Source organism: Dermacentor variabilis, chromosome 2 (assembly GCF_050947875.1).
Source record: "Dermacentor variabilis isolate Ectoservices chromosome 2, ASM5094787v1, whole genome shotgun sequence".
In the NCBI taxonomy this organism is placed as follows: Eukaryota; Metazoa; Arthropoda; class Arachnida; order Ixodida; family Ixodidae; genus Dermacentor; species Dermacentor variabilis.
Window position 1 is genome coordinate 168,642,963 of NC_134569.1, and position 72,089 is coordinate 168,715,051.

A 72,089-nucleotide genomic window follows, 5' to 3' on the forward strand; every position below is an offset into this window, starting at 1 on the left:
ATTGAGGACGAAGAACAAACAGACAGAATGGTAGCGGTCTATCGTAGCAGATACAGCGTTTGCGTATGTCATGCTGTGGGAAGAGCGGGTGGATGCGGTATTTTTTTAAGAAATGGTATTGGGGGCTGTTGATACTGTGTTCTTGTGTGAAAGTGGGCGCCTTGTAATGTGTGATTTTGAATCAGATGGAGTGGCTTGGAGAGCTGTGTGTGTATACGCTCCGAATGCAATTGCTGAAAGGGAGAGTTTCTTCTGACAGGTAAAGCCTTTCTTGCTTACTCAAAGGCGGGTGATCTTTCTTGGTGATTTCAATTGCGTCTGTAGACCAGAGGATAGGACAACAAACCGTTCCTTTCGAGATCGGAGCGCCGAGTTACTTTCCGAAATTGTAGGTGAGCACGACCTTGAAGATGTAGGCTTGATATCGATGCATGAAGGCCGGGCAATGTACACTCACTTTCAGGGAGGCAGTCATGCTAGATTGGACCGTATATATGTACCTGTCGAATGTTCGCTTTTATGTTCTGACTACCAGACGATCTATGTCTCTTTTAGTGATCACTGCTTAGTCATGGTTACAATCGGTACGAAGAGAATAGCTGCGAAATTTAATTGGGACTTGTGGAAGTTTAGTGATAAATTACTGGAAGATGAAGAGTACGTGACTAAAGTCAAGGATTATATAGCGAACATGCTGCGAAGTAACTCCGGAAGTTTTATGCAAGTATGGGAGCAGTTCAAATGTGACATTAAAATAGCCGCTATTGAAAGATCATGTGCGCTTCGGCGAAAAGAAAAACAACGAGTTAAAGAGCTGCAGAGTGCCCTAGATTTTATGCAAAGTACGGAGTGCTACGAGCCGGGATTGTTCACAAAAGAAATTAAAGAGACTAAAACTAAGCTCGAGGCAATAGACGAAGAAATGTACGGGGACGCAGTGATAAGGGCGCGTAACGAAAAACTGTGGTCCGGAGAGACGCCTACCAAATGCGCGCTCAGTGATGAAAAAAGGCACGCTCTGTCGAAAGAGATAAGGGAAATATGCTATCAAAACGAAATCACAAATCGAAGAGAAATAATCAAGCAGGCATTCGTCGAACATTACACAGATATTTTCAGCCTTAATACTCCGAACACTGACTACTTCCGAACAGAATTCCTACCGCTGATGCCGAGGTTAGAAGATGATCTTGCGCACGCTCTAGAAGCCAGTATTACGGCTGAGGAAATTGAATCAGCGATTCTGGAGCGTAGTTCAGACAAGTCGCCTGGGCCAGACGGTCTCGGTGCATCTCTATATAAAACCTTTAGAACAGAAATGGCAGTCGCACTTGAAAGGCTGATTAGCGAAGTCTATGAAATGAAAGCAAGTCCTCCATCCTTCCGAACGTCCCACGTATTACTAATTCCTAAAACGAATGATCCGATTAAGTTACAGTCTGTCGAATCATACCGTCCCATCAGTCTAACAAACGTGGACTATAATATATTAATGAAGATTTTAGCTCGACGCCTTCAAAGTGTTATTAAGTCACTTGTAGGGCCACATCAGACATGCGGCATAAAAGGCAGGTCAATCTTTACCAATGTTCACACAGCTAGAACTGTCCTTGAATGCTGTGACGGAATGTATGGGCGCGTGGCCATGTTGCAATTAGATCTGCACAAGGCGTTCGATAAAGTCGTACACGAAGTTCTGTTCTAGATCCTAGACCATATCAATGTTGGATCTGCTATTACAGAAGGTGTTAAAATGATGTACAATGGTTGTATAGCGAAGCTGATAATTAATAGGCAGTTAAGTGATGGTATTCCTGTGGAGTCGTCTGTGAGACAAGGCTGCCCTTTATCTCCCCTGCTTTTCGCTCTCTACCTCGAGCCCTTCTGTTTGCGGCTGCTGAAGAGCCCAAACATCCGGGGTTACACTTTTCATAAAACTGAAGTTCGAGTTTTAGCATATGCTGATGATGAAGCAGTGTTTTGTACGGACCATGACAGTGTTAAAGCAGTTGTACAAGAGGCTGTAAAATTTTGTACTGCAAGTGGAAGTGCTATTAACTGGAACAAGTGTCTTGGTTTTTGGCATGGGAATTGGCAATACAAGCCTGAGACATTTTGTAACATGCAATGGGCGGTAACTCCAGGCACCTACCTAGGTGTCCCCTTCCAACATTATCGAGATAGCAAAGAATATTGGGACAATGAAGTAGTGCGAATGAAAACCCAGACCGGCAAATGGGGAGGACATAATTTTTCAATGTTTGCAAGAGCCACCATGTGTAATTTGTTTTAAGTCGCTAAAATCTTTTATGTGATGGAAGCGTTATGTCTGACGAGGATGTCTGTGCAAAAGCTGCAGAGAATATTTGCGATGTTTATTTGGGCCTCAACATGGGAACGTACAAGTCGTAGTAATCTGTTCCATAGAGTGTTGAATGGGGGGCTGGGGTTGTCACATTTGTTCCTCAAACAGATTGTAAGCAGGTTTCTTTTTTTGCGTGACCAAAAGGATGCTTTTCTGAGAACAATGATTCAAGCTAGACTGCGCGATTCATTGACTGATTATGTAGTGTCGTCCATGTATACGGGGCCAATGCGTTTAAGTGCTTTTTTGCGGGAAGTGGTGGCGTCTTTCCGAACACTAAAAGCAAGATCTTCTAGTGAATATCTGGCCGCTGTTACTAGTAAGAAGTTGTACAAAGATCTTGTTGATGTATTCTTGCATATACCGTTGTATCGTACAGTATTTGTTTTAGGTTCAGAACGAGATGTTCTTAAGAGAGTTAAACGAGTGCCGGTAAGAGCTTCTGTTAAATCTTTCTTTTTTTCAACTTCATACAGGCACTCTCCCAGTGAAACCGTGGCTGCAAAGCAAAGGCATTTTTGTACCTTGGCCTGTGAATTGCTTCATTTGCAAAAAACCGGAGACGATTGAGCATATCTTTTTGGACTGTCATGACGCAGTGTTCTTGTGGGATATTCTAAAACGTAGCCTTAAAAAGGAATTGCCGTTAAGTGCTTTCGGGATACGCTTCCTGCCATGCGCGGAACCAGAGGGAGTGCCTGTCGATCTGTTAATGCTTCTGTGCATGCACAGTGTGTGGCAAACGCGTATGGATATTAGACATGAGCCCATTGTTCAGACCCCAGCACATGAATACTTCATTGAAAGTTTGTTACATATACGCGCATTTTCTGTGCACAGAGTGATCCTCCTGATTGGCTAAGTGCTTTGGACAAAGTGACTAGCCTACATCGTTCTTATCACACCTCACTGATCTGGCATTGACTAGTTGTTTTTACGGCCATGTAATACATTGTATTTTCTTTTGCCAAACCGGTTTAAAAAAAACTCGTGGCTGAGTGGTAGCGTCTCCGTCTCCCACTCCGGAGACCCTGGTTCGATTACCACCCAGCCTATCTTACAAGTTGTTTTTTATTCATGAAGTGCCTGCCGGGATTTAACACACACGGCCAACGCCGCCGACACCGACGACACCGGTTTTTCTGCGACAGGAGCTCCTTAGTGCTGTCGCGTTAAAACCAATGTACTTTTCAGATGTGTAGTATTTCTTCATGACTGTTCGGAAGGTCGCTAGTCTAAATAAAATGTTAAATCTTCCGCAATAGTAAGGCAAACCTACCGGACCTCTTTCAAACGGATAAAGTATAACGTAAAAATTCAGACGATAAATGTGGACGGAAACATCTCATACATGAATAATTATACAGCGCATGAAACAAATGCTTATCTCTACGTACATTACAAGTCGAAACTGGCGCAAACGATGGTTAAACGCTGGATAAAGGCAAACATAACGCGTAAATATACCTACAACAAAGCAGGGCCAAGAAGCACCGCGCCCGGGAGTTCGTCGCTGTAGACACGCGAAATCACGGTGCTGTGGAGATGGATGACAGCATGCCAGAGACGCTCCTGATGCGTGGTGGAATATTCGGCCTGCCGAAGGAGCGGTACTTAGCCGTCACTGGTGGCCCCTCTCGGCGGTAGCCCCCCGCGTCGCCCTCGCTCTCCTCCGCGAGCCTCGTTTAAGTCTGTTGGCTCCCCACTGTGGCTTTCCTGGATGACGACCGGCTGGACTCGTCCTCGGACTTTGGCTGGACTCGGGTGGCTTCCCTGCGCGGCCATCCGCAGTGGAGGCGACATCCGGCGCATGCGCGGATATGGTCAACAAAAAGCGTGTGTTTGTCCGCTCCTCCAGGCAGAGAGCATCTCTCCATGTCTGGCTGGTGGTCCCAGGGGTGATGCGTTGCCTGGCTGCAGTCCCGTGGGGATCGTGTGCAGGGAACGAAATGCAGCGTCGTTCGTCTCCTTAGGACTACTTTGCTCACAGGAAATGACATTTCAAAGCATCTGCTTGGAATTACTTTGACAATGTCAGAAAAAAGTGAGCTCCTCGCCATATGCTGCATGTTTTCGGTAAGAAGACCTGCCCTATTCAAAGATAGTTTTTAATGCACATTCGTTAAGCATGTGCCAGCAGCTGAGATCTAAGAAGGGACAAAACAAACTATCCCAAATCTGTATTGAAAAAAAAATCAGTTGTAGCCATTTCCTGAATGATTTCTAAATATTATCCAGCGCAGAAGAACGTAACGGAACTACGACACCTAGTGTCAAAAGACCATATCAAATAGTTCCCATAAATAAGAACTTCAGTGTAGCCTAGTTGGTGTTTACTACATATCATATTTACCGCTAATAAAGACGGGAACAGCGCAAGAGAACACAAAAAACGACGGCCCGGGCGAAAACTTTCAACTGGTTTATTCAGACCCGTGGCAATATATAGAGAAATAGACAATACCGAGAACTCAGCAACATGAACCCTGATCAGCCTAACCGGGCAACCACTTATCAAAAAAATCGATCTCCGACTGAAACAACATAATGGAAGTATCGCGAACACAGTCTTTGCCTCTTTTTATTGTGTGATATGCCTCAATCAGTTTGCGTCCACTCTGGTACTGGCTTCTCCCCAGAATCTTTACCTCCTAGAAAGGTGTTTACAGGGGCAGGCATTTCGGTGCACAGGAAAGTGCGCCAATTCATCTTTTGTTAACTTTTATTCATGTTCCGTGGCTCGATCATTCAGGCACCGTCACGTCTGCCCTTGCTACACTCCAGGGAGATTTTGTACACAACTCCTACATCGCATTTGGCATATGGTTTGGTATGGTTCTTGCCACAGCCTGCTATTCTTTCAGTATCACCGAAGGTGCGAGGGCACAGCCGCGCCAGCTTAAAAAGGGCTGAAAATACACGGGGGACTCCAAAGCTCAATTTGATTGTATCTTGTAATATATTAATGACCTAATGAACAGTGCAGGGTATGCAGCGCAAAAAGCAAACAATTTCCTGCAATAACCCCATGCTGCATAACATCCTCGTACGCCGATTATGCTATTCTGAATAATGTATACGCAACGCTGTATTTATTCCTTTAGTCGGGGAACACTTGCAGCGCAGCTTGTTTCGTGTAGTATGAGGACCGTAACTCAAAATAGCCTTTACAAGCGTCTTCCATCTTTTTTTACAGTAAGTTTAACGAATTAAGTGAAATTAAATCATACAAGGGTCAGAAACAAGCACACGTCTAACTCAGACAAGAGACGCGCATTCACAAAATTCACCTTAAGCTTAAACTTCTAACTTAACTAGCGGTGGCTGTGGCCTCGGGACTCAAATGCCACCATACGTTAGTATATACAGAACATGATTTCTGGAGTTTTTACCGTCCGATTCCAATTGCCTATTTCCTTACAGATTCCAGGTGACTAATATGGTACACCCATTTCGCTCATGAAAGCGATGTTTATTTCTATGTTCAGATGCCAGTTGAAGTATTTTACTTCAAGCTATCCGATTGCACAACATTGTTCTTGCGTCCTAGGTGCTCAATATTGCTTGTGTTCTTATTGCATGGAGATAACAAGACCTTACGAACAGTAAAATTTCTATTTTTGTTAACGATATCACTTTTGGCCAATGCACAGGAGTCATGATACACAATTTCAACAGCTGCAAAATATTCTCGACACCCTTCATGAATATACAGGGTATCCCAGCTAATTTTAGACAGAGTTTAAACATATGAGAATGCCTCGTAGCTGGACAGAACCAAGGTAAGGTTGTTCGCCCTCGCTTGGAGATACCCAAATTGTGTCTTTCTTTCTTTCCGCCTAATTAGATCATCAGTCTTAATTAATCAACTTCTTACATATTATAATTAGACGGGAAGTGTCATTGAGGAAATTGTAGAGCTACATGAAAAACTCCCGCTGTAGCTTTCTGTTGCTCAATACGTGCTACATAAGAGTGTCTTTCGGAGCGTAAAAGAAGCCCGCAAATTCACGCAAAATTGCTGCGGGAGTGGCCGCTTTAGGCACTTTGCATGTATTCGCCGGTTTCTTTCACCCTCGGTAAAACACTTTTATGTAGCATGTATTAGGCAACAGAAAACTGTATTTGGAGTTCTTCATGTTTCTCTACAATTTTCTCACTAACACTTTTCATCTGTCCATAATATTTGGTAAGTAGATTAATTATTTAGGGCTAATTATGTAATTAGGTAGAAATAATATTCTCAGTGTCTCAAAGCGGTGGCAAAGCAGATTACTTTGGTTCTGTCCAGCTACTAGACATTCGCATATTTTTAAACTCTGGCTGAGTTAGTTGGGACATCCTGTATATACAGGCTGATGACCTGCTACTGTGCATGCAAAATTCCTGCTACACTCATGCTGGTAAAGAATTAAAAACTGGGTCTCCGATGCTAACTTCCAGCTATAAATTTTCTGATACTTCATACCGCAAACAGACGCGTCCAATACTTTTGGCATTGATGTGCATTATTCGGGCTAGGATGCAAATTGGTTTACGTGACGTCGGTGTCGACTCTGCACTTCATGTGGACAACTGTGTCAGAGAGGCTGGGTACGTGACAAGGTGATATGACGACTCGCTCGTTTAGTTCTCCCATTTTATTGTCTATCAACAACAGTTCCAGCAGTTTACTTCTGAACAATCTTTAAAGTCGTCAACCGAGAAGCCATGAGGACAATAACGGCACTGCTGCGAAGTTTCTGCAAGAAGTAGGCCTGCACGCATTTAAGTATGCTACTACGCTGTGTAGCGATAACTGCAGTAGCAAAGAAGAACGTGACCATAACATTGCACAAGGATTGGCGACACGACAGGACTTCATAAGGTCAAAGTTTCAATAGGTGAGAGGGCACTGCTGTGTTTATCACTGGACAGGTGTCACAACCTAACAGGTTACACAACGCTCCGTCGCTGTGCGCAGTGTAGGAAGCCACAACATCGCTGCTGTGGTATTGTTCCGCACCTCCAAATGTTATCATAGTCGTATAAAAACTAACGAGCCTTCCAATTATGTTTTGGGAGAATTTGTTGTAAGGCATACGCATAATAAAGTGAACCCAAATTCAAGCTTCAAACTCGGCATTGTGCAGGAATTAAAGCGGCGTCTTTGCAAACGTATTGTTCCTTAAGGAACGGTTGTAGTTCTCATATAGGTCTGGTCTCATTCCATCCTCCCTTTAAGTTTAAGCCCGATCGCTCATGTTCTAGGGTAAATTTAAAGCAGGTGTCGACTATTTGCGTTGACACAAGAGCCTAGCGCTTGGAAGCGCGTTCTTGGCTGCCTTTTGCTGGTCTCCAAGGCCAGATTATGTATGGTGCAAGGGCCAATCCAGCCGGAAGCCCCTGAAAAGATACTTCCTGCGCGCTAGTAAGGTTACGCAGATGGAAGCAGTCACATTTGGGAATACAGGCGCCTGTGTTGCATCAAATACTAGATTTCAGTGCTAGTTAGAGAGGGCGACTATACGACGGAAGAAATACAGTTGTCCGAAAACAGACTGGCGATCCAGGCAGTGATGTAGTCAGTGATCGAGTCATTTAATTGAAACAATTTCAAGAACTCCCCTGTACACAAGGCACCTCAATCCTATGGTGCAAAGGCTAGTGGAGGTATTTGGATCTCTTGATATATTTCTACATACTTTGGAACTTGCTTGCGACGTTTCACTGTACTGAGTGAGCCAATGTAAAAGTGCACTATCGTTATGCTGGGCACTGCTCTAATTTCAGAGGTTCAAGCGCTGTCTTGTAAAGGAGGGCCAAGGCGTGCGTACAAGGGCGTCATGTTGAATTACACTTGTCAGTGTTTAATTTTGTGGGGGAGAACCTTAGAAATATAAAGAACGCCCCAGGGGTATCCTAAATTATTCTGAAGTGTTGCTGCTGCAATATCTGAGTCAATGTTTTCGACAGCATATGAAGAAATTGTTGCCAAGTACTGCACGTAGGCATGCGCACGGATGCTTATAGCCATGACGTCTTTATAAAGAAACGATTGTTTGGATAATGATGGCGTAAAAATAAATCCGCTTGTGACGACTTCCTGCAAGTAAGAGAAACAGATGTAGGAGAGAAAACATGGCACTTGACAGTTGCCATGTTTTGTAAATTAGCTAATTAAATGATAGCGCAATCAATGCCGATACAAGTCTGTCTGAAGCCACAAGCACGAAGATGAGACAAATAGTCGTACTACGCATCATTCTTATGGTAGCCGGGTACTCGGACGCCGGGAGAGGCGGGGAATACGCAGTCGACGCCACTTCTGCGGGCAGCTTCGTGGTGACAGGCGCCCACGCATTGCCTAAAAACGTTAAACAAGTGTACTCAAAACGCTGTTGTATAACACGTGCAATACGCTGATACTGTTTTAAAATGAATTTTGTATTAACCCACAGAATCTCGTCTTGCTGAGTCTGACAATGTGGCCACGTGCGCTACTTAACCATAAGTGTACTTATTTTGCATTGCTATAGCGGCGCAATTAACGCCTGTGACGTGCGCTGACTGATTACCAGCGCGAATACGTGCCTAGACGTTATTGGCAGTGCTGCACACTTGGCCGTAGCCATGTGTGCAGCCATGACATCTTAGTTGAAATCAAGAAAAAGAAATGGGCATTGGCAGGACATGTAATGAGGAAGGAAGACAACCGATGGTCATTAAGGGTTACGAACTGGATTCCAGGGGAAGGGAAGCGTAGCAGGGGGCGGCAAAAAGTTAGGTGGGCGGATGAGATCAAGAAGTTTGCAGGGACGACATGGCCACAATGAGTACATGACCGGGGTTGTTGGAAAAGTATGGGAGAGGTCTTTGCCCTGCAGTGGGCGTAGCCGGGATGATGATGATGATGATGATGATGATGATGATGATGTTTTCTTGCGGTCATTAGAGCGAAGATGCCTTGCGCACATTCCTGCCAACTTGGCACTGATTTGACTTAGTGGCCCGACCGAGACCGAGCTTAATCGCGCTGCTATGACTGGACCGAAGTCTCGCTGGAATCGGGGTGCAGGCGTATGCGCACGGTGTCCTGTCCTGCATGTTTTAACTGCCATCATGTTTTGCAAAAGCACAGTTTGCCCCTTATAGGTGCTATCGTGAACGCTGAAATTCTGCTGTAACTACCACAAATTGGCACTCGCTGAAGGCAAAGTGTGGTGGTGCAGAACGTGCGCCCGAGCAACGGCAAAAAGGCCAGTAAAAGAAAAAAATATCACTCAACGTCGAATTTTGGTTTACCTCGAAGTACCTACAGTGCTGAAGTGACTATTGCTACCCTGCCATATTTTCAAGTGCTGCAATGGTACCATTTTTTGCCAACTATAGTGTCAGCCGCAGTCTTTCCGCCAATCGGAGTTGATGACATCACCATTTCGGCAACATAGCGGAACCTGAAGCTCTCTAGAATAGCGTCCTCTGCATCCGCAACTCCATGCACGCCCTGCACCACAGAAACGCTTCCGGCCACTCGCATAGAGCATTCTTTGTGATACAGACCGCGAAGTCTACTTCAATATAATTCATCTTCTGGCTCCGCATTCGGCGTTGTCAGTACGCGCGCTTATAAACTCTCATTACGTCCTCCACGGTTACCCATCTTTCATCCCTCGGACTGAACCTCAAAAAGAGTTCCCACGCGCGCGCGCTGACGAGACATTAAACTGTAAACAAGCCTTGAGGTTTAAGCATCAAGGTTGTTCTCAGGTTCTCATGTCAGAGAGCTGCGGTAGAAAGAGAGCTGTGCATGGAGAAAGAATAAACGCTCGGCTCATGCGCGTTTCATATGTAAGCAAAGCAGACAAACTGAACAAAGGCTGCTAACAAACATAGTCAGGCTGCTATCTTGTTCGCGTCTTTTGACAACGAAGCCGTCTATGACTAAGATTTAATGATTTCTTCGTGGCGTAATGCCTAGAAAAGACTACCATCATCAATGGCTCATACCCCCGTAAGGAAGAATCCAAGCACTCCGGGAAGCGAAGCGAGCAGTGCATGTATTCCTGGGAATAACGCATACAACATACAGAATAGCATACGTTTCAGTCAAGAAGAAACTAAAAAGAAGCAACCGAACCCCATAAATGATGATCAGGAGCGCCTGCGCCTACAGGTAATTCGAAGTATGTAGGGCTCCCCGTATACACGTTCCAGTAAATAGTACTGTTTCGCAAGCTGCCGCGGCAACGGCAGCTTGACTGTCGCATACGAAGCAGGCAGTGACAAAACTACGGTTTTGCACACAAACGAAGAGCTCGCATAGCAAGTGATTTGTGTTGTGACAGTTCTGTGGGAAAGCCACGTATGGCAAGGACTGCTGAATAGCAGCGTGCATACTAGGCGCGGTGAAGTTCTCTCTGGTCCAGTCTTTGTAGGTGAACGAAGCCAAGGCGCAGGCCCTCGAAACGACTTAGGCTATTAGGTAAAGTACATGTGAACGCCGCCACGCGAATAATTTCAGCCTACGTCAGAATTGGTAATCGTTATAGTTGTCGTTTACAATTTCACTGTCGAACAGCCTTCACAGCGTCGATTGGAGACGCATTTGTTTTTTTTTTTTGCTTTGTTCCCTTCCCTCCCAGCGTAAGGACATTCCGATCAGAATAAAAGGGGAAGTTTATAGTTTTAAAGCTATAGTTTTTCTGTAGCTCTTCATGCATTCATCAGTTTGTATGTTTCCGACTGACCGTTTTTACGACCTTGCGAGTGGGGCTGACATCTGCACATAGATACTCAAATAGATATACATACACGGGCATAAACATACATTTACATATGCACCGACACAGGCTAGTACGTTTCCGGTATTCGGTTTCTAACGCGGTTCCATCAGCACAGACGCCTGATGTTCTAACCACTCGGCCAGAAGTACTATGCCTGAAAGGGCAGAACAAGACGACGTTTACGAATTTCCCGTCTGCAGCCCAGCGCTTTGGGATGCTAGACGTGTCAGGCGGATGACATATTTACGTCGCAACAATTTACTTTTAAAATGTGAGCGCGAGGATCTAGGTGACGATTAAGGAAGAGTTTATGGGACGACTTAATCACCATAGCTCATTTCCCGCCTCTCATGGTACTGTGGGTTGTGGCGCGTTTCTACACGGTCGACCTTATCCGGTGTTGAGATTGAACACATTTTAACGCTGAATGAGCGCCATTTTCACTGCAAGGTAGTGCTTAATCATTGGGGGATGCGTGTTACACTGAAATGAGCAGCGCGTCTCTTATCACAGAGCTCATTTTGCCTAAGTGGGTCATAAAAACTTCGCGTACAACGACTCCCTGATTGCGTGAGGTCTGCATAATATTTTTTTTATGTTTTGAATAACGAGCTAGTCAAAATAGCGAGTGACGTGGAATGTGTCTAGTAATTTTTGGTTTCAGCAACTGACTGCGATCTCACCGGGGGCCAAGACGATTCCTACGTGGTTGCTCTACAATTCGTGCTGTACAATGTGATAGATCGGAGAGTGAGGTGCCATTATTCGAGAAATCTAAGCGCCGGGACACTGATCATGGCAGATAAGTTTTGCCGTAGCCTGAAGGGCTGTTAATGATGATGAAAACTGAATGGGAAACCCTAGACAAGGAGGACTTTTTTGTTTGTGTCTGGGGGTGGGGGTCGAAATGTGAAGCTGCCTGGGAATGTCGCATGAACTATATGTGTAGCTCCCTGCTATACGTATGTGGATGAAAGTTCTTTCTCTCAAGAATCGTCCTCCATTTTGCTGAGAACGCCAAAACCCGTGTGCCGGATATCTAGGTATTGCTCAAAATTTAACCGTAAGACGGGCCGGATCTCTATCTTCGGATATAGGAGTCACAGTACCTGTCACTCGTGCAGCTCCGAAGAACGATAGCAGCAGGAAATCCTCCGCTACTTCAGGCAGGCGGCCGACGAGGCGCTGCGAGGCCAGCCTAAGCAATGTCTTGACTTTGCCCTGGGGCAGCTTGCGACCGAGAACCACTTAAACAAACACCGCACCGCGGATGTTCCACGCAGCCAAAATGGTCGAAGCATTCCTCGGCTGCCTCGGGGCAAAGACGCTGTCTCGGCTGCCTTCTAGGTTCACCAATCAGAGCGAGAAACGGGCGCGCGAATCACTGCACATTGCGCATTGGAGCGTGTTCACGATTCATGCTGTTTTCGAACGCGTAGTACTCGAGCATCTTTGCGAGGCAATGCCTGTCAGCCACTTGACCAATAGGGGAGCAGTGGAAAATGATGATTCTGCAGAGCGTGATGGCGCCAGTAGCTACCATGATGGGCCAGCAACCAACCACACAGCATCTGATGATAATGATGATTTTCTTAATGTGGCACAAATCCAAAACGTTGGATTGGTAAGGAAGAGCGCGGTACATGTAAAAAAAGAAGATTATATCTTAAAAAATACAAGGCACTACAAGCAATTAAGAACAAATATCGTGCAATATTCACTAAAGATGAATAAAATAAGTCTTGGAATTTGGTACCATAACCTTCTAAGAAGGGAATAGGAGGATAATATTAAATTAACAAATCAAAGTTTTTCTATTGCCAATAAATTGCGTGTGGCAAGGCACACGTCCTTGTAGCTGCAGTGAACGGCCCACGCCCCCATACATAGGACAAGTTGGGAAATCAATACTCCGAGTTGGTGAAAGGGAGCCTCGAAAAGTATTTTCGTAAGACAGAATCAGCGACATGATTCCAAAAAAAGATCTGCTGTTTCCTTTTCCTTAGAGAGGTGTCAGAGAGGGGACTTCATCAGATGAGCACGGTGAAAATAAGTATGCGATTGTGAAATGAGTCATCGCAATCGCGTAAATTCGGCCTCTTAATGGCGTGCTAGACACCATTCAGAATTTCAGGGGATGGAGGAAGTCCGAATTAGAAAGATTAGATGTTTAGTAACCTTTTGATTGAGGCAGAATTTTTTTATCTTGCTGATGCCTTGATAACCATAATTGACAAACGAAAACTACCCGCCCATTCAGGGAAACTTAGGCAACCCAGTCGGCTAGTTCAGTAAAAAAAATATTGCACAGTTACTCGGTATCCGAACCAATTTTAAATGTAAGTGGACTAAACAATGGCATATCAGTGATATAATCGAATCTGTGCTCCGAATAAGCTTCAACCACAACGATGGCGAATCTCAAAATAATAGCCGTCAGCAGATATTACGGAAACTTGGGCAACGCTAGAACGATAGTCAATTATTGGCTATAACAAATAGCTGTCGAAGACCAGGCAACGTCTGCTGAGAATATTGTTGTATTGTGCATAGTACTCAGTACGATATCAATGGAAACATTACTCACTCCGTCTCCATTTATTTCAATCTATTTTTCTTCTTTGCAGGCAGCTCCAAGCATGCGCCTTCTAATGGCGGTGCAGTAGGCAGCGACGCCTTATATAACATATCCCCTCTTGAAAAAAAGTGGTTGTCCATTACTGCCTAACATTGTCCTGCAGCTTCTTTGGTGTCCTCTTGTTACTGGCGCTTTTGCGCATGCGCGCTTCGCATCCTGGGAAATTAAATTAAGCTTGTTGCGTGCGGCCTGCAGCAGGTGGTTCAGGGTTGAGGGGTGCATTTTCAGTTAAAAGCGCTTGACGTGTCAGGTTGTGACGGGTGATTCACAGGCGCAATATCTCATTAATCGGATGCCGGTGACCAGTTCCTGACAGCAGAGTTACCGAATTCATTTTGCTGATAGCTTCTTGGTGAATGACCGCTAGTTTAGAAGCATTCACCACACGCCCGTCTTCCAAGAGTCAAGGACCGGGTTCGCGCTTTTCAGTAATTTTCTTGGGCGCAGAAAACTGTGGAGATAGCTTCCCATGAACTGCACGTAATTTAAACTGCACGTAATCAACTACGATGAAGTTGGGTTCCGTGGCAACGCGTTTTTCATCGGTGCAGCTCTTCCACCTCATGTGCTTGTTCTTTATACGCTCTCGCTGCTGCTGTAGTCCCTGTGAAGGGTCCGTGCTGAAAGATTTGTCAGGAAATCCCACAATGAAAAGTCCGCTTCGAGGTTATCGAGGTTATGTAAGCATATCGCTGCACGCACTAGGCATGCAGCGATACGTTTACAAGTAATCAAGCCCTGCTGTTCTTATATCACGACGTTCAAACATGGCCAATTGAATATATGACTTTAATACCCTGTTAATTTTTTCACCGTTACCATTAGCTTGCGGGTAATATACAGAAGAGTTGTAATGCGTGATTGCGCGCTCTATGAGAAATTCTTCAAATTTCGCTGGAGAAAATTGTGGTTCATGATCGGATACGATACCACGTAGATATCCTTCTCTTGCAAAAGCATCACGTAGGAATTTTCTCACTGTAGATCTGGTCGCATCCCGTGAAAAACCAACCTCTGGCCACTTGCTGTAATAGTCAATAATTTGAGTGTCAAAATGGAAGTCAATTTAATCTTGCGTGAAAGGTCCCCTAATGTCGATAGCGACTTTTTCCCAGGTCTTCTCGGGAAGAGTGACAAGTTGCATTGGAGCTGCAGATGTACGTGCTCATTTCTCGCATGAATGGCAGGTTACACGTGTGCGCACAGGTTCTCCAATGTGGTTATTCATGCATGGCCACCAATAGGACTCTCTAAGACGAGCTTTGGTACGACTAATTTCTGGGTGTGACTCCGATCCATGGGACGGCGGGTCAAAGTTATAGGCACAACAATCCTGTCAACCCGGTACAGAATGTCGCTAACAATAGAGAGTTCAGATCGCACGTGAAAGCAACGTAGCAGCGCTTTTGACAAGGATTTGTCAGGCCAAATAGTAGTGGTCAACTGCTTAACTTGAGAGATAGCCTGGTCGGCCACGTTTGCTTTCTGAAGCTCTTGCAAGGTAACTACTGGGGACAAGAGACATATAAATTATCCTTCGGGTGCATCGCGGATGAAACTCCGTACAGGCAGCCGGGATAGCACGTCAGCCACGAAGTTACCGCTACTCTTCCTGTATTCCATGATGTAGTTGTAGCACAGCAATCGCGATAAGCTACGCGCAATCCTTAACGGACGGTGACCTGTGCCTTTCGTTAAAAGGAGTCTAACCAAAGCAGCGTGGTCTGTCCGCAAGATGTAAAGTCGGCCCCACAGGTAAACGTGCCAGTGCTCACTGGCTCAGACGCAGACAAGGACCTCACGTTCAGCGAGTGAGTACTTCCGATTATGCGGTTGCAGAGTACGTGAGGCGAACGCAACATTTTGGGTGTGATGTGACGTTATCCTGCTACAGTACAGCAGCTAATCCATATCCTGAGGCATAAGTTGTAACATAATCAGGTAAATGAGGATCAAAAAGGTAAAGAACTTCGCAAAATCTTATCAACGTTTTCAGCTGCCCCAAGCCGCTTTGGGCTGCCGCAGTCCAAGCGAAAGGCGCATTTCCTCGAAGCAAAGCACGCATTGGCTCCACAGCGTGAGAAAAATGCGGAATGAACTTGGAGTACAAGCCTGACACTCTCAGTAGCGAGCAAAGTTCATTGATATTTGTCAGTGATGGGGCCTTGGTTATCGCCTCAATAGATGACATCAGTGGTAATTGTGTGATAAGATAGCTCGCCAGCTTTGGCAGCGTCAGCAGTTACCGCGCCACTGTGGCACTGGCAATGCGGTCTATAAAAGCCACTGCTTCTTGATAATAAATGTTCTTTGGTTGCTCCTTGTTGAAGGTGAAGGATGCACACTTCTTTGCGTCTGTTTACGGCGCAAACATGATGTGAGAAGTGGCGCCCGCCCATTTGAAGAACCACGGCTCTCAGACGTCAGACTCGGACGACGGACGTCAGACTAGCCCTGAAACGAGAACGCCGCGGGTCAATTAAACAGTGTCAGACGCCGGACAAGCCAGCAGGTACCTTACAAGGAAAGACCAAGTAAGATGGCTTTGTTTCAAATTGCTCCACCCGAGACTTCAGCTTCGCAACACCCAACAACCGGCCTCCCTGGAAACAGCGATTTTTTCACTCTCGAACTGCGTCTGGGCTAGACGGGAAAGCAGAAAAGAGTCAAGTAGATGCATTGGTGTATCTAATGGGACCTCAAGCCGAGGATATCTTCAAAACGTTCAAACTTCAGCCCGGCGACCAGACGTTTCAGGTCATACTGCAGGAGTACGAGGCTTACTTTGTTCATCGACGGAACATCATTTATTAAAGGGTCAAGTTTAACACCCAAACGCAACAAGACGGCGAATCCGTCGACGATTTTGTTACTGAACTGCACGCGCTTGCTTCCACGCGCGACTACGGGGAGCTGCGAGAAGATTTAATTCGAGGACCTCTCGTGGTGGGTCTCTAAAACCGTAAGATCTCGAGAGCTCTGGAACTCGATGCGGACCTAAAACTACAGAAAGCATTGTTGGTGGTACGACAGCACAAGACCGCCAACCAAGAGTAGGCAGAGCTTCACCGCGTGCGAGAACAGGAAGTTCACCAAATACAATCCCAGAGGTGTACGCGACAGGTGGGGAAGAACGTGCCTCTGCCGGAAAGTGGAAGCAACGTTCCCAAATCATACGGCTTCCTGTCCAGCGTCCTGTCCAGCGAAAGATGCAGTCTGCAGAAAGTGCGACAAAATAGGACACTTCGAGGTGGTTTGCCGATCAACCACAGCTGCCATGAACGTCGTAAACCGGACCGAGGAACCAGGCTTCCTCGGAGTCGCATCCCATTCATCCGCTTACAGGTGGGAAGTTCGCGTTCTTGTTGAATCCTCGAATGGAGTATTTAAAGCAGATACTGGCGCGGACGAAACGGTCATTCCGGCGGAGCTCTTCACTCGCATCTTTCCCGCGATAAAACTTCAACCAGCAAGGCACCGGTTTCAGGTACCTGATGGTCATACGGAAGCAAAGTCTTTCGCGCTTTCGTCCCCACATTGAGTCTCCCTGCATTTGTTCGAAAAAACAAGACAAGAGCTCGAGCGGATGCAAGCACTAGGCGTCATTTCACCTGTCACCGAGCCTGCTACATGATGAGCACCTATGGTTGTCGTTCTTAAACCGTCGGGTGCTGTTGGAATCTGTTTTGACTTCACGGAACTCCACAGATACGTTCAACGAGAATTGTATCCCATACCGGCCGTCGAGTATACCATCGTAATGCTATGGGAGGCCACCACGTTTTCGAAACTCGAGGCGACCTCAGGTTTCTGACAGTTACCGCTGAGTGAAGGGAGCAAAGAATACGGAACTTTTATCACGCCGTTCGGACTATTTTATTTCAACCGACTTCCGTTCGGATAGCCGCCGTAGTTGCTCGGTGGCTATGGTGTTCGGCTGCTAAGCACGAGGTCGCGCGATCGAATCCCTGCCACGGTGGTCGAATTTCGATGGGGCCGAAATGCGAAAACACCCGTGTATAGTCGCGACCAATATGAAGGTGATCGCTCGAGCATCGACCGGCGGGCCTTTCCAGCTGCATAGCGGCTGATATCGGAACTGCAACGATAAAGATTGCGTTGCCTTCTTTCCCTCGTAGGCTCTTCAGGGCTACAGCCGTGACCCCTATCACTACCTCGCCACCTTTTTCCTGTGTTTATTCTCTGGGCTTCGATTTATCTGCATTGTATATTATTTCTTTTTCATTTTTGCCGATATAGCAAGTGCGGGGTTTTCTGACGTCACAGGTTTTGATAACACTGTCACAGTTTGTACGGCCCACATGCGCCGGACTGGTAATGCAGGGAAGAAAACGTCACCGGGCGTCCTCAGTGTGCAGTTTCCGGCGAGTATTTCAGACTTATCAGAGCCTCTTCGTGACAAATAAATGCCGTTTCTTTTGTTCCCGCCTTCAGTCGCCCCCAATATGCCACGGCGGTTAACTGCGGAGGAAAGGAGCGAGGTAATCGCTATAGGAAAGGCAGGCTTCTCTCAGAGAAAAATTGCTGCCATAGTAGGCCGTGCACAGAAAACTGTAAACCATACCCTCAATGCCTATTTCAGAGAGAACTGTGTAGCGGATGCCCCTCATCGTCGCAGGCCCTGGAAAACGACTGAAGATGAAGACCACTTCATCGTAGCTGCAGCCGTCCAAGACCCTTTCACAACAGCAAAAAAAAAGTGCCGCGACGTTGATGTTAGTCTGCCCACTATTCGAAGGCGACTTCATGAGGCAGGACTGAAGAGTCACGTAGCCGCAAGGAAGCCCCTCCTTACAGCAACTCACCTTGAGAAACGGTTAGAATTCGCCAACCGTCACAGAAACTGGACGCCGCACCAATGGCAGCAAGTTATATTCAGCGACGAGTTCACATTCTCCACTTGCTGGAATCAGCGCCTCCACGTCTGGAAGGCCTCCGGGTCCAGGCAGAATAGTACGATAGGAATGCGCATGCTCGTTGCGCATTTCAAAATTGATTTTTTCTTTCTCTTTTCCGGAAGGTACGATGAGGACAACGTCCTGAACTTTGCTGCCAGCGGACGTGTCTCTGTGAACGCGTGGGGTGCCATCAGCTACGCAGGTGTTGGCCCGCTGTACCGCATTCCGGGGAAGTTGGCAGCTGAAGCTTACATAGAAATTTGTAACAGCATTCTTCTCCCATATGCTATTAATGGACCCTTCCCGGACGGCTGCTCTTATTTTCAACATGACGGGTGCCCTGTACACGCCTGCATCTGTAGTGCAGGACTACCGGAACAGCATTGGCAACGCACAGCTAGAGTGGCCACCGCGGAGCCCGGACGTCAACATATTTGAAAACATTTGGGAGATTATAAAAGCTAACCTGGCTCGCATGCATCCGGACACAGGTAGTCCAGAAACATTGTGGCAAGCGGTAGAAGGCGAATGGAATCGCATTCGAGGAGACCCGGCCATAGCAGAGTCACTCCATGCATCTTTGCCCAGCAGAATTGAAGACCTCCAAAGGAAAGGAGGGCGCCCTATCAAGTATTTATAGAAAGTCAATGCATGTCTGAAGCGGGCATTATCGACAGAGTTTATTTTGCATGTTATGGATGAGTGCAGCGTTCTGCAAATTACCCTTTCTTTTGCAGTGAATAAAATATTGATCAATGTTATGCCTTAATTCGTTTTGACTCTCTAATAGCAACTTTTGCGGCTGCAGGCAAAGAGTAGAAACGAACGGCAGTGTTAAACACCGAAGCTGCTGACAGTATTATAATGTTGTAGTATTGTAGTTACAGGAAAATGAAGGCGCAGTAGATGTCACCGCTGGTACAGAAGGGAGTGAAGAAAAGGACGGAGAAATTACTCCGTCCGGAGTAAGCGGGCCTCGAGGTACTGAGTACAATGCTCGATATAAGGTAAGTGGTGACGAGGCTTTAACAACCCATGTGCTACCGGCTTGATCTTCCTCTGTGACTTCGATCGCTGCATATTACCCTATACGATGAGATAATAGAGATCGTAGCCAACAGAACAAACAATTCTAACATTTTCATTCTCAACGTGTACAGCGCACCATCGGACAGGAAAAGTGTCTTCAAAACATTACTAGGCACCACATCTAGGGCGGCGAGAAGCGCGCCTCTCGTTGTCGCGGGTGACTTTAAGGCACCAAATACGGAATGGGGGTACGCTTACAAAAGTGTAAAAAGAACGAACTTGGCCTACAACGCTGCAGAGTTCGGCTTAATAGTCGTCACAGACCCCAGGCTGCCCACCAGATCCGGTAATTCGGTCAGTCGAGAAACGACCCCCGATCTCACGTTCCTCCGAGGTATCGAAAGCACGTGGGAAATCCTTCAGGAGAGGCTAGGCAGTGACCATTACATAATTGAAATTCTGTTGCATGCCAAACCCAGACCACCCGCGAGATATGAGTATGTGGCCTGGAATCAGAAATGACACAGTCCCACCGGACGAGACGCAAGCAGATCTGCTAGAGGATCTGAACATGGCAGTTAAAGGAGCAACCAAAGAAATCATTACGGATCTTGAAGTTCCTAAAATGGACTCGAGACTTGCTTTCCTTCTGGAGGCCAAACAAGCCCTCTCAGCCAGGTGGAAGATCGAAAAGCTTAATCGTAGACTAAGATCCGAAATCGCGCTTCCTAACAAGGAGATTGAAACCTATTCGGCCCAGCTCGCAGCAATGGGATGAGACGTGTACCGAAACGGAAGGGCGTATGCGAAGAGGTAGCAAATGGAGCTTATTGAAAAGTCTCCTCAGTTTTAAACAGTTTAAGCACACCCTTAGCCTTGCAAAAGATAGGCTGATTAAGAAGCAAATTGCAATCGGTCTCACCGACATGGAATTAGCCAACAACTTAGCACATAGTTATCTCCCCCTCGCTAAAGACGCGGATCGCCCGGTAGAGCGTGTGAACTACATGCGATACTCGGCACCTCGTCTGGATCAACCTTTCACTGTGTCAGAGATCAGACACGTTCTCTTCAATCTAAACGGCAGGTCAGCCACGGGACCTGATGGAATCACGAACATACTCCTCAGGAACTTAGATGATAGGACAATCTAGATATTCAGGGCCAAAATAAATGAGGCATGGAAAAGTAAACAGGTCCCGATAGAATGGCGTACCGCAAAAGTGGTGCTCATACCTAAACTAGGAAAGCCCCCATATATAAGTAATCTGCGGCCTATTTCCCTTACATCATGCATCACCAAGATTGCGGAACACGCGATACATAACAGGATAACTGAACATATTGGAAACAATGAGGTCTTTAGACACAACTTAATCGGCTTTAGACAGGAATTGTCCATACAGGACGCTATGGTTTCGCTTAAGAAACCAATCTTTGACAACCCTACTCGCGACGTGAGAGGGAACCTCGCACTGGACCTCTCCAAGGCCTTCGACAGGGTCGCGCATAAACACATACTGACGCAAATTTCGTCTCTTAACCTGGGCCAGCGGTTTCATGATTACACCAGATCTTTCCTCGCGGATCGCAAGGCACACGTCCGATTAGGCATGGTCAGAGTAGGACCCTACGAACCTGGCACCTGCAGCACCCCGCAGGGCTCGGTCCTCTCCCCACTCTTCTTTAATATAGCCATGCGCAAACTCTCGACTCGCCTCGCTGCAATCCCAAACGTTTGCGGATGATATCACGATCTGGGCGCAGGGCGGATCGCTAGCCATGCACGAACACTCGTTTCAGAGCGTGTTGAAGGCTACTGAAGACTTTCTTTCCAACACGGGCCTTGAGCTCTCCCCGGCTAAATGAGAGCTGCTGTTATATCGCCAGTCCAGACAGGGGGTCAGAAACCTTGCACCTTTGGAAACTCTGCCGATAGAAATTCGAGCTAAAATGGGCATCCGATACAGAGGATGGACTCGGTCAAAATTCTACGTCTCCTCATTGATCCCAAGGGCTGTAACTCGACGGCCCTCAACAGGCTTATTGGACAGGCTAGTAATGTCCTAAGACTTGTGGCCCGCGTCTCAATACGAAGAGGCGGTCTCAAAGAGCAGAATTTGCTGAGAGCTTATCAAGCATTCTTCTTGAGTCATGTTATCTACATCGCGCCGTACCTTAATTGGTGTAAAGCGGAAAAGACCAAGCTCGACTCCCTAATCAGAACTGGCCTCAAGCGCGTGCTCGGCCTTCCGCAGTCCACAAGCACTGAGAAGCTACTGGAGCTAGGACTCCATAACACCATTGATGAGCTAATATAAGCTCACACAGCGGGTCAAATAATGAGGCTTTCATCGACAAAGCCAGCGATCAAGGTTTTAGAAGAATCAACCCACACATGAACCGGCGACAAAAGTTAGCTTGACCCGGGAAACCAGAACTCGCATCATGGTTGACCCCGTTCCTCAAAATATCCACACAGTGCCCAACGAGGGTAGGAGATTCGCGAGAGCCAAGTCCATCCTTAAAAAGATAAAGCAGCAGAAACTAGGTGCCCTCTTTGCCGATGCTGCCAGATATGACAGTTGGGATAAGTTCGCTGCCTCGGTGGTAGACGCGGTAGGCAACCTGGTCAATGCAGCCTCTGTTTATACGAATTTTGCCCATGTGGCGGAGGAAGCGGCGATCGCTCTGTCTTTTGACAGCTCAAAAGTTCCCGCTATCGTCTTCTGGGACTCGGGCACGGCGGTTACATCCTTCTCGTCCGCTCTCGTATCTGAACAGGCAAACAGTATTTTGATTAAAGCACTTCAAAGGACTAGGGAGAGCAGCGAAGGAGGATACCACCTCTCATGGTTCCCAGACCATCTAGACAGCTCAATTAACCGGCGTGGATGTAATCCTAACGAGCAGGCCCACCGGAGAGCGCGCGATTTCACGTACCGCGCGGTTGTGGGTAGCCAGGCTTGTAACGAGGTCAACCTCTACAAAGATCTATTATGTACGTTCCACGAAATTGTTTCCCATTGTCGACTGGGCAGGAGCACATTTCAGCCCCTTCACCCTAAATGGAACAAACCTGAAGCTAGCACACTCAGACTTCTGCATACCCATCTACCTGCATCTGCATACCTGCATCCCACTCCTCGGTCTCTTAGCAGGCTAGATCCTGCCGACTCACAGTCGTGCCCCAAATGTGGTCATGACTCATGCTCTTTTGAACACGTGCTCTGGCTGTGCCCAGCCCTTAACACCTCTCCACCCATCACGAAAGAACAATGGCAGGAATCTCTCAAGAGCAGCAATCTCCACATTCAACTCCAGGCTGTCCAGACGGCCCACGACATTGCGGCGGAACTTCATCTCCCGGTCCCTTCGTGGGCGGCGCCACCGACTTGATCTCCGGGAGCTTTCGGTTTTAGCTAGGTCTTGCCTAGGTTTTAGCTAGGCAAGATCTCAGTCCCTAGGACAAAAATAAAGTTCTCTGGAAGCGGCAACGCAGCTAGAAGACACGATCCGAATCAACACAAGCCAAAATATCATTATTGTCAGCACACCAAGAGAAGACAACGCCGTCAAATACAGCCAAATCAAGGAGCTCAAATTACAAGAGAAGAGATTCAGCATGACTACGTACATTACGGCGCCCGAAAACTCGGCCAAAGGAATCATCCATGGGATTCCGGACTACGACACACAACAAGACATTATTAGAAGTTTGGTGCGTAATAACCGAGCTCAGATTGGCCCACCTTGACTGATCAAATAGGGCACCACTGTAGGTTAAATGAGGCGTACAACTCCTGTGGGACCCGCCGTGGTTGCTCAGTGGTTATGGTGTTAGACTGCTGAGCACGAGGTCGTGGGATCGGACCCCGGCCACGGCGGCCGCATTTCGATGGGGGCGAAATGCGAAAACACCCGTGTACTTAGAATTTGGTGCACGTTAAAGAACCCCAGGTGGTCGAAATTTTCGGAGTCCGCCAGTACGGCGTGCATAATCAAAAAGTGGTTTTGTCACGCAAAACCCCATAATCCAATTTTTAATTTAACTCCTGCGGGGACGGTAGAGTATCCGTCTCCAGTGCAAGAGGACCGTGATTCAAATCCCGGTGCCGCGCAATTCTCCACCGGAAAATACAAAAAAACCCCGGCCCTCAGTCCCCAGCAGCTGCGAAGCAACTGACCACGGCAGCGGTCAGACCTGCGACGCAGCAGAGGGTGCTAAGAATCGCTGGCTCCGGACAGGCCGCCATTGGAATATGAACCTGACAACGTTTAACGCTAGAACGTTATCTAGTGAGGCGAGTCTAGCCGTGCTTTTGGATGAATTAGAGGGCAGTAAATGGGATATAATAGGGCTCAGTGAAGTTAGGAGGCCAAAAGAAGAATATACATTGCTGAAAAGCGGGCACATCCTGTGCTACCGGGGCTTGGCGGAGAGAAGAGAACTAGAAGTCGGATTCCTGATTAATAAGAATATAGGTGGTAACATACAGGAATTCTATAGCAATAACGAGAGGGTGGCAGGTCTTGTTGTGAAACTTAGTAAAAGGTACAAAATGAAGATTGTAAAGGTCTACGCCACTACATCCAGTCATGATGACCAGGAAGTCGAAAGCTTCTATGAAGACGTGGAATCGGCGATGGGTAGAGTGAAAACTAAATACACTATACTAATGGGCGACTTTAATGCCGAGGTAGGCAAGAAGCAGGCTGGAGACAAGGCAGTGGGGGAATATGGCATAGGCACTAGGAATAACAGGGGAGAGTTATTAGTAGAGTTTGCGGAACAGAATAATATGAGGATAATGAATACCTTCTTCCGCAAGCGGGATAGACGAAAGTGGACGTCGGTTGCTGTCCGTTGCCTACAAACTATTTACTAAGGTGATCGCAAATAGAATCAGGAACACCTTAGACTTCTGTCAAGCAAAGGACCAGGCAGGATTCCGTAAAGGCTACTCAACAATAGATCATATTCACGCTATCAATCAGGTGATAGAGAAATATGCGGAATATAACCAACCCTTATACATAGCTTTCATTGATTACGAGAAAGCGTTTGATTCTGTCGAAACCTCAGCAGTCATGGAGGCATTACGGAATCAGGGTGTAGACGAGCCGTATGTAGAAATACTGAAAGATATCTATAGCGGCTCCACAGCCACCGTAGTCCTCCATAAAGCAAGCAACAAAATCCCGATAAAGAAAGGTGTCAGACAGGGAGATACGATCTCTCCAATGCTATTCACAGCATGTTTAGACGAGGTATTCAGAGACCTGGATTGGGAAGAATTGGGGATAAAAGGTAATGGAGAATACCTTATTAACTTGCGATTCGCTGATGATATTGCCTTGCTTAGTAACTCAGGGGACCAATTGCAATGCATGCGCACTGACCTGGAGAGGCAAAGCAGAAGAGTGGGTCTAAAAATTAATCTGCAGAAAACTAAAGTAATGCTTAACAGTCTCGAAAGAGAACAGCAATTTACAATAGGCAGCGAGGCACTGGAAGTCGTAAGGGAATACATCTACTTAGGGCAGGTAGTGACGGCGGATCCGGATCATGAGCCGGAAATAATCAGAAGAATAAGAATGGGCTGGGGTGCGTTTGGCAGGCATTCTCAAATCATGAACAGCAGGTTGCCACTATCCCTCAAAAGGAAAGTGTATAACAGCTGTGTGTTACCAGTACTCACATATGGGGCAGAAACCTGGAGGCTTACGAAAAGGGTTCTGCTGAAATTGAGGACGACGCAACGAGCTATGGAAAGAAGAATGATGGGTGTAACGTTAAGGGATAAGAAAAGAGCAGATTGGGTGCGGCAACAAACGCGGGTAAACGACATCTTAGTTGAAATCAAGAAAAAGAAATGGGCATGGGCAGGACATGTAATGAGGAGGGAAGATAACCGATGGTCATTAAGGGTTACGGACTGGATTCGAAGGGAAGGGAAGCGTAGCAGGGGGCGGCAGAAAGTTAGGTGGGCGGATGAAATTAAGACGTTTGCAGGGACAACATGGCAACAATTAGTACATGACCGGGGTAGTTGGAGAAGTATGGGAGAGGCCTTTGCCCTGCAGTGGGCGTTACTAGGCTGATGATGATGATGACCCCCCGGGTCCTGCACGTCAGGCGCATGGGCAAGACGTCCTCAGTTATCATCGTTTTTCAAGGTGAAGAAGTACCACACTACGTCAACTACCGAAATACTACGTACCGATGCCTTCTTTACAAGAAGAAGATCGAAGTGTGCGGAATCTGCCGAAAAGTCGGCCACCGGAACGATGTGTGCCCCACCCCGAACGAAAAATGTTGTATCCGGTGCGGCAAGCAAAACCCGCCAACAGACCATGACTGCGAACTAGTATGCGCTATCTGCAACGGCAACCATCTCTCCGGCTCAAAGCAATGCAGGAAACGTTTCCAAATCCCCTACATCATCCGACAACGACAGTGGCAGAAACTCTCGGTGGAAGAACAGAACCACCCTAACGAGCGCAGGCAAAGTAGATCGCGAGAACGCCGATCGACGCAGAACAACCAAGAAACCAGTGCAAGCTTTTTTCCCGGAGGATCGAGCAGTAGGAGCCGATCTCGGTCTTACCCGAGACTAAGCTCAACTCCTAGTGCCACCGACTCCGCCGGGACGTCGCGGAACCGGTCGAGTTCCGGGAGACGAACGACCCCGACTAACAGCGGTTCACAGGTGAGCTGGGCTAACACGGTCTCTTCTCCCAATGCTCAGTATCCTAACATGCAGGCTCTCGAGGCAGAACTCCAACAAATGAGGCAGTTAATAGAACAAAAGAGAACCGAAATCACTAAGCAGCGTGCAGAAATCACCCGATTACAAGAAAAACAACAGGAGCGCAGTCAAACGCCGCGCCCAACCCCACCATCTAATCCCTCACTCAACACCACAGCACCACCACATAAACGTAAGGCAGAAGATCATACAGACAACTCTTCAGACATATCCCCAAGATTCGAGAAACTAGAACATATGATTACTGAACTTGCCAACCAGATGCTTCAGCAACATCAGGAGAATGGTGCCCACTTGCAACAAATAAGCGCACGTCCAGACGCTCTGGAAACCAGCACCACCAACCTAGAATCTCGGGTAGCCGCGACCGAAGCCAAAGTACTTCGCTGGGAGTCGAGATTTACATCCACGGCCTCCGGCTCCCTTAAGGGCGTGGCATCCAAACCCTATGACCGTCCACCCCTATCCGAAATCTCCAAACCGATCGCTGAACCCTCGCCACCTCAAAATGGCTCACACTCCTAACTACAATATCTGGCAGTGCAACTGCCGTGGGTTTAGCCGCAAACGGGGAAACCTTCAGCAGTTCCTTCGGGGTAAGGCGGCCCCTGATATCATTGCCCTTCAGGAGACGGGAGGCCACGCAAAATTGGCAGGGTACAAATCCTATAATGCTTCTGGGTCGGATTCCACCACCGCTATTCTAGTTCACAGAAATCTAACAGTCGTTAAACATGATATTGAAGAAGTCGACATAGACCTCGTCTTTATTGAACTCATTCCTAAACGTAAGGAGGATGAAAGCATATTCATTCTTAATGTCTATAGTAGCCCAAAGTGCCGACGTCACAAGTTCGGAACTCTATTCAGGAAGGTTCTCAGAATCTCCCAACAAAAGGCCTTATTATTATTAGGTGACTTTAACGCTCCCCACACTGCATGGGGATACCGCACAGAGGTAGTCAAAGGTCGTAATCTTTGGCTAGAAGCCGAACAACAGTGACTGACTCTCATCACAGACCCCCAGACACCCACCCGTATCGGGAATAGTGTCAGTGTTGACACCACTCCCGACCTAACTTTCATCAAAAACATAGGCAACTATGATTGGACTAATACCGGGGAAAGCCTCGGTAGCGATCATTATATCATAGAAATCCACATTCAGGCGGGTCCACCCCGCAAGAAGGGCAAACGAGTTTCGCTCACGGAATGGGACCGCTTCCGCCAGATTCGGGAGACAACCACCACCGAGCATATAAACGATCTCGAGGCCTGGATCGGGGATCTCAGAGATTGCGTGAAACGCGCCACGAGGGAAATCGCTGAAGACGATGGTCTGGTAGAGGTGGATAGCCGCCTCCTGCACTTGTGGGAAGCCAAAAATAGCATGCAAACCCGCTGGAAAAAGAATAAACTAAACCGTACACTCCGCTTGCGCATTGCGCAAATTAACATAGAAATCGAGGAATACGCTAACCAATTAACCAAAAACCAATGGGAAAAGGTATGCGACAGCATGCAGGGACAACTCGGTCTAGCCAAAACGTGGAATCTCCTCCGATACCTTATGGACCCGGATAATAGTAAATCCGAGCAGAGGAAATGCATCAATAAGATCACTCACCAATACCAGGGCACGAACGACGAGCTCCTAAGAGAGCTCAAAACCCGGTACATAGGCACAAATGCACAAATCCCCCAGAAACCATACACTGGTCCGGAGAATCTTAACCTAGACGCATCCATCCTAGAGGCTGAAGTACGAGCCGTCTTGCTGAAACTCCGAACTAAATCTGCAGCAGGCCCCGATGGAATAACGAATAAGTCCCTCCGAAATCTAGACGACGTATCTATCACTGCCCTAACAGAGTACTTCAACCGCTGTTGGGAAACAGGTTCTATCCCCTCGCAGTGGAAGCATGCACAAATAATATTCATACCTAAACATGGTAAGCAACTACAGCTCGAGAACTTACGCCCAATCTCTCTGACCTCATGCGTAGGAAAACTCATGGAGCACGTTATACTTAACCGCCTCCACAATTTTGCGGAGGACAACAACTTATTGCCGAACTCCATAATTGGCTTTCGTCCAAAACTTTCCACGCAAGACATCATGCTTCAGCTTAAACACCATGTTCTGGACCACATCCCCAAGAATGGTACCCGGGCTGTCCTGGGCCTTGATCTTATAAAGGCCTTTGACAACGTAGCGCATCAGGCTATACTAGAGAATCTGCAGTACCTAGGTGTGGGCCAGAGGACCTACAACTACATCAAAGATTTCCTCAACCACAGCACGGCGGAACTAAGAATAGGAGAACTACAATCGGACAAGATCCCTCTTGGAAGTCGTGGCAAACCGCAGGGATCAGTCTTATCCCCGTTCCTCTTTAATTTAGCGATGATCAGATTACCGGAACAACTTAATCAGATTCCAGGTCTACACCACAGTCTGTATGCCGACGACATTACCCTGTGGGTGGTTAAAGGTAGCGATGGAGATATAGAAACCACGCTGCAACAAGCTGTAGACACGGTTGAAAAGTACGTTACCGACAAAGGCCTCGCCTGCTCCCCGCAAAAATCAGAACTCTTCCTACTCAGAGCCCCTACAAACCGCAAATCCGACACTGCGCCATCCCCAGAAATCACTGTGCGAGCCGGAGGAGGCGCGATCCCGGTGGTGACCACCATCCGCGTACTAGGCCTCTTCATGCAAGCTCACGGGCGCAACGGCAACACAATTCATAAACTGGAAGCATGCGTTCAGCAGACGATGCGACTCATTTCAAGAATTGCCAACCGACACTCTGGCATGAAAGAAGCCAACCTCATAAGGTTGGTACAAGCCTTCGTTCTCAGCCGCATCACCTACATCACCCCGTACCTCTGCCTCAAAGCGGCTGAGAGAGAGAAAATAGAGGGGATTATCCGGAGGGCCTATAAACAGGCTCTTGGGCTACCTATAAGAACGGCCAACGCTAAATTGCTAGCCCTAGGTGTGCACAACACCCTCCATGAACTAGTAGAAGCGCACCTTATATCTCAATACGAAAGGCTAGCTCAGAGTGCCGCCGGGCGAAACATCCTCCAGAATCTCGGCATCAACTACGAGTCGATGCAAAGCATTAAAGTAGACATTTCTCACGATCAGAGGCGCCATCTCAAAATCAATCCACTCCCTAAAAACATGCACCCCGAATTCCACAAGGAAAGGAGGGCCGAGCGGTCCAAAGCCCTACATCAGAAATTCCACTCCTTCAAAACGTAGTCTATGTCGACGCAGCAGAATACATAGAACGCAGCTGTATGTCCCTTGCAGTGGTGGACTCCTCAGGTCAAATACGCGCTGGTGGTTCAATTCGCACCAGAAGCTCCGAAACAGCGGAAGAGGCGGCTATCGCTCTGGCAATAGCCTCCACACATTGTCATTACATTATTAGCGATTCCAGAGCAGTGGTACGCAATCTTGCGAAAGGTCGGGTCTCGGCTCCCGTAAAACACATAATAGACACAAACCAACACCCACGACCAATCCAGATCATTTGGGCACCAGCACACTCCTCCCTACCCGGCAACGATGCCGCCCACACCGCCGCTCGAGGACTCGCCAACCGAGCACCCGGACGGCTCACGCTAGGGTCAGGGAGGGATCGCATGGTCAGTTACCAGGAAATAACTCAGCACTACAGGTTAGCCAGGGCAGTGTACCCGCCAGCACACAAATCGCTTAACAAGCGAGAAGAAGTAGCTTGGAGACGACTTCAGACGAACACCTACCCCAACCCCGTAGCCTATCACTACTACTACCCGGACCAATACCCTAATACATGTAAGCATTGTAAGCAAAAAGCGGATCTATTCCATATTATGTGGTCGTGCCCAGCCGAAAATCACACAAAGCTGAGCAGTGGGAGGCCGTGTTGCTCAGCTCCGACCCTGACCTGCAGGCCAAGGTCATCGAGAGAGCTGAAGAAGCCGCCAGGGCCCAGGGGCTCGTGGCTTCCTAACAACAAGGTCATCCGTCAATACCTTGTTTTCAAATAAAGTCTTTACTCACTCCCTATTGTCATGTCATGTACTTAGTACAATAGCAATGGAGATATTACTCAGCCCCTCTGTTTATTCCATCCCATTTTTCTTTTTTCCTGGCGGCTCTAAGCATGCGCCTTGTAGTGGGGCTGCAGTAGGCGGTTACGCCTTATATAAAAAATATTCAACCATTATCGCATCGGATATCTAAGCGTCAGTTTGTTTACTTCCGTGTGCATCCACCTAACCTTACCATAGTTCCGGTTTCCTATCGAGCATGTGGCTACTACCCACTATGGAAAGGGTATAAATAACTATAGATATTATAAGTAAGTATAAGTATATATGAGGATATCAGTAAGTCTACTATAAATAAGTATCCAACATCGCCTTCACCCTTGTGCGTCGGTGCGTTGAGTTCCGTTTGTTTCCGCCGGTTAATTCTTTACATTTCAGCACAGCTTGCAGGCGGTGCAGTGTTTTGGCAGAGTTTGTACGAGACTAAGGCTATTACCTGCTAAGCATTAGCAAATATTGACTAGGATAAAAGGACAACCGAACGCATTGTATTCTCAGGTATATCATTTATTTACCAGATACAGAAAATCTTAGTTTCTGAAATTACCCGCCGCCTGAATTGTGTATTTTGCTTTCCAGTTAGACGCTCTACTGCAATGTGGCTATTTCTGCTCTGATATGAAAATGGTAGGGCTAAACAGTAAACAACTCCAGCCTTGTCACCGAGTGCCTCAACCATATAGCAACAAAAAATATTCCCAGTTTGTCACTGGCAAATTTTTGCGCCTACTGTAAAAAGAAGTGTGCTCAAATGCATTTAGAGTTGTTCTGGGCACAAAAAAAGCACCTTCATGCAAACCCTCGATGTTCTCGTAGACAAAACGTCTCAAAAGTTCGGTTGGCAACAATGCGCAAGTTCAAGTCGATGCCGGCATTCCTCTTTCGCATACAATAACGCTCTTGTTAAGACATCCTCTGAATTCGGTTATTTGTTTGGAAGATCGCAAACACAAAAGTTGCCTCTACAAAGCACACCTTTCAGAACACTTCGCAATAAATTATAACGCAGAAATTAAAATCGTCAACAATAACGTTATCATATAAATTGAAGAATATATTTAGGGCAAGATAAATATAGATAGGCAAATATGCTACAAATTAAGGTAGACGCCAACAATTATCCCACGATAGGAAGTGCAGAGCAAGAGCCTCGTACGAATTGGCTATGGGTCATTACGTCTGGCTTTTGTTGATGGTTGTTTGGAAGGTCGCTAGATGAAATGAAATATTGGAATACGTCCCGAAACACTTGGGCAAGCCTTCCTGAACTCTTCCAAATGCATGATTTTTAACGCACAAATATAAAAGATAGTTATTAACAATATTAATAGCGTAGTTATTAATCATTATATGCGAGACGAAATAGATACGTACGTATAAGTACGCTGCGATTCGAAATTGGCGCGAACCATATTCGCCACAGGAAATAAACGCGCAAATCACGCATAACTGTACCGCCCTAACGCTAAGGGAAGCAAGAACCGTGCCCGACACATCGTCGTTGTAAACACGAGAGATTGCGGCACGGTGGGGACTGACGACAGCGTGGTCGAAACACTCCTGATGCGTGGTGGCATTTCTCGGCGTGGAGTATCCAAGATGTTCAAGCGCCGAAGGAGTGTTAATTAGCCGTCGCTGCCGGCACCCCTCGGTGGCAATCCCCTGCCTCGGCGAGCCCTAAGGCAACTTCACTCTGTGCGCTCTCCACTGTGGCTGTCGTGGCCGCCAACCAGCTGGCCTCGTCCGTAGATCTTGGGTGGACTTTGTGGCTTTCCTGCGCGGCCATCCAGGGCCCAGGCGACATACCACGAACACGCGAACACGGCCATGCAAAGGCTGGTGACCGAGTCAGCTCCTCTAGGCGGAGGGCAGCTCTCCATGTCTGGCCGGACAGCCAAGTGGTGATGCGTTCCCTGGCTGCAGTTTAGTGATGGTCGTGTGCTGCGGAACAAGTGCAGCGTCGTTCAATTCCTTGTGGGTGTACTTTGCCACAGAAGCAGTGGCATTTCGAAGCATTCGCGTAGAATTACTCAAGCACCGTGAGAAAGATGGTAGCTCCTCTCATCATGCAGCAGGTTCATGGCAAAGGGCGGTGCTTTTTTAAACTATTTGGGCACTACCTTTCCTTAAGCGAGTACTGCTGATGACTGAAGGCGGACAAAACAGACAATCAGAAATCGGAGTTATAAAAAAAATCTGCAGGAAAACTAATTGATTGGAGTGATAATATATTTGAATATGTAAATTATATAGCGCATCAAAAAGGAAACACGGCACATCACCGCGCCGTCAAGTACAGAGACCATGTCAAATGTTTTATTCAATATTGAACAATCAGTGATACGAATTTTACGCAGAGAAATGCTTCATCAATGTTTACTACGAAAAACGCGGCCACTATGTAAGATGTGAAATGTCTTTCAAGGTCTCGTTAATTCGTTCACTAATCAAGGGTTGGCGGGGACATAATACGCAAGGATTAACACTTAACATGCTTGTCAGTTTCATTGAAACTTTGTATGAATGGCTTATAGGATCTGTTGTTCATAAATTGTTGGTCAGACAGACAATTCGCAACCATACAGACGAACGCAGACATGGGCGCCCTAATGAAGGCGCGCCTTTTCCAGGAGATTCCTCCCCCTCAATTTCACGCAGTCAGACGAGAGTGAGGTCAGCTATGCAGTTGGCAAGCTTTTAGGTGTTAGGGTGGGGGAATGCAGCCTCGTGAGATGAGGGCGAGGAAGAGAGTCTTCGACGAATGGAAAGTCGACGACGAAGTTGCTGCTCAAGCCGTCTAGTGTTACATCTAGCGTTTTCTTCTCACATCAGCGCCATCAAATACACACGGTTAAAACACGAAAAACTACCGCATAAAGTTGCTTAACGTGGACCTTGGAACATGGTGTGGCTTCGTTACAAGCGGCTCTGCCTTATTATGACCAGGGCGAGACGGAAGGCAACACAAACACACAAAAACGGAGGTGAGAACGGGGCTTTTCCTTGTGCTCATTTTGGTCTGCTGTCGTCGGTTATGTGCTGGTAGTAATAAGTAAAAGACGTTTCGTTTGATTTCATATGTTGAAGAAAAGTAGAATACGCATAATGTGTGCCTCTGTGTTATAAGTGCTTAACATAAGCGATCCAGGCGGGAAATGCAGGTGAGAACTTAATTTCGTGTTTCTGGCCGCGCCCACCCTAGGCCTATACACTGAGTTGCCGCTTTCAATAGGCATTATGTTCCGCAGTGTCCTCTAATCGGTAAACTGTTTTGTCGGCATGCCGTTCGAGTAACTCCGAAAACACTGTATAGAAGTGTTTCTGCTAAGTAGTGTTTTACCATGAAATAAGCTTAAGTAGTTGCCGTTCCAGAAGTTACTCCTGCCCAAAATCGTTTTAATTCTTCCTCTCTCTTGTTGGTGCAGCTTCGACAAATATCGCTAGCTGCACTTACGTCATCAATTCGCATATATTTGAAAACTCTTTGTTGTACCTGCATTTTTCGCATATAAAGAAAGTTGCGTTAGCACGGCCACGGGGATAAAACGGGATAATTCTATCCCGTGCTTCTTCATTTATCTACCTCATATTAAGAGGAAGCTTTAGCTCGAGTGCTCCTATCTAAATACATGTAAAAGGAGAATTCGTTTTTCTCGGAAACCACTGCACCACATTTGACGAGGTTTGTTGCATTTAAAAGACAAACTTAAAATCTAGTGACTGTTGGTTTCGAATTTTTCAGTTAGGTCGTCAATGTTTTATTAAAAATTTGCAGAAATCGTAAATTTTCAAAAAACGAAAGTATCAAGTTTACAACTCTGTAACTCAACCAATAAAAATGATAATACAATTCTGTGAATTGCATCTAATAGTACATCCAAAGCGGACAAAATCGATATGTTACATATAAATATTAAAAAAATTTAATCATAGGGAAATACAACTTTTGTAAAACCGTTGTAACCAACGTAACAAATTCACGTAAGATGTAAAATGACATACTGAATTTGTTGAAAGTTCTACATAGCTATAGCGCATTTCAAATCTTCTGCCCCCGAGCGGGGAGTGGTGACGTTGCATTCGCTATTACAGGCTTTTACTGTTGTGGGTGAGTAGAACTTCTCCCGGCAGGCAGTGCTACGTGTTGTGTGTGTCTGTGTGTGTGCGCGCGCGCAAAACGCGAACGCGCGGTCATGGAGAGAAACCAATACAAGACAGAGTATCGGATTCGGCTCGCAGCTGCTCTTGGTAAAGTGGCGTAGACCATTCTGGAATCCCGTGACATCACATGGGCGTGGGGTTCTTGGCTACTGTCAGTTTGTGCGACTTTCGCAAGTCAGCAAAACCAGCGCCGCACTGCACGACTACGAAACTACCGAAACGCGACGGCGTGAGCTACGCAAAGTGGTAAAAGCGAAACTTTTCCACAGCCCATGTAGTCAGTGGTAACGTCAATGCGTTTTTTTTCTTTCTTTTTATGAAATATAAGTGCACTAGCGACTCTTTTTTTCGTCCCTATTGCAAAATCCAGTACCCAGTATCCAGTGCGCCGGATTACGGGGCCAGTGCCGCGCGCTAGATGATGGGGCGCTGGAAAGGCGCGGCGTACTGGGAGGTGCTGGCTACGGGTGCGAAAAACAGTTCAAGCTCGTTAAATACGTAGTGCCTGAACACTGCATATATTGTTTTGAATACAGAAACCATCAGAGATCGTTTTAGTGCAATGAAAGAACAAACGTAAATATAAGTGCGCTCCGACCAGGATTCGATCTTCCGGTCTACAGATCCCAAGCCCGGTACTTCTCTGCTACACCACGCCAGCAGATGGGCACACGCGGATAATTTGCCATGTCAAAATTGAGAAGCTGTTTTAGTTCCGCAGCGATACGTCTCGCACAGACATGGTAGATGCGCTATCGCCCAGCAACTAAAACTCACGCTTGTACTACAAAGCAAAATTTGCTGTCCGTATTTAGTAGCATGCTCGGAAGTGCCACAACATACATTTTCACTTGCGACAGGTATTTTAACTTAAAAAAAAAGACCTAAATGAACTGCCCACCCTGGGCAATGTATGGACTGCTAATGCCGATTTCGATAGCCGTTTCTTGTTCTTCACGATAGGGATATGCTACATTTTCTTAGTACAGCGATGCCTTTATGTCATCACGTCTGTCTAGGAATACATCTTCGTCAGAGAAGCGCAGGCTAGCGCTGGGAGCCGTCGGCGACAGCGCATATACTTGTGTTTATGACGCGTCACATCCGCGATCGTCGCTTCTTGTGCTGGCACTGTAGACATGAAAAAATGGTTTATTTAAGAACACCGATGCGAAAGCTGAAGTATAGAGTGAGTTATCCTTATTAGACTTCTTGATTCCTGAGCCTAGACGCGCCGATAGCGTGGAGAAGTACTGGGCACATACGCTAGGCATAAGCCTCGGTGGGGACCGATCTCGGTGCGGGTAGCTGGTGAAAGCCAAAATGTGTATTCGAGCCTCAGAACTTTATTTAGTACAATAGGGAAAGTGGAAACGCACGAATCACCTCAGCTTTGTTATAAATGCGATAATATCCGTCAGTGGTAGGCTTCGAACTCGGGGTCCGTTCGCGCGCGTCTGAACGACTTCTGCATCTCATGTCAACTCCACAACACTGCGACAACGGTGGCAACTCCCAGTCATATGTTACGTGCGAACTACTAAAAAACGCGGCGTCTTCTGCGTTTGCGTGGTTTCGTTCAACAATTTAGCTATCCGCGCAGTCAAAAGAGAAAATAACAAAAAACGAAAGTGATCTTCAGTGTCAAATGTGCATGAATAAACAGGGCAGCTCACGCACCTTTATTCCAAGCTGCGATACGAAACAGGGCTTTATGGCCCCAAGATATAGCATTATTTAAGACAAAAGACTAGTATCAAGCGATGAAGTTGTATAAAACATATATTCAGCAATATTAAGAAATATTCAGCAATATTCAGCAGCGCTCGTCCTTGCGTACTGGAACCAGCGCGGCACAAACACAACCAGCGCAGTTTCCAGTGCGAACAAGCGAACTGCAGCGAGAATCAGCGCCTGCACAGCACAAACCGGTGCGCGCCATCGTCATGACAGTGGAACCAGCGTCTCTTCCAGTTTGACCCAGCTCTTATCCAGTGTTCTCACTGGTGTCCCAGTGAGTTATAGCGAGCGTAAGCCTACCCATTGCGATCCAGTGCCAAAAAACGCGCTGCTTTCGCACTGGAAGGTACTGGAAGACGCTACGCTGCTTTTTGCAGTAGGGGCATTACAGTGGAATACAATGATATTTCTACTAGGAGGGGTTTAGCACAAGTCACCGAATTCAAATGAGGAATGCCTTCGTCTCGGGGGAGTCTCCAATCGTAACTGGCGTTCAACTTAATTTCTCGATTAAGAAAGCTCTGTACGCGTTAATATAGACGCCTTAGACGTTCTAGAGCACTAATCTATCCCTTTAGCTTAAATTAATATTTTCCTTTATAGGCCCTTCAACAAGTTCAAAGCGAGAATGATCTGACGTGAGTACAGGCCCCACTATGTATGAACGAAGGCACATTCCTCAACTTCTTTGCTATTACAATTGTATCTTCTGCACCATAACTCTGCAAGCTACTCTACGTAGAAATCACACGCTTATCGAAATGGTAAACAATGCGACTGTGCAGATGTGTGCCAGCTTTGATGTGTGCATCATATGATGCCTGGCATTAGTATAAACTGTTGTTCTTGTTCCGTATAAAAGTAACGGCAAAGGGCAGCATAACTTTATCACAAAAATGCAGGAATAAGCAATTCCCTTTACAAGGGCCACGTTTCCAACAGTTTAATCGGCTGTCCTATCAGTTAGACAGCACCGGATGAGGGATGAACGCTTACGGTTCATAGCTGATTTAGAGAAGTAAAAAACGTTATGCCTGCTAAGTAGTGCCGAAGTACGAGTGTATGGTCAGGTTTCACTCACATAACAGTTCAAATATTATTAAAGCACTACAAATTCAGTCTGACGGGAGAAGAAATACTCTGTAAGGGTGGGCGACGACGGGAGGAAGGTTGTACATTGAAGATGAGGGCAATTTGATGGTAAAGTTCAAGGGCTGACGGTGTGAGAGGAAAACAAAAGAATGAGGGAATTTTCTCTCCTACCGTTTTTCAGCAGTTGCGCGGAGAAATTTTTACAGTTCGTCAACGTTCTTTCCATGCATCGCACTGGTAAAACAAGCGCCTACATAGACTTGCTGTATCTTTTCATTTCATGCGGCATACTCAGGCTGTGAAGAAAAATCTTTTTTTTTGTGCCTAATTTCAAATGTGCATCCTAATGTTCACATTTGAAATTGGGGAATTTCTTTACTATTTTTGCCAAAATAAAGCGGCCTAATTTCGCTATTGAAACATGTTTTCTAAGGTGAATTATTGAAAAAATGATGAATCTTGTTAGTCACGCTATTATTGCTACTTGTGGCCCAAGTTATGTTCACCTTTTTGGTAATCCACCTGAAGAGACCAAATAGGGCTGCTCGCTACATGAGATAGTTGAGGTTTACTATTTTCCTAGACGCATTTAAATTCCCGCTTACGAACAATTATTTTTCTGCATGAGAAGCAGAATCAGAAACAAGTTCGAGGACGCAGGAAAAATAGCCACGCCACAACGAGCTGGTGCGCCGCTATATATTGCATTAGTTGCATAGGTGATATGCGTGAATCCTGCGCACTGTAGCAGAGAAAGTTCCAGGAAACTGACGCACGCGTATGCTTATAGGTTCTATCGAAAGCAGCAGGCGCGTCTGTTAATGTAACGATAACCAGAATGAAATACCTGAAATTGTTTCCGCCTTCCGACTTTCTTCGTACCAGTTACCTACCTCAACCTCGCCGTCCGCCGACCCGTGTGAAGATTTATAGCATTGCGAATTGCGGGCGTTTGTGCGCAGTGACCTGCAGTTTTGCATATTTCGTGCTGTTCCTTCGCGAGAATGGACAAGATGCTTGCGCATTCGGTGGGAAGGAAACTACTCCAGAATACTTTTTGAGCTGTCTCTCAAACCTTGTATACGTGTAAGAATTGCGAAGTAGAATAATCTTGAATAATTATGCATCTACCAAGACGCAAAACAAGTGTTCGATTTATTACATGAAATTCTCGCTGACATGATTTTATTCCCGTCATGTTATAGTAGAGCAAATGCACTTTAAGCTATGGCAAGATTTACCGCGACATCCATATATTTGCTCTATATTTCAGTTTTTCAGTGTGACTTAGCCTCTGTCCTATTTTTAATCTATGCAATTTTCTTTTATTACGCCTCCCCCCCCCCTATCTCTGTCTCCTGCAGACAACCATTATCAAGTTAGCTGTACTACTAGACTGGTAAAGCCCGCTGAGCAGAAATTTTTCTTCACTTCCACGTTTACACCGTGATTATACTAAAACAACTAATTAGTCCTGTCATAACTACGCCAAGGTGTTTCTTTGCGTGTCACCCTATGCTCCTTCGCATTCTACGTGGGAGAAGCCTGATCACCAGGCGCCACCTGTCGCAGCTGTCCTCCCTTTCTGCTTCCTCTATTCAGTCGACTTCTCAACACGATAACGTGTGAGTGATATAATTTAACCTTCCACAGTGCAATGCCTCAATGGGGAGCGTGACGTTATACTTCTGCGGAAACCCGCACGGTGGAGTGAAGTAATTAATTAGAGGGATAAGACATCCCCCCAATTCGTAGCAATTGCTACAATGGAAACCAATAGATGTTCCTGGCAATTCCTCCGACGGATTTCCGCAGAAGTATTACGTCCTACTCGCATTTGCGTTTTGGACAAATTCTACTTCGGCCTGCCATCTGTTAGCCACCAGGTTAGCTCAGATGGTAGAGCGGCTGCCCCAGAAAGGCGGCGATCCCGGGTTCGAGTCCCCGACTAGGACGATTTTTCCTTCAACTGCAAGGCTTTTCTTTCGAGGAACCGGTATGGGTTTCCTTTGTAGCAATTGCTACGAATGGGTGGATGTTTGGTTTTCCCTTAGTTAACTAAATGGAGATCGTGTGTTTCTTGACACCGTCTGACCAACATGTCCGATTCCTGCGATGTGATTATCGTAATGTTTCGCACTTCAAGCCCAAAGGGATCGTTCATATACCCATAGCAAGAAACATTGATGCTGAAATTAACCTGGTTAAGGAAACTATGTTCCAATTATTCCGATATTTCAAGGGGAAGTGTTTCATATTGGAAATCCTTATCAAGCCAACGCAATAAGAAGAGAAAGAGCTTACCATCAATCAGGCCAACGGCGTAACCATGGGGCGGCTTATGGTGCAACAGGACTGACCACTTCACGACGGCGGCTAGGACCGTCAGGCAGCTGGCTGCACCCAATGTTGCTGTAAGAGAGTGAGTGCGGACGGTCAGTGGCTTGCCCCATGGCTCTTAAAGTGGTGTTATGGGCTATACACGTGCCAAATTTAGGTGCCCCTAAATGGGCTGGCTGGTCTCACGGCTGCAAACGTTACCCTTAAAGCCAATAAAAATTATTGCACGGTACACTGAGCTAAAACCACAGCGCCGACAAGAAAGCCAAGAGCTAAAAGATGATAATTCTGACCACCCATTGAGCGCAAGAATTTCTCCCACATCAGTTAAGCTGTCATAGGCATCAACATTTATTTCATGTAGTTTTCGTATTGTTAGTCGCCTGTGTCATGCTTACATGCAACCGAGGTTGCCCATAAAAGAAAAGCTGATATGTTGATATCACTGGCACCTCGGTACAAAGAGCAAAGAGGACACGAACAAAGCACGCTGACAGATGCAAATAATTTTTAAAGTGAAAGCATGACAAGACCCATTGAGCGAAAACACGGGCGTCCGTCAGTAGCGAGAAAACGGCCCCTAAATTCCCATTGGCTGCCACTGCACGTCATGAGCACGCCACGTCAGACGCGTGCCTGGACAGAGCAGAGCGGGTGAAAGGAACTCCTGCGGCCTCGTGCCATTTGCTGCGTGAGAGCGCATCGTGGAGACGTCAAGTCACACTCGTTCTCGGAAGCCGGCGCGCGGTCCGTATCACTCTCGCTCACCCCTATGGAGATGATGTTGCATGCGCCATGCGGGCCGGGATGACCGCTGTTCTTTGCTAGGTCTCTCGCCGCGCAGGACGTCGGTAGAATGCGGTGTTAGCACCGCGAAAAGCTTCTGCTTGCCGGCTGAGGCAGTAGGTGCCGCTATTGTGCATTACTCGCACCGCAAAACTAGAAGGCACGCTCAGCGACGTTCTATCGGACATTACAATAATATGGCCTTGCTGCTAGGCAACTAATTACGAGTCCCCTGTATACTGACTTCACAACCGACAGCTTTATCTGGTTTTAGTTTTGATTTTACATAACGCGGTGAACTCTATTTAGAACAGTGTATCATAGCAATTTTCTGGGACCTTCTGGGCGGGAACGCCAGCGGGTAGGCTAATGCGCTTGCGCACAACGGTAACACCGGCAGCGGAACGTACAAACCAGAGTGCTCTGCCCACGTTCCGCTATGAAGCCGACTTGGCGGAGCGCGAGGTTGCGTGTTGTTGGTTTTCTTGTCGGTTAACAGCAATCTGACCGCTCATACGTCAGTATAGCCGGTAAGGATGAGGGGAACAGCATTGCCAAAGCTGTTAACCATGATAGAGTCCCGATTACGAGAGCGATAGTTCGAGAGCGATAGTTCTGTGCCAGGAACTATCGCGTCCATATGCACTAGTACAAGTATGGCGTGGTGAGGTGCGATGTTGTTGGGTGTGCCAGTGCGAACATGCACCACATATGTTTTAAGATTTTGACTGGGATAATACCCTACCAATTTGCTTTGCCGGTAGCCATTTCAAGCTTACATCGAATCTCGATTACGGTAGGGACAGCAATTTTCGCCTGTATTAAAAATGACCGTAGAAGGAGATATTACAGTGAAGCTTTCTTAAGCTCTCTCTCTCTCGATCTCTCGCTTTCTCTGCACTGTGCAGATAACCTGCCTGCGATCAACTGCGCAGGCGCCCACTGACGTCACAACGATGCGGTCACGATAACTACGCGAAGCTGTTCATACAAGTCCGATGCCTGTCCATTAGGTCACGGATGCGTGCTAAAAAAGCGCAATAAACAATCCTGCAAATTGCCCTTGTGCTAGCTGGCGCTTGCAGACTCCTGGCGCGTTAGGTGCGTTGCATAGCAGAAATTATAATAGGTTAGGACGCGTCCCGTAACTATGAGTTACAGGGCGCATTCATCACCGAAATTCTCTCCGCGTGTCGTGGCATTGTGGCAGGGTGCGGTAAGGTCGAGTACGTGGCGCGCTGTGATTAGACACCGTTCCAATGCTTAACAAATTTTCCACTTCCTCTGCACGGTCCACCATTGTGGCTGAACGTCGCGTTCCTCAATGAAATTTGCAGTACGTCTCTCGTCATAATCCGGCATTTCGCCTTGCTGGCTGAAATTTTCGGCGATTACAGATTGCATGGTATATGCACATTTTGAAGATTACCCAATGTGAATGTGCTTTCTTCAACCTTCTTTCCTTCGCAATGACACACGTTAGATGATAACGCCTCGTTAACTAATTACCTAAGATTAGCTATTTTTTGCAACTGCAGTGGTACATGATCGCGTCGCGGCACACGAAAGCCAGTAAAGTGGCATTACAGGGGCTGCTGGTTGCTCTTTGCCACGAGAACCACCCGTATATCACAGTGACCTTAAAGAGAGATAGTAAAACACTAGGCCACAATACATAACCTATACATATGTTCCAGTAGGACAAATTATACATCAAAGATAGTGAAGCTGTATAAGCCAGCTCTGACACCCTTCGGATGCATTGTCTATATAACGGCTAATATATTGTTTAACAACTCACAACCGCTCAAGGTAGACGAAGACTCATTCAAAAGTATAAATTAGGGCAACAAACCCATGAGGAGGAGGAAATTTATTTCTCAACTGTGAAGTTTTCTCACAAACACGCAATGACTTTGTGTTTTGGTGCTGCGGTATAGATTAATGATAATTTTTTTCTTAACGTATCGTCCTCCCCCTTGCGAACTTCCGCGTAGGTGAACGGCAAGATGTACAGCGTATGTTGCAAGCCTAACCCATTAGTTGACCATATAACTGTTTCGTTATATAAAAATCTAACCCACACTACCTGTCACCGATGAAACTCCGATGAACCAGAGCCTCTTCGGGTCGCACCTTGGTTGCTGCAGGACCTGCCCTGCCTGGTATGGGGAGAAACCGCGAGACAGCCAGCAGCAGTACCCGAATGGCGCCGCTTCCAGCCAAGTCCCTGCGTCAGCCAGGAGTAGCTTGCCGCTGAGAACCACGGAAGAGAGCGCACTATCCTTGCTGCTGCCTGCTGGGAGGCGGGCCGCGGCCTTCCACAGCAGCCTCGAGGCAGCCGCCGTTGCTTCCGTTGTCCGCTCAATGCGGCGTTCGAACGACTGCACGCGAAAGCGTGATTCAGTCTAATGGGCTTCTCGAGCGTCTCGTGCCCGAGCACGTTCGCGTGGCAACGCGCTGGAACGTGGCCATCTGCTGCACCCCCCACCATCCCCTTCCTCTTTTTAGATTCATCTCTCCATTACGCTTACAGCGTCTTCGAGCAATCACGAATACCTACAAAATGATAATTATGAATAGCCTCTGGGGCGTAGAACTTTCTGTGGTATACACCATATGTTTACCTGCAAACGCTATTAGAGCGCTTGTGTACCTAATTAGGAAATGTCGCAGCTGATATGCTCAGTAATTTCCTAATATCTTACTTTTGAGGGATGAGTGCAGTGTTGGTAGGATATGAAAAGTTGTACTTGTTTCTCCTTTCGCGTTGACCGCTTTTCGCTCGTTAACACATGTTAAACGTTGTTGCGTGGTGCAAGACGCACCTTTCTTTTAACGAAAGCGGATATGTGTCAATTTATAAGATTATTATCATAGTAAACAATCTGTTTGTAGCAATTGCTAAAAACAGGTGGATGCCTGGTTTTGCCTTTATCAATTACTTCTCTCCACCTAGTGGGTTTGCGCAGAGGCATTACGGGAAGAAATAAAATGTGTACATGCAGCAATGCAATGAGAATGCGAGAACAAGCAAGTGGAGGTTGGCTTTGCATGCTTGTCGAGATGCGAGCGAAAATTATCGCTTCATTTTATTCGATTGCGTAACTGCAACTGTATCGTATATTCCACTACAGATTTAGGTGAATAAAGTGGTACACGTGCTCTGGTCGTGATGACGTAGTTTATTTCTGTGTTCAGATGCCAAGTGGAATAATTTACATCAAAATACCCGATTCCGCAAGGCAGTGTTATTGCTCCCTGGCTGATCAAAATTGCTTTTTATTCTTATGGCATGCAGAATACAAGACCGTAGGAACACCAAAATTTCGATCTTTGCTAACGACACCACGTAATGGCCAATACACAGGAATCCTGACACGCAATTTCAACAGCTACAAAATTTACTCGACACAGTTGATCCATACATACAGACTGTTGGCTTCATACCATGAACGAAAGATTTTTGCTACATTCACGTGGCTAAAGAATTAAGCAAAAGGTTGTCCTCCGAAGCTAATTTAGACCTACATACATTGTCTATTACTTCATACCGTAAACTGAAGCGTTCTTTACCTTTGACAGTTAAACGCTATATTCGTGCTAGGGTGCAAACTCGTTAACGCAACGTCGGTGTCGACTCGCACTTCCCGCGCACAATTGCATGAGCGGGCTTGGACACGGGCGAAGAGGACATGATGACTCTTTCGTTCTTTTCTCCCACTTTATTGTCTATCGACCGCTGTTCTACCGACTGACTTCTCAGGAGTCCTCAAAGTCCTCAACAGAGAAGCCACCAGGGAAATCGAGGCATTACTGCGGTGTTTCGGCGCGAAGTAGGTAAGCATGCAGTTAGGTGTTCTATTACGCCGTGTGGCAATGACTGCGGTAGCAAAAAGTTCGTGAGCATGTTACACTGCTGCAACACGTGAACGTGAAAACCTGCTGCTTGATGTTATCCGATCGGAAGGGTCAGCCTTTTTGAAAGACTTAACGAGCCGCTGTCTGTAGCAAGCGTATAGCGCTGTAGGTCGACCTCCTCAACGACACATGCGAGTGACAAATGCACTACCTCTCGTTGCAGTCTTTCGTTTTTGCTTTTCGCCTTTCCTTCTTCATTTCGTTGCTTCTTTCTTTATTCATGTTTTCTTTGTTCTTTCTTTCGTTCTTTCTTTCCGTTCCTCAGTCGTGTTCAGCCTCTGCATCCGTGCTTGCTTACGCGGGTATGAGCCATTCCTGATGATATTTTTTGCGTTACTGAAATTTTGTTCAATTGCAATACATCCCTTAACGTCTATGATTTACTCTGGCCGTGCTCGCAAGCTCACATAAACTGCGAACCGGACAAGCGCAAGTTTGAAGAAGCAATCTGGAGCGAAGAACTAGCTCCCCAACTCTGGGCCGCCCAGCAGGTCCACGATGCCGCCAGGAAACTCAACCTCCCGGTTCCGTCTTGGGAGACGCCCACTCTATGAGAGCCTAAAACTCTCGTGGCCTGCAGGACCTCGAATAAAGTTGATTTTCTTCCTTCCTTTTGCATCACACTGGACCTGGCTCCACTTTTTTCCGTTATGAGCCATTGCAACGAGGCAACATGGCGTAAATATTTCACGAGTACTGTGAAGCTGACAGGACTTTACAAGGTCAAACTTCATTATGTGAATGGGCATTGCCGTCTATATTACTGGGCGGGCGGGCGGGCTCCAAATCGGTTGGCGCAATGCTCAGTCTTCTGCGCAATCTAGAGAGCCAGAGCACTGTTGCACTAGTATGCTTACACAGCACCAGGTGGCGCTGTAGTCTCATCTTAACCAACAATCCTTTCAACTATTTGTTATTTTTTATTGAGGAGGATTTTTTATTGAGGAGCAAAACATACGGACAATAAGATGGAGCGGAAATAAATGCTTCAAACTCGGCCTCGTGAATGAACTGCAGTAGTGCCTTTGAAAACATAGTGTCTATCAACCAGCGCTTTTAGTTTTCAGGTAGGGCTGGCTTGATACTATTGTTTTTCTTTGGTTTTAAGCCTGATCGCTTACATTCTAGGACACAATAAAAGATAGTGGCGAGAAATTGAGGTAGACAGAAGAGCCCAGCACATTTGGCACCTTTTTGTCGTCATCTGGCGGTCCCCAAGACCAGCTTACATATGGGGTAAGCGCCACTCCATCCCAAAGCCCCCGTAAACATACTTCTTGCGTGCTGGCAAGGTTATCCGAAAAGCAGCAGACGCATAGGGGAATACCAGTCGTCTACGTTGCGTCGAAGGCTCGATTTCAGTGTTTACTTGATAGCGCGGCGATCCAACGGCAGAGATACAGGTCTCCGAAATCAGACTGATGATCAGGTCAGTTCATGTGCCATGGGCGCTGAAACGATTCCAACAATGCCCTTATAGACACGGAACCTGAAAGTTAAGCTGCGAGTGTTAGTGGAGTATGACGATATGTTGAATGATTTATACAGCATTTGCATCTTCCTTTAGCTGTTTCAGTCTACTAAGGGAGTCAGTGTGAACGTACACTGTTGTGAGGTTGGGTGTTGCACTACTTGCACACATTTGAGCGCCGCCGTGCAAAGCCGGGCTTAGAGAGGAAGCTTCTATACTGTCACGTGGTCGTGACGTCAAAGAACACAGTAGCAATACTGTGAAAGGCAAAACTAGCTTTTATTGGGCGAACCTGTGCCCACAAAACAGGCTACACTTAAAGCACAACGAGAGCGGCGAACACAGTCGGCGGTCGTCGAAAATCTGATCAGCGGGTGAAGCCCGTCGTCTTTTATACAGCAGTCATCGAATGTTCCAGACTAATCGTTGGGACCCGCATGCCTTCTACAAAGTTCTACACCATTCGTGTCAAGCGATGAAATCAGATTACACAAGGTTCGGCGACAACAGACAGCGGATAGAAGCACCGATAACTTTCCAGAAACTTCGGATACATGCAGACGCGTCCCGCGCTGTGCGATAACATTTCTTAGGCGGCAAAACATGTCGCCCGATAAAGACAAGTACACGTGTCAATATTAAAACACGTAATTCAGGCCATGGTTGAATATGCCTCAGTTTGGAGGTGCCAGTACGATCCGTGTCATATAAAAGAAATTAAGTCGCTACAAGAAAATCTGTGCACCTCATATAACACAGGTTCGACAGATACATCTCCCCGTACTCTGCCCTTCCTTCATTGAAGTTACCTCCGGTCTCAGTCGTGAAATCGATTACCTGAAATTAATGTGCAATAAACTTAATTCTTGCTCTCGATATTGCGCATACTTTCGCGCTGCTAAACCTCCTTTGACTGGCAGTTTTCATGAAGTTAACGTCAAACCACTTTTTCCTAGCATTAACACATTTAAGCAAAGTTTTGCCACACACCATTGAACTATGGAATTGGTTTCCTGGCAATATCCGTTTCCTTCCATCGAGCCAGTGTGTCGCGGCCATTGTTCCAACGGAGCCTAGTAGCATTGTCTCTATTTTTTGTATAATTTCTAATTAGTTGCTACAAGCTTTCTTGCAATGCACTTTTGACTTCTAGCCACTCATGCAATCCCGCTTTCTGGGCTGCGGTAAGCTCCGATACATGGATACCTATAAAATAAGTAACGGGAACGAATACGGGCTTTGACGTTATTCGCAGTGTTTCACATGGGGGCGTAATCATTTTATTTTTAGCTCTTTATATCGCAGGAGCAATGAGCAGTTTTCCTCAGACTTACCACTGATAAGACATGGGCAACCGACCACGGCCGTCGTCAATAACGCAGCTCTGCCTAGACCAATCTTTTGTGATCTCGTTCGAATCGGGGCGCAGGTATATACGCCCTTCGGCATGTGAAGCATGTTTGAACTACCGTTATATTTTGCACAAGTGGAGCTGCTTCGCCCAGGTGCAATCATCGGCTGTGAAATTTTGGTGTAGCAACGACAAAGAGACACTGGCTGAAGGCGAAGTATGAAAAGTTACGTGGCGCACAACGGTGTCTGAGAAACGTCGCGATGTTCCGTAAAATAACAAAAAAAGTCTGCTCAAGACAAATATCAGTTCCCGTCTCTGCCTGACTCCACGGTAGTTACACCAGCAACACTGTCTAGCACACCGATTATTGCTACGCTGTCATATAGTAAACTTCTGCATTGGCGGCAATATGAGTCAGTCACGAGGGCCGTAGTAATAATCTGAGTCAATTGCAGTTGACAAGACTGTGATATCGGCAGCATGGCCGAATCTGACCTTATCTAGAATAGCGTCCTCTACTAATGCAAGTTCGGTCGAGCTCTGCAGCGCACGAAAGTTGCCGATCATGCACTTGGACCTTTTTGGGTGACATCAGTGTCGGAGTCTGGTTCAAGATGAAGCTTGTTCTGACTTGATGTGGACACTGCTGGTACGATCCCGTGGCCTCTGATTAGGTCACCTACTATTGCCCTCCGGAGATTACGACAACTCAGACTCATTAAATGTTCCCACACGTGCCTGCTGACCTGACGTTAAACTACAAACTAGCCATCAAGTGCAATCAATAATGTTGTACACACGTCGGCATGCGTAAGTTTAAGCAATTGTCGGGGCACAAAAGGGAAATGGCTTACAGAGAGCTGAGCATCCGTAAAAACCAAATACTTTAGCAAAGTTGGTTGGATATGCGCTTAGGGAAAACAGCTCAATAAAGACAAAAACACGGTCCTGTGGCTATCTTTTCTGAGTGTTTTCTTGTTTTGTTCTCTTCGCATCCTACCTAAGGTCCTTAAGAGAAGAATGATTTGTGAATGTTAGACGTCTAAATTGATCGTTTTTCTATGGCCTTTTTCGCATTGATTGTTTTATATGTTTCGGTCGGCCTTTTTTGACCGTGAGGATGGCGTTGAAACGTGCACATACATACAGATATTTATTTATTTATTTATTTATTTATTTATTTATATTACAATACTGCCGCTCTCTGCCGAGGGCATAGCAGACGGGCATGAACACTTTCTTTTCCGTACATAAGTACACCGGCGAGCTGCAGAAAGAATGAAAAAGCAACGATATGAAACAAAATACGAAAGATAAGGCAGATAAGGCATAAAAATAGAACACTAAGCAAGGGAGAATAAAATGAACAGCCGGGGCACATCATAGACAAAGCAATATCGTGAAGTATTTGGGAACAAACAAGTGTATACAGTTTTTTTTCTAAGCACTGTCAGTTTCCCATAAAGAGAATAGGGAACAAACATTAGATGTAGTTACTAATCTCTTCTGATGAGCTCCACATGTGAAACGAACAGGGATAAAGAGTTTGTCGCTGTTAAGGACGAGTTAAATTCATTGCATTCTCTGATTACCCGAGGAAAGAATGAGTACCTGAATGCGTCATTAGAAAAGGAATATTCGGTTGGTGTGTGCTCGTGTTGATGCCTTATTATTCTAGATTGCGAATATGAAATGTACTCGGTGATATCAATTTTATCCTGACCATGCAGAATTTGAAACATGAATTTCAATCGACCTTGTTTTGCTCACGTCGATGATGTGTTGAGGCCTGAGGAAGCTAAGAGATCTGAAGGTGAGTCGGTAGAACGATATTTGCTATGAAAGAAACTTGCGGCTTTTCTTTGTACAGCTTCAAGTTTAGTTATATTATTTGCTGTGTAAGGAAAGGAAATTGTGTTAGCGTATTCTAAAATAGGTCTCACAAATGCTTTGTAAGCCAGAAGCTTAATGTTTGTTGGAGCGATCTCTAGGCGTCCTTTTAGATAAAAATAGCTTTCGCGGTGTAGTAGTTGTAAAATTATTTATGTGTACTTCCCAATTGAGGTTTGATGTTAGTGTTATCCCTAAATATTTCTGTTCCTCAACCATTAAAAGAGGCATGCCATTAACGATATAGATGAGTTGAGAGGTTTGATTTTTTCTTGTTATTGTCATTGCCACTCATTTATTGACGTTAATAGACATTTGCCACTGAGAGCACCACTCAGCTAACGTGTTAAGGTAATCAGAAAGATCTAGATCGTCGTTATGGCTGTTAATTTCTTTATGTATCACGCAATCATCCGGGAAGAGTTTGATTGTCCAAGCTATAATATTGGTTATATGATTAATAAAGATCAAAATAACAGCGTCCCGAGTACCGAGCCTTATGGTACTCTATATGTGACAGGAACGACATCAGATGGTATATGGCCAAACATAACAAATTGTGAGCTGTGTGTTAGAAAAGCTGTTATCCAAGCAGAAACTTCTCCCTTCCCGATGACTTGCTCGACTTTTGCAATTAGCTTAGTGTGACTCACGCAATCAAAGGCTTTAGATAAGTCAAGTAAAATCATGTCAATATCAGAACGATTATTAATACTCAGGGCAAGGTCATGAACTACCGCTGTTAGTTGAGTGATGATTGATAGGCGAGATCACAAACCGGGCTGGTGAGTCGATAGGATATATTCGCTTTCTAGAAACACTGTCATGTGTTTCAGAATGATATGTTCTAGCATTTTGCATGATGTGCTTGTGAGAGATATGCGTCTTTTAGCCTTTTTCCAGTTGCGTGGTAGATTAGTAGTTGCAAGGGACTTACGAAAAATCTGCCCCACATATCTACCGCACCACTCAGCATATTTTTTTAGGAATTCGTTTGGAATTTCGTCAAGGCCGTCGGCTTTCTTAGGGTCAATGTTGTGGAGAACATTGTGTATTCCGGCGTCCGTTATTTTTAGAGGATCAAGCACTGAGCTATAGGATGGTGCAAGAGAGGGAAGTGTACCATTGTCTTCCGTGAGGACTGACTTGAGGAAATCGTAATGTTTATTTGCCGTTGCACTTTTTTCTTCTTCAGATAGTTTGGTTTTTTTTAATTATTCAATACTGCCGGCCGCCTTTTGGTAGTCAGGGCAGGAGTAGGTACATGACGTTTTACATATTAACGGTCCATCAAGAAAACAACAACAGTAACAGTTACAACAGAGAACCACGTTAGAGAGAGAGAGAGAAATTTATTTACAGAAAGGCAGAGAGGTCGGCTTGTGTCTGGCCTGCTACTCTACACTGGGGAAAAGGGACGGGGAGAGAAAAGGCTGACGAATAATGATGATGGTATAAGGAAGAGATGCGTATATGCAAATTCACAGAGTTGTAGCATCTCTAAAGCTGTGCGTGCAGCCCAGTGGCTTGGAGTAAAGCTATAGCGGCTCTTGTTACCAGGGCTGCACTGTTTGCATTAGTTCAAGGACCTAAAAGAAGCTCGTCTGATAGCTGTCTCTCATGGATGTTTGCAATGGAAGAGACAAGTTGCTGTAGTTCTAGCGCGTACGCGGGGCACACACAAAATATATGTTCCAGTGTTTCTGGCACGTCACAGCATTCAGTTTGGGCTAGTATCACTGGCACCTATCATATGTCTATAACGGTTGGTGAATGCGACAACAAGGCGAATCCGGTGCACCATGCTCGTGTGGCTTCTGTTGAGCTTGTGAGGCATACGAAATTAAGATTACTGCGAAGCAAATCAGGAACAAACAAACAGAGTAAGGTTACTGCGAAGCAAATCAGAAGGAAACAAAACAAGACGCAAAACCCGTTACATTCATATCCGAAAATGAAATCTTCAAAAAAAAAAGGACAAGCACATAAAGCTTATTGGCTAGAACTGACTCCTGAAAAAAATGCATCGGATGACGATAAGGTGGCCACATCGTAGGGTAACTTGTTCCAGTCTGCTATCGTTCTTGAAAAGAAGTCTTGTATGTCTTGTACATCTTGTAAGTCTTGTGTGTTTTGGTTCTGCACTGAGGCATTATAATTGTTTTGTCGCGTTTGTGCCGAGTTGTCGGGTTCTCCTGTACTGCATGTAAGTGTGGAATTTTATGGTGGTATGATTATTAATGATTGCAAATAACATATTCAGACGGTGCATTTTTCGACGAGATTCCATGGTGGGAAGACCGGAGCGGATAACAAGATCTGATATCGATACCTGTCTTCCGTAGGCGTGGTGCATAAATCGCAGTGGCTTTCTCCGAACCAGCTCAATACTTTCTACATTCGTTTAAGTGTGCGGATCCCAGATCATGTCAGCATATTCCAGTAGGGGGCGCACGAGCAAAGTATAAGCTACAAGTTTTGTTTTAATGGTTGCATGTTTTAACCGGTGTCTTATTAGCCATAGAGTTTTGGATGCCACTGAAACTATGTTTTTAATGTGGGGGCTCCAACTGAGGTTCGAGCTGAGCATTACGCCAAGATACTTAATTTTTCTTCTTGTTCTAGAGAAGCGCTATTGTTTTGTAAGAATACTTCAGTGGATCCTTCTTTCGGGTTAAGGACATTTGTTCGCATTTCGTGACATTTATTGACATCGACCAGTTTTGACACCAATTACTAACAGCGCACAAGTAGTTATTTAGAATGAGCCGGTCATCTTCGGCAAGAATCGTATGATAAATTACGCAGTCATCTGCAACGAAACGGGCCCGCACAGGAGAGTCAAGCTTTAGGACATATAAATATATAAAAAAAGAAGCGGCCCAAGGACTGAGCCATGTGGCACTCCTGAATGTTCTGGAGCGATGGGTGAAAGGTTGTTGTCTGCTCGGTACTGAGCAGATGTTTCCAGAATCTTTGCAGGCTATTCTTTAGGAAGCTAGCAAGGGTGACACTGTAGTAGCATTGTTTCGAATCTTTCAGTTTCTGCTTGAAATGCATAACTGCAGATTTTAATTTCAAGGTTGTAGATGGTTTGGGGTTATTGTTGTTTGCGTTACGAGGCCGATTTTCGCGCCGTTTAGCGTGGATGACTTCGCGTGTGATCCATGGATTCTTAAGGTGCACTTTCTTTACTTTTGCATTGGAATATAATTTGTTATACAGTGCAGGACAATGTTTTTCAAATGTAGCCACAATGCATCTACATCAATAGATTCCTGAGATGCTTTTTCCAAAAAGGGATCGAATTCACCCGACAGATAAGTTAGTATGCTGGCGTCATCTCCTTTATGAAAGTTTAAAAAAACATTTACCGTAGACAGGGTAGTAATACAATGAACAAATAGGTATACTGTGATCAGATATCCCTTCAATAATGTCCATTTGTACTTGACTTGTAAAAAATGGTTGCTAAGAAATATGAGGTCGAAGATATTGCTCGTTGAGGCTTGAACGCGAGTAGGACACATATATATTGCACACACATGTTATTACATTTCCGGTATTCCGTTTCCAAGGCGCTTCTCTTCGCAAGGCGTTTTGAGATCTAAGCGCGTCAGGCGCGTGACATGTTCACGTCGCAACTTGTTACTAATAAAAAGTGAGCGCGCGAATCTGCTAGGTGACAAAGATTGAAACAACGGGACGACTTCATCACCGTAACTCAGTTCCCGTCTCTCATAGAACTGTGAGTTGCTGCGCGTTTCAGCAAGGTCGAGCAGGCCGTGCATTTCGATTGAACATGTTTTAACGCTCAATAAATGTTCAACTTTCTCGGCAAGGTAGACTGTTGTTCTTGTGGGATGCACTTTTCACTAAGAGATGGAGTATGTCTGTTCTGATAATGCCCCATTTTGTGCCGGTGGTTCATAAAGCTTCGCGTACAATGATTTCCTCCCTTCGTGAGAACAGCATATTATTTTGTTTTCACTCACGAGCTAGCCTAAGCAGGGAGTAACTACCAATGCGTCAATCAAACTTTCTATTCGGCAACTGACTGCGATCGTACTGGGGACAACGTCATTCATGCGCGGTCGCTCTACCACACGTGCTACACACTGAGTTAGAAGATCGGAGAGTTTGACGTAATTGTCCTCACCGACGTGGCGCGGGGACAATAAATTAGATAAGTTTCGCCGCAGTCCGTAAGCTGGAAGACGTTCATAAACAAGAACCTTGGAAAAGGAATCTCCAGAGGAGCGTTTTTTTTTCAACACTAAACCTTTCTGGCAAGTCCGTAAGAACATCCTCTAAAACTTCTTACGACTTTGGTGGACGAAAATATTCTGATGTATGACTCACAGGACTTATCATTCATGCAGCTCCGACGCAAAGGAGTCTTTCCGAAGAAGTGCTGCGAGAAATCCTCCATTAAATCAAGTAAGCGGCCGAAGAGGCGCAACGACGTCAACTTGAGCCAAGTGTCGGTGTCCTCCTGGTGAAGCTCGCGGCCGACAACCACGGAAACCAGCGAAGCGCCATGGATGATGCACGCTAAGAAAATGGTACGGGCCTTCGTTTGTGACTCCGTAGCAGGCACGCTGTCTCAGCCGTCTTCTCAATGCATAGACCAGAGCAACAAAGCGGAACTCGAAGGCGGCAGCTCATGTCATTTTCGACCGCCTAGTCGTCGAGCACATTTGCGAGGCCGTGCGCTGGAATTCTATAAACCTATCAACCTGTCTGTCCAGCATTGGGGAATAATAAATATGGATAGCGCAATTGCACCAGTAGCGGTCGCGATACGCTAACGCCCGGTCAACCACTGATGATTATGACGATTTTCCTAACATCGCACATACCCCCTACAGAGGATTGGTCAATAAGAGGGCGGTACATATAAAGTAAATTAAATTAAGAAATAAGAGCCACTATAAGCGTGAATGAAGAGAGAAAGAATCGTGCACGATTCATTATACGTGAATAAAAAAAAACGTCGGAATTTCGCATGGCAGTGTTTCGAGAATGAACGACGAGGAAACTATAAATTATTTCACGAATGGCTTTTTTTTAGCGCATACGAAATTGGATATGGCGAGACACACATCTATGAATACGAAGTGCAGAACCGCAGCCCGGCTAGAAAGGAAATTTGGGAAGTCAGGGCGATTGTCCGAGTTCGTGAATAATGAGCCTCGAGAAACCTTTTCTTTTTCAGCGAGAGTTGATGACAGGACTACAAGGAATTATCTGTTCTCTCATGTTCATTAAACAAATGACAGAGAAGGGACTGCCTGAGAACGGCCCTGTGCAAAAGAAAAATGTTTCTGGAAGGCTGCATCGAAATCTCCATAAATTCAACCTGACATTGACTTAATGTGCACCACTGATAGTTCCGGGGAATCTTCAGCTGCCGGAAGTCTGAATTCGATGAGATGGCTTGTATTGTAGACGTTTGATTAAGGCGGAATTTTCTGTATCTTGCTTAAGCGATGTACGCCGTAATCAGCAGAACTGAAATTATTGGGCAATGCCCGTGAGCTTTCGCGGTAGTCTACCATTTCATTGAAATCAAATACAGTGCGACCAGGTACTCAAGCTACTTGTAAACATCGGCGGACTAAGCAATGACATGTGGGGCGAGACTATCGTATCTGTACTCAGTGAAAGCTTCAAATAAAACGATAGCGAATCTAAAAACTAACGTCGGCAGAGTTTATCGCAACTTTGGCAAGGCTGGAATGGTAGTCAATGATTGAGCATGTAAAATAGGTGTCAGCTTAGGCAGTTGAAGGTACAAAGGCAAGCCAATGTGTGCAGAAAATGTGCCAAGTCGCATCTGATGCTATGTGATCAAAGCGTCAGTTGCCATTATCTTATTTCGCTGTGCATACAGATAACATTAGCCTTCTTTTTCTTTCCTATCGAGCATGTGGCACATGCCCACTATAAGGACAGGAGCCGAGGTGGGGGCGGGGGAGCCGTTTCCATTCTTAGCTAAAGGAACGTCCTAGATCGCCTTTGTACTTGCGCATCAGTGCGTTGAGCTCCCTTAGCATGTGCCGATTTATTCTTCACATTTCAACACAGCTTGCAGGTTGCGCCGCCTTTCTGCAAAGTTTGCATGTGACTAAAGCTCTTACCTGAAGTGCACAAGCAAATATTGACACGAGATCTGCCGTCCCACAGGATAAAAGGACAAGTGACCGCTTTGCATTCTTTGGTACAGCATTTATTTGACAGGCTCAGCAATGCTTCATTTCGTTTTTCATGTGAGAAAAGCTCTTACCTGAAGTGCATAAGCAAATATTGACACGAGATCTGCCGTCCTATGGGATAAAAGGACAAGTGACCGCTTTGTATTCTGTGGTACAGCATTTATTTGACAGACTCAGAAAAGCTTCATTTCGAAATTTTCCAGCACGTGCGGATAAAGTGAACGTATTCTTTTTTTTTGAAGTTCGATGCCCTACTGGCATGTGCCTATAAGTTCTTCGATATGAAAATGTCAGCATTATGAAGCGAACCATAGCAGCCTTGTATCTCGATGGCCTTGCCTCAAAAATTAAAAATAAAGTTCGCACTCTTTCAATTCGCATTTTTTTTCTCACGGGAAAAATAGGTGCACTCATGCATTTACAGATTTTGGAGGTCAAAAAGCACTTTCACACCGAACCATCGCCTTTCTTCTACACAAAAACGTCCTATAAGCTCGGTCGGTTCGCAAAACTGCGAATGAACTCAGCCGAGTCGGCGCGTTTCACAGGCATAGGATGACCTTACACAACGGCTTTTTCCAAGACAGCGTCCGCCTTTCGTTATTTGGTTGGAAGGTCGCTAACTAAAACAAAATTCTACCTAGAAAGAATACCTTCCACGAATCCTCGGATTACCTTTGAAAGTAGAAATTATAATTACAAACAATACGGATAGTATAAACGCCAAACTGCATATCATATAGGACATAGATCGGCCATTACACTAAATTGAAAGGAGCGCCGTACAATCGTCTGACTCTAATAAAAGCAACGCAATAACCTCGTATGAATTGGTTGCGGTGCACTTGAATATCATAAATCTACAGCAAGATGATGTTGAAGCAAAGTCTGGCTTTGGTTGATGGTTATTTGAAAAGTCCCTAGAAGAAATAAAAATTTGGCAAACCTCCCGGTACAGTAAGGAGAACCTTCCCCAACTCTTTGTCAAGCCTTCCGAAACTCTTTCAAACAAAATAAGTAAAACGTAGAATAAAGAATATCGATGACAATAACGCATAAAGCAACAAATATAAAGCGGGCAAAATGAATACGTTCACTTAAACATGCTAAAATCAGAAAGTACCGCGAACGATTGTCGCAACGGGAAATAAACGCAAAAATCACCCGTAGATATACCGTGAGCACCACGCCCGACAGTTTGTTGCTGTGAACACGCGAAATCGCAGCATGGTGGGGTCTAATGACAGCGCGGTCGAAACGCTCCTGATGGTTTTGGAATTCTCGGCGTGCCGTCTCCAAGGTGTTCCAGCATCGATGGAGTGCATCAACCGTCGCCGGCGGCACTTCTTTACAATAACCCCCTGCTATGCCCTCACCCGCTTCCGCGGGTAGCCGTAGCCTCTTAAGCTTGTGCGCTCTCCAGTGAGGCTTTCGTGAGCTCCAGCGGGCTGGCCTCGTGTTTGGACCTTGGCGGGATTCAGTGGCTTCTCTGGGCCACTCTCCGTGGCAGAGGCGACAGCACGCGCATGCGCGAACCCGGCCATCGAAAAGCTGGTGGCCGAGTTAGCTCCTCCAGGCGGAGGGCTTTACCAACGCCTCGCCGGTGAGCCCAGGGGCGATGTGTTGTCCGGCATCAGTTTCGTCGTCTTCGTTGAACTGCGACGCAAATGTCGCCTCGTGTGTCCCATTATGACTACATTGCTACACGGGCAATGACATTGAAAGTCATTGGCATAAAATTACTTACACAACGTCAGAAAGACGCGATCTGGGCTGCTATAACGTAAAACTATTCCCAATATTTCTATTCCAATTCTGCAATCAGCCCTCCGCGATTGGTCAAAAGGTTTTTTGCACCACCCTCACTTCACCTCTCTGTCACGCGACATCACAACACTGCGATAACTTCTCAACTGATATGAGATGTAAATGCTCATTATGCATGATTTAATCGAACAAAACAAGAGTAGCTATTTCTGATTCGACGACCTTTCGGCATTAGCCCTCGCTTATTTGTCAAAAACTTTCGGGTGACACCCACTTGACCTACCTGTCACGCGACGTCACAAAACCGCAAAACCTCACCGCGTCCAGGTGGCGTGTACGCGTTAAAGATGCATTAATATGCCAAAAAAATAATGTTATCTGAATACACGCAGGCTGCCACGTTCTGAAAGGAATAAAAGATGGCTGCCACGGATCACTCAGGCACTGGCTACTCACACCTGCCGGAGAGCATGGGTTTCTTTGCGTATAACTTTCTGCGTGGGCGTGTAACGTTTTCAAGCACTTTCGGCACGTTTACTACCTTGTTCTGCCAACTCTTCTTTGCAGAGGATCCGTTCTAGCGTCACTCTTAAGCTTCCGTTGCGTGCCACCGCGACGTTCGACCAGCCACCACAAGCTAAGGCAAAGCGGACCACTCGCAGACGCCGGCACCACTCTCTTCAACCGGATTTCGATTTTCAATGTTGTGGCTCGGCCCCATTGAATCCATCTCCACTTGAGTGTGTTGCTCGCCTGTTGGGAGCCAATTAGATAAGACAACCCGCTCAGTGTAGGCAATGTTATTAGTTCTTCAAGCAAACAAAAGTGACCTCCTATGAACGAGGAGAGCGTTTGATTGATCGGTTCAGACAACCCTGCGGGTGACCGCCCGATGCTTGCGTCGGCGGTTACGCAAATTTCGTGTAAGGAGATTGAAATAAAAACATATTGGACTAGTTTTACGTTATAGGGCCCCTTTTCCCAATATGCAGTAAGTTCACGGTAAAGGGCGGAGCTTTTGAAAGTAAGTGCTGCCCAGACATCTCCCTATGGAACCCCGAAGCGCCGCTATTTTCTTATTTTGTTGACTTCTAGGATGTTAACAAGCCCACATAAATCCCCTCCCCCCTCTACGAGACCAGCATACAACCCATTCCCACACATCAGTCAGGTAAAGAGCTTCGGTGTGAAACAGGGAAACGGGAGGATGACATGCCCAGTAGCTCTGTAAGATCTTACTTTTGAGGGATGAGTGCAGGGTTGATAGGGTATTCACACGTGTACCCGTTTATCTTCTTGCGGTGACCCCTTTTCACCGGTTAACAAATGTTTTAAGCGTTGCCGCTTTGCACGAGACTAACATTTTTGTAAGAACAGTTTCATGAATATTATTGCTGCTATTATCTGTTGCCTATCTTGTCCCCGAACCTTCTGTAGTCAGAATGTCCGCGCTACGCGGATAAGGGTGCGTTCTACAGAACTTCAGCGAGCACTCGACAAGCCTGTCTCGTAGGTCAAATTTCCACAATCTTTGCCTCTCACCGCTATCGTTGTGCTTGAGTGTTTGTAATCATCTGGGGACAAGTTCATACAATACAGAGATAATTTCGTGACTCGACATTTGTACCACCATTTTAGGCTTCAACATCACTACAAGGTGGCAATATTTTTTCTAGTGCAATTGGCTAGGGTGTTTCATTCATTTAGATCTATTATTTCGCGATATTGCACTTCCGGTTTTTTAGCCATTCTATGCTTGCCGGATATGTCTCAATTTTTAGGATTATCGTCATCACATTCAAGGAACGTGTTCCTGCATTAACGCAGTAGGAGTGCAAGACAGCAAGCACTGTTCCTGTGGCCATGGTGCCGACCGACGGCGGTACGACCAACTTGAAAAACCCAAAAATGATTTAGGGCGAATCGCAGAAGGCTTCACCCCACTTCCGACAGATCAGAGAGGTCCGTTAGTTCGGCAGAGCTGGTATACTATGCTGCTCGCCAGACCTCACCTGTCTCAAAGACTGCTGAGTTGTTCCACATTCGCTTCCTATACGGTGAGTTGTTTCGTACCGCCACATCTCGCATGCTCTAGAGGCATTGTACGAGGAGTGGACGTCACTTTAACCCCTGAAGAGATTTCAGAAATGTTCTCGATTGCTGGAGTCACCTCCGTTTGCCGGTGCAGTCGAGTGATTGACAATAAGAAGATACTGAGAAAGTCAGTCATAGTTACATGTGCTGGGAAGATGCGGCCAACAGGAATTAAGGTCTGGCCCCTAATTTACATGGTGGAAGCTCTAGTTCCACGCGCTCTACACCGTAACAAATATTGGCGATTTGGTCACGGCGTCAGCGGCTGCAGATCTGTACCCCGCTGCCGTGCTTGTGGAGACAGCCACAATTTTAGTGACTGTTCCTCCAAAGCAGAGAAATGTTTTCTCTGTGGTGGTGGTCATGCCGCCAACTACTCGAATCGTCCTGCAAGATCATAGGAAATGCAAACAATAGATGTAATTGAAAGGAGACGTTGCTCACGCCGTGATGCTGTTGCTGAAGTCCAGGGGAGGTCTAAAGGATATGCAGGAGTGACAGCCCGTCAGAAATTGGTTGCAGACTCAGCCCTTTCCGATTCTATTGCGACAGCGGTCGAAAAGGCGTTGTCACAAGCTATGGAACGATTAACATGAAACCTGTCGGAGACTCTAGCTAAAGTGTAGACATCACAAATGATACAGCTTTTAAGTCCTTTAGTGAATTCTGATGCTAGCTCGCAGATTATTACACAGGCCCTAACATCGAATGCTGAACAACTATTGGATCCCTCATCAGTTATTGTACAAGACGCAGACAATGCGAGGCCATCAACTTCAACTCAGCAGACCGACAACGCATACTTCTCTGGATCAGTGTCGGAAAACAACCAGGATGTAGAAATGGACCTCCCGACGCTTCAGCACACAAGATCACCAAATGATAATTCATCGATCGCTGTCCCGCACTCAAAAACCAAAAAGTTTGTGAAAAATAGTCTTTCCAAGTCGCATGCTAATATCCTAAGTCTTCCAGCTCTAGCCCTCAATCAAAACCCACAAAGTCCGGTAAAGACAGTCTGTCGAAGAAAGATTTTCTAAAAGACAGCATTTTAGAGCAAGCGCTTTCTAAAGTAGGCATTAATACATCATAGTTTATTCAAAGATATTACAGTGAAACTGCTGTTCGATTATTTCTGCAGCTACCGATTTAATATATATTTTGTTCACAACACTCTCCCGACATTATTCTCTTGCAGGAAGCTTGGTTATCCAAAGGCCAAAATTTTCATATAAAGACTAATCGTTTATTTCAACTGGACCATCCATAGAGAGGTGGAGGCCTTGTTTTCTTGATAACAACTTGATAACCAGTATATGATGTATACGGTGTGTGAGATACTAGCAATAGATGTAACTATTCCTGGTTGTTCCCCATTTTCCTTAGTTAATACATATTTTCCCACAGGCGTGCACGATTCTCGTTTCCTCGATACCGTTGTCAAGCCTTGCAGGAAACAAATTGTGATAGCCGGAGACTTTAATTCGCATCATGTGTATTCGGGTTTTAAAACAGACTCATGTGGAAAGCGATTGTCAGACTGGGCAATTAATCAAAATTTTTATTGCTTAAACACAAAATCAAGTACCTTTATTCACGGTCTTTCTAAACCGGCATTGGATCTAACATTTATCCGTTTGGGAATTTCTGTAACTTCCTTGTCTACTGTCGACTCAGCCTCATATATTGACCATCCACCTCTTAGGTTTGATATTGTCTGCCTTGTTATTCCCCTGGAGTTCCCTTGGACCCGCCGTGGTTGCTCAGTGGCTATGGTGCTGGCTGCTGAGCACGAGGTCGCGGGATCGAATCGCGGCCACAGCGGCCGCATTTCGATGGGGGCGAAATGCGAAAACACCCGTGTACTTAGATTTAGGTGCACGTTAAAGAACCCCAGGTGGTCGAAATTTCCGGAGTCCTCCACTACGGCGTGCCTCATAATCAGGAAGTGGTTTTGGCACGTAAAGCCCCATAATATAATTTTTTTTGGAGTTCCCCTGGAACTGCAGGGGAATATGTTATTCCCTGTTATACCCTGTTATTCCCCTGGAAGAAGAGGCCGTTCGAAACGGTTGCGCTCACATCAGGCTACGCATGTTTGGTTTTTTGGGTGGACCACCTTCTGGGACTGGCCCAAAACGATCACCACCATCTCCAAGAAGCTGCCCGGCGCCTATGGAGACCTGCTGCAGGTCAGTCGGATCATATTTCGGCATTTTACGGCCGATTTTCTACCTTCAGAACGTGGCGAGCTGCTAATCCTAACTTCAGTTAGGGGAGCAGCGCCGGCACCGGCGGGCGAGCGCGCACTCGAGCATGGTGGCCTTAGGAACTCAGGCTGCGACGTCGAACCCGCGACATATTACAACGTCGCGACTTGAAGAACAGATGGATTTCACTGCATCTCATGTGGGTGATCCGACACCGCACCAGGAATGCAATAAGGCCGCTACGATCAGCAACAGAATGCAAGCCGCTACCGTGGTAGACGAAACGACAGCAGAAGCCGGATGGGAGCGCGCTCTGTCCCTGAAGGAAAAGAAAAATCTCGCCCACGAGTGACGCTCCGCGCAAGGAAGCGCACTGCCATCAGGCCCGATTACCAACTCATCCAAACCTATGGCGCATTGCGTGCGCCCACGGCTCAAGCGTCTTCCGCCGCTACCGAAGAGTGACCTGAAGGTGGTCACCAGACCACACCAAGGGCTACCACTCAAGAATGTTACCAGTCAGGCACTGGAAAGAGCCGTCATGAAGGCGTGCCAGGACAGAACCACCGACAATTTTATTCTAAGGATCAAGTCAGGTTCCAACGTTGCAGTGATATCCACCCCGAATCGGGATACGGCCAAGGACATGCAAGTTATTAAATCCTTGAACATCAACGGACGACAACACTCGGTCAATGCGTACTTTATGGCAGGAGAAGACACGACGCGGGAAGTAATCCACGGGATAGAAGCACACACCCCTTCTGACGTGCTGCGATCGAACCTTCGTATCCCAACGCAGCGGCTGGAGTTGATCGACGCAAGAATGATGGGCGACCCACAAAGTGCTTTGCTCACCTTCTACGGCAGCCGAGTGCCAAGGTGTGTTTATTACTTCGGAGGGGAGGACCTCTGCACACCCTACCGAAATGCGGTACAACTCTACCGTATCTCTGGCACCGTGGGACACCGCACCAACGTATGTCCACAGCCCGACGTACAGGTGTGCCGCTCGTGCGGGGTGCGGGAGCCTGCCGATGGACACACGTGCACCCCCAAATGCGCCAATTGTGGGAGTGATCATCCAACGGGTGACCGCAGATGACCCAAAAGACTAAAGCGAGTCAGGCAGATATCAAGACCACGGCCAAAGAAACCAACGAAGACCCAGCTACCGTGGTTCGCCACCGAAGACGAGGACTCCGAGCTGGAGTTCCTTCCGCTGATGAATCGTCGCATCCGCTCCAAAACCCGCTCGTTGTCGCGGAGCCGATCTTGTTCCGGGCAGCCGGGCCAGAGAAGACGGTCGGCATCCCGACCCAAGGTGCCTCAGCAGCAACATCAGACAAAGAAGAAGCAAGTCACCAGGGATCCTACTGGCATGCAGCACCGCTCGAAATAATCAGGTGAGCTGGGCGCAAGTCGCATCTCCAGCACCTACAGCAATCACACAAAACTCAGAGTACCAGAAAATAGTAGAAGAAAACAAAATACTTCGAAACAATTTAGTCGAGCTACGAGCCGAGTTTGAAACTTCTAAGCGCATGGCAAACAACAGCACATCACAGCAACCCATACAAATTGCGGATCACACTTCCAAATCACCACCGCAGACATCACTGCAACAAGCTACCGCCTCCAGCGCTCAATCGGTAGCGCTGGAACAGTTGGCACGAAACATGCAACTAATGTTCGCAGACCTACAAAAACTCAAGCGAATGGTAGAGGATGTGCAAACAAAAGCCACAGCCGTCCCCCGAAAGAGGTTCAGTCAAAGTCTGGGAGCTCCTACCAGGACACCGAAAGCTATAGAGCACACTGATAGTGACAGTAGTATCCATGGATAATATGGCAAACACAAAGACCGGACACATTGAAATCTGGCAATGGAATTGCTGCGCGCTACGCACTAAATTGGCTAATTTCACGCACTACATAGAATCGGCGCCAATCCCTTCTGACGTTATGTGTGTTCAGCAAATACGGAAACAAAATCAAAAACTCAAAGGATACGAGCTATATGCTCACCCAGATTACCCTCAAGTAGCCACCTTTACCAAGAAGGATGTCGCGATTAGCGTAAATTATTTTTGGGGGGAACCAATTCAGCACCAGATAATCACGATTTGGCCGCAAAAAATGGGCAAACCTAAAACAATTATTGTCAACTTTTACAGTTCTCCCAGAGAAAAACAGGCGGATTTCAAAAACGTGGTGGCCATCGCGGTGCGAGTCGCTCGAGGTAGGAATAAATTAATATTGTTAGGCGACCTTAACGCACAACACTCAAGCTGGGGCTACAGTAGAGAGAATCCCAAGGGCATCTTCTTAGCTGACGTTGTCGAGCGCTACGGATTTTCCCAGCTAACTCAACCGAATCTCCCAACGCGAATCGGGAACAGCGTGCCCAAGGACACTTCCCCCGACCTCACGTTCACCAATAACGAAAGTGAGACGCGATGGACCAACCTAGGTGAAAACCTAGGAAGCGATCACTATATCTTAAGAATATTTGTTAATGCAGCCAGGATTCGAAGAGCTATGGCAAGGCAAGGCTATCCGACTGGACCAAATTTCGTGAACAGCAATCAGCAGCCTAACAGACGTAGGAGAATGGGCCGAGCGGATCAGAGTTAATCACTCTGAGGTCACAAAAACAATTGAAACGACAACGGAGGCTCCAGCCGTGGAACGTCACCTCTTTCACCTCTGGGAAGCCCGGAGACGCCTCACAAAAAGATGGAAAAGGCAGAATCCTAATCGCAAAATGAGGATACGGATAGCTCAGCTAGCGCAGCAAGCTAACGAGTACGCACAAAAATTAAGCGAAAGCAATTGGCGTCAGTTCAGAGACTCGCTTCGGGGCACGTTGACTGCAAAGAAAACATGGCGCATTCTTCGAGGTATGATTGACCCGGGAGGAACAAAAACAGTCGCGAATCGCACACTCACGCTGCTTGAAAACGAGTTTGAAGGTCGGGGAAGCTGACATAATAGACAAAATTAAACAGATATACGTAGGAACTGTTCCGACCGGCCAATCCACCAGACCCATTTACGCAGGTAAAAACCAACCGGAACTGGACGCCCCCATAACCTTTGAAGGGGTTTACGCAACGGCACATTCCTTCAGGAAAAACACAACCCCAGGGTAGATGAGGTCACAAACGCAATGGTTCGCAATCTAAGTGACAACACGCTAGAAAGCTTGACCAAATTCTTTAACGACACGGTCTGGACAGAGGACGGCGTCCTTCCGAAAGAATGGAAGGAAGCAAAAATTATTTTCGTTCCTAAACCAGGTAAGCCTCGTAACATCAACAACCTTCGACCCATCTCCCTAACGTCGTGCCCGGGGAAACTCTTTGAAAAGGTTGTGCAGATCCGGCTCTCGAACCACATAGAGCTAAACAACATGCTCCCCTCCAACATGCTGGGTTTCAGACCCTACGTGTCGGCGCAGGACGTTTTTCTACTACTAAAGCACGAGGTCCTGCACCCCAACAAAGGGTTGGACGATAAATTTGTACTGGCATTGGACATCAAAAAGGCCTTCGACAGCATCTCCCACCACACTATTCTGGAGGGAGTGGAAGCGTTGAACTGCGGAGCGCGAATTTATAATTCATTGCGCTCGTTCCACGAGGTCCGACACCTTCAACTGTACCCTCAGGGAGCTATACTCTCTCCGCTGCTATTAATTGTAGGGATGAGAAAGCTAGCCCTGGAGCTAAATAAACATCCGAATCTCGGCTATGCGATATATGCCGATGGCATCACTTTCTGGGCTCACCAGGGGTCTCCAAGCAAGAAACTGTTCAGAAGGCCATAGACGAAGGCGTGGAATACACGAGGGCGGCGCACATGGAATGCGCACCCGAAAAATCGGAATTCATTCGGGTGCGTGCGAAATACGCAAGAAAGAAGGACTGGGTGCCACTCACTCTGACTCTCGACGAGACGCCAATTCGTGAAGTGGAGACACTCAGAATATTGGGGATGTGGATACTGCAGAACGCTGGAACATCCCACACCCTTCAAAAACTAAAGGCGGTCACAGAAAATGTGGCCAGAATGATACGGAGAGTGGGAAGAAGCAGAGACGGCCTAAATGAGGGAGAGACCTTCAGCCTGGTTCACGCATTCGTAATTAGCCGAATCACATACGCCCTTCCGTATCAGGTCTTGACAAACAAAGAAAATATACAGGCAAACGCAATAATACGAAAAGCCTTCAAAGCCGCCCTTGGTCTTACCGAATGCGCTAGCACAGAGAGATTCGAGGGACTGGGCCTGCACAATACTTTTGACGAGTACGCCGTCGCGACGTTATATGCTCAGAAAGAACGACTTTGTTCTTCAACTCAGGGCAGGGAAGTATTGGCGAGGTTAGGCTTTCCCCTGAGACCCCAGTATTGCGGAGAGGAAACGGCACAGATAGACCCCAACGTTCGATCGCACATCGCGGAGGCCCCAATTCCCAAAAACCTGCACCCTAAGTACCATGCTGGACGACGCAGAGAAAGAGTAAAGACTCTTCACAAACGTTTTGGAATGGGATCGGGGGTGTATTATACGGATGCCAGTCGAGCCCGCTCAGACACTTTCAACGTAGTCTCTACATGCAACAACAACATAACAGCGCATCCTTCAAAACCGCCTCGGCATGCGTGGCAAAGGCAGCAGCCATCGCCTTGGCCATTTAGAACGCCGAGCACGAAAACAATTCGGCTGTCATATTATCCGACTCACAAGCGGCTTGCCGCCTGTTTCTACATGGAACGGCACCCAAATGAATTATCACAATTTTAGGCACTCAACTAGAGGGGCACCACACCATCGTATGGTGTCCGGCACATGAGCGACTGGCAGGAAACGCGAGGGCAGACCGTATTGCTCGAGGATTAAACATCCGAGCAACGGCATGGCCTAGCGACGACCTTCCACCGAATTCTCGTGACATCTTCCTACGGCAAAGGCAGGAGCGGAGATGTTTTGGACATCCTCGCTCCAATTTAAACAGCCAACAGGAGACGGACTGGTGTCGTATTCAGACGAATACATACCCCAACCTGTACCATCTACACAGAATACACCGCACGAGGTTCACTGACAAGTGCCCGTGGTGCACAGACACACCCACGCTAAAACACATCACATGGGAGTGCGCCAGGAGGCCTTCGCACATAGACAGCCCCATATTAAACTAACATCCACTAATGAGGAATAGGCAATGGGAGGCCTTGCTTGCGGACGAGGGTCGTGAGAGCCAGTTGGCTCTTCTGGACCAAGCCCAGCGAGCCGCTCGTGCCAGTGGGGCCCTGGAGTAGGGGCTCCACTCATCGTGCCTTAATTTATTTATATGCAATAAATATGTTACTCTCTCTCTCTCTCTCCGACGTGTACTTTTGTCAATTACCAGAAATTTCAGAGTATCTTGAAAACGGTCCCCAATTCCCAGAAAACGGTACCCAATGGCATCAAAGCCATGAGGCTTCGCGCTCTAGTAAAAAGCTCCTTTAAAAAGTCCCAGTTTAATGTTAACATAAGCAAAAGTACTACGTCTCCTTGGTGGAATTCGGATTACATGCGGGAACATAGAAGACCAAAAGCCGCGTGGAATAAATTACTATACAATCAATGTCCCAGTAACGGGAGTGATTATAAATTCGCAGCTGCTGCGTTCAAGAGAACAGTATCGAATGCCAAAAACGAGTATGACGAAAAACATTATGAATTCCTCTCTAAGCCCAACAACAAGAAGCTCTGTTCAGATCCCTTCGATATAAAAAATTTATCCCGACACCCGCAAATACTGAATCAATAATTCTTTCACCACGCGAGTTGTCTGCTTCTTTAGAATTCATAGCAAAGGGCTCAGCGCAACGTTTAACATCAGGTTTGCCGAATGGGCCACTAAGGCCTCCCATCGCTGATGACTTTGTAAAGTCACAGTGTCAGAGCTCTGTAATGTCCTTAGATCTCTGCTGCCACAGCTCCACGTCCTGACGGCATCTCCAATGCCATGCTAAAAATGTTGTTTGAAGTGTATTCTGATGACATTCTGAACACAGGAAATTATTCTCTAAAAATGCTTGGATTCCACGAGAAAGGACAACAGCCAAAATTATTCCTCTGCTTAAAAAAACAAAAAAGCTGGTTACAGTCTTGACAACATTAGGCCTACCTCTCTCACGTCAAATATGGAAAACTAATTGTGAGTTTTATATGATCGTATCATGGATCATATATCTGAAAATTTGTTACTGAGCCCAAATCAAATAGGTTTCCCGCCCGGTCTCTCCATTTGATGTGCGCATGTAGGTGTGCAAAGCCGCATCCAATTTGCTCAGCATAGAAAAGAAGTTAGTGCTTTAGTGACTCTTGTCATAGCAAAAGCTTATGACAGCATTGAGTACTCTCTACTGCTGGACAGATTACTGTCCTACAATTTTCCTAACTATATAACGGCATATATTTTTTAATTTCTACGAAACAGAAAATTTCATTGTTTTCAAAATAGCTTTTCTTCAAGAAAGTTCGATCACTCAACAGGGGGGCCCCAGGGGGCTGTTCTGTCTCCTATACTATTTAACCTATTGAAGAGTTCAGTACCACTGCAACAGGATGTGAATCTCTATGTTTATGCAGATGCCTTTGCATTTTTCGCGACAGCTAGAGGCATCGATTCCATTCATCTGTCTTTGCAAATGTATCTCTGTACTCTACAGACGTGGCTTCACAATCTGTACCTGTCACTAAACGTAAACAAATGCACGGCCCTTGTTTTTTTGCTTTCCGGGCCGTTACAGTTATCACTAGTATATGAGCAGAGAACGATTCCTCAGGTAGAGTCGCTCAAGTTTTTGGGTATCATATATGACTGAAAACTTAAGTGGCGTTCTCACATACAAAATGTTGAAACCAAGGGGACACGAGCCGTAGCTTTACTACATAGAATCAGCAACCGACGTTCTCGTATGCGAAGTGACACACTAATTATGATTTATCGTATGTATGTACGACCGATTCTAGAATTTGGCTGTCTTTTGTTCTCCGGAAATGCAAAATATAAATTAAGGCCCCTCGTTCTGTTTGAAAAAGTAGCTTTTCGACTATGTTTAGGCCTTCCTAAATTCGTTGCTAATAATGTATTATACCAGGAAGCGCATGCTTCCGATTCCACATGCTTACCGTTCAAACCTACTTAAGAGCTTATGAATCTTCGCTACGACGTGGACAATATGCATTTATTAGTGAACCGAATCCATTTTTGTGACCACGTTGTCACGGTTCCTCACCCCACAAGTTGTATTTGTACAAGCACAATTAGTACCTTTAAATATTCGCCTTAGAGAAATAGTTCCGCTTCATATGTCTCCGGGGTCACTCAAAATTAAATTTGCAGACATATTTCCACACAATGCGAAATTTCTGCCGACAACATATTTGAATGAACATTTACAAGATTATTTGGCCCGTTTCAAAATAGATGTAATCACGACTGATGCTTCTTCCTGTGAAGCGAAGGCAGGCGTGGGTATCTACTTACCATCCCTAGAATGGTCTTTTTTACTTCGCCTACGAGATTACACATCAGTTTTTCATGCCGAACTTCTGGCAATAGTTCTTGCCTTGCGGAAATTGCCCCTTTATACTACAGGAGTTATCGTCCCAGATTCTCTATCTGTATGCAGCGCACTTACTGCGTCCAAAGTCGACAACATTTAACACGTTTTATCCATTAGCTCCGCCTCAATTAAGTTTAGTTCATATAGTATGGGTCCATGGTCACCGAGACATTCATATTAATGAAATAGCCGATTCCTTCGCACAAGCTTCTTTAACAAGTTCTGTGCTATCTGTGCTGTCGGCAACTGCGCAAATCACTGCAGCCAGATATAGGCAACTTTCTTTGAGTGAAGACAAAAAAATCCTGTCATTAGCAATATCTACAGATTTTTTGCACCTAAATTATTCTTGGAACCGGCAATGGTGTCCTAACCTGAAATTCGAAGTTTCATTTACTAGGCTGCGTTGCCGTATTCCAGCGCTTAATTTTTACTTGCACAGATGTGGTCTGGCGGCATCCCCTCTATGCTACCTCTGCAATGAACCGGAATCTATAGATCATTTTTGATTATCATGTCCGTGGATTTTTGCTAATCGAAAACTATGTCTTGAAATTACACTTCAAAATTCAGGGGTCATATAACGTAAAACTATTCAAATATGTTTCTATTCCGATTTCCTGACGTCAAATTTGCGTAACCAACTACGCAAGCACCGGGCGGTCTCCTGCAGGGCTGTCTGAACAAACCAATCAAACGCTCCCCTCGTTCATAGGAGTTCACTCTTGCTTGCTTGAAAAACGAATAACATTGTCTGCACTAAGCGGCTTGTCTCATCTAATTGGCTCACAAGATGCGAGGAGCATGATCAAGGGAAGAGAAATTCGGTGGGGCGAGCCACTGCACTGAATATCGATAACTGGATGAAAAGGGTGGTGCCTGTGTCTGCGATTGGTCCGCTGTCTCTTAGTTTGCCGTGGCTCGTCGACAATCGCGGCGGCATGCAGCGGAAGCCTAAAAAGGACGCTAAAACAGATCTTCAGCAAAGAAGCGTTGGCAGAACGAAGTCGTAAACGTACCGAAAGTTCTCGAAAACGTTGCAAGGCCACGTAAAGAGTTTCATTACACGCAAATAAACCCATACTCTCCGGCAAGTGCGAATAGCCAGTGCATGAGCGATCGGAGGCAGTCATCTTTTATTCATTTCGGAGCGGGGTAGCCTGCAGCTATTCAGAAGAAAATTCAGTTTTGTTCGGCATATTAATGCATCTTTAACGCGTACGCGTCACTTTGACGCGGTAAGTTCTTGCGGCTTTGTGACGTCACGTGAGAGGCAGGTGAAATGCATGCAGCCCGAAAACTTTTGACCAATAGCCGAGGACTAATGGCAAAAACCGTCGATTCACAAATAACTATTTTTATTTTGTTCGGTTAAAATATGCATAATCAGTGTGTACACGTCATGTGAGATGGGGAGCTATCGCAGTTTACTTGACATCGCGTGACAGACAGCTGAAGTGGGGGTGGTCCAAAAAAGTTTTTGACCAACCGCAGTGAGCTGAATGCAGAATTGCAATATAAAAGTTTGGAATAGTTTTGCGTTATAGCGCCCTAGGATTGCCTTTAAGCAGTACTCTTCTACTTTCCCCTGGAGCAACAGTACTGTAATATAGCCACAGGAACGTTTGCTTAGCCATTTTTAATATTCTACGTGGCACAAAAAGAATGCCTTCTTAATGGTTCTTAATTTTAACAATTGATTTACTTCTACTTCAGTATAAAAAATTCAAAGAGTAAAAGCACAAATTCGTTACTATTATTACCATTATTTTTCATAATTTAACTTACTCAAGTTTAAATATATCGTTTTTTTATTCTCTTTTATTAGTATTCCTTCCAACGCAGGGCTTACTATAGTATTGATCAATACTTTATCTCGTGTATTCACAGTTTATTCTTCAGCTTGGATTATATATTCATTTTCATTTCTTTGTTGTTTACTTATTAACCAATTTCTTTTATTTATTGAATCATTACCACGCGATTCGTAGCCTATCCCCCATAGTGGGTTTGTGCCATTAATTGAGGCTTCATCATCGTCATCATCATCATCGTCTTCTAAGCTTTCGTTTTAAATGCAACAAACCTCGCCAAATTAGGCGCAGTGGTCGCGGAGAAAATCGAATTACCCTTTTACATGCATTTATGTAGGACCACCCGAGCTAAAGCTTTCTCTTAAGCCATGTCTCCACTTTGTCCAGGGGCAGCTTGCGACCGAGAATAACTTAAAGCAGCACAGCATCTCGGGTGGTCTGCGCTGCGAAAGCGGTCGGGAAAGTCGACGGCTGCCTCGGGGCCGCTACGCCTTCTTGGCCGTCTTCTCGGTGCACCGAACAGAGCGAGAAGCGAGCGCTCGAATCACTGCACATTGCGCATCGGAATGGGTTCGCTGCTTGCGCTATTCTGGAACGCGTAGTGTACGAGCACGTTTGCGAGACAATGCCTGTCAGCCACTCGGCCAGTAGTGCAGCAGTGGGGAAGGATGGCTCAGCAGAGCGCGATGGCGCAGTAGCTCACATGATGGGCTAGCAACTGCACAACATCTGATGATAATGATGATTTCCTTAATGTGGCACATGCCCAAAACGAGTGATTGATAAAGAGGGGGGCGGTACATGTAACGAAAAGATTATACCTTAAGAAATATAAGGTGCCACAAGCGTTAAAGAACGAAAATAGACAAATCGTGCAGTATTTATTAAAGATCAATAAAATAACTCTTGGAATTTTGTATGATAACCATCTGAGAATGGATAAGGAGGATAATAATATATTAACACATTGATGTTTTTCTATTGCCAATAAGTTA